Here is a 61,747-nt window from a genome sequence, read left to right as displayed (position 1 = left end):
CAAGGGGAGTAACCAGATTCCAGCACAAATGCAGTGTGGCAGCAGCATAAACCCCATGGCCTGAGACCTGTACACTGTGGGCTGAAACGTGTTTAACGCCTGAAGTAACAAAGGCACAAGTTAAAAAATAATTTATAATAGGGATCCCCCCCATAAAGAGTAATCTTTGGGATTACTCCTGCACGATTACTATTCCATCCCTTGAAATATTCAGCAAGAAGGGGTTAAAGAAATGTACACACATAGATCCACTGTAAATCCCTGGATCCTGTGTTACCCGGGCTGGACACGCAGGACACCACATATGATAGGAAGGACTGAGCTATGGCCCCGCTCAGTGGGCACTGAGCAGCCAGCACCTAAGCTTCGGAAAATAGGGCCTGACCAGGGTGATTGATGATGGTGTTCACCAGTGCCCCACAGCCAGCTAACCCCACTCCAGGTGCGACTCGGCACATCAACTCCTGCCTCGCTTCACCTTCCATGCCACCGGCACCCCTGCCTCACAGACCTCCCCACCAGCTGTTCACCAGGCTTCCTGCGCCCCGTCCTCCCCCGACGCTGCCGGGTCTGCAGCAGCGGGCACCGCGGGGCCCGGGCTGCCCTCAGCCCCCGGGGCCGCTCCCTGTGCCCGCGGCGGAGGCAAGGCCGCTCTGTACGGCCCGGCAGCGGCGGGACAGCGCTCCCAGAGCCGCCCCCTCAGCCCCTCAGCCGGCGGCGCGGGGAGAGCCGCGGCCCGCAGGGTTCGGCCGCACAGGGGCAGCGACCGCGCTCAGTGCGAGCCCTCAGGGAAGGCAATTCCCAGCCCATCCCACACCCACAGCTGCCCCAGCCCCGCGGCCACCGCCGGGACTGGCGTCTCGGCCCCACACAGCTCCTGCCTTCACCCTCGGGCAGGGCACTGGGCATGGGACATGGCTCTGTCAGCGTGCAAAGCACTGCGGCAACCTACTTACAGAACCATCGTCTCTCATCAATACACATTGCATTTTTACACATTGCCTTTAGCACGGCAGGCACTCCCAAACTTAGCTCTCCGGGAGAGACCTCTGAGCTCTTTTGTGTCGTATTTGAGTTCATATTTTTACAACCATCGTGCTTTTCAGTCAGTCCATCTTTCCTACGGTCTCTCCTTCCCCTCCTCAGGCCGAGAGATCGGAGACCACAGCAGCAGCACGGAGAAAGGCTTGCTCCTCATGGAGGGCTCCGGCTCCATCTCTGCAAGGGGAGCAACAATCAATCCCCTTCTGCTCCAGACAGGCAGAACAAAAGCCCAAAAGCCCAAATTTTGCCTCCCTCTATTACCAAAACAGGAAAGGAGTAGCACAGGTGGTTCCTGTGCAGGTCCACTCTCCTCTCTAGGCTTTACCACCTCTTTCAGGTATCACTTGCCAGAGCTCGGCCTTGGGTGAGGCAGCTACAACACTCCAAACACACAAATTACTTGGAAACCATCCTCATGGGATGCACAGAGATGTGGAACAAGAGCACTGGGTACAGAAATACCGTGAGGCTTTATTGCCTGATGTTAAACAGTCTGTTAACCTTTAGTTCAAAGAACTTAAGTACTTCATTCACACTTTGCCAAAAAGGCAGACTCTGCGAAGGAAAAAGCTTAATAAGCAATTTTAAGGTGCTCTTCCAAAAATAACTTCAACCGCCACACTGTTTTTTAAGAACTGCTGAATTCTGACAAAAAAAAAAATCAAAACCCAAAAAAACAACAATAACAAAACTCTTCATCCAGCCAGACAGCTAGGTATGAACATCTTAGAATTCAAGGCAAAAATTAAAAAGGGTGCTAGTTCCAACAATAATTTCTGAAGTATTTACTCTCCTTCCCATCCACTGTAGCTCCTTGCCATAAAGAGAAGGTAGTTACAGTAGCACATAATTACACAATAATTTCAGGAGCATACAGACTAAAAATTCAGTACAAAAATGGATACTTCCTTTCATACCACCAATTTGTTTCCCAGTTCATTAGCAAGCCATGTTAAAAAAAAACAAAACCAAAACACAAAAACCAAACAAAAAATCAACCAACCAACCAACCAACACAAAAACTCAAAAACCAAAACAACTGACAACCGCCTCCCCCCACCCCCAACCAAAAACCCCAGGGCTTGTACTTCTAAATTATATTAATGCCAAAGAAACTAATCACATACTTGTTGGTTGTCCTGAACAGCTTTTTTCAACCCATGCAGAAGAGAACTATGGAAAATAAGCCAAACCACCATTCTGCTCCCACAAATGATACAGTTCCTTCCTTCCACCCCTGCCAGTGTAAATTCTTACTTTTTACCCAATCACTCCTTCCAAAACCTCATGTAGCAACTGCTAAGCGTCACTTAACCACTGTGCAGGAGACTGTGCTCTAGGAAATAAGCAATGAATCCTGTTTTACTTTCCACTTTTCTAATGTATTGACAAAACATTTATTTCAAAAGACTTATGATTTGATACTCTCTCCCCCTAGGTTCACAATTCTTATCAGATCTGGACACTGTATATTTATTTTAGCTGTTTTGCCAAAACCAAGGTGACTTAGATACTGAAATTTATGTAATATTCATTCAATTTATGTGTCATTATGATGCATCAGTATCTAACCAGACTTCTCTCAAATCAAGGCATTTAACTGAATCTAATTGTGAACAAAAAACGCTGAACATTTTTGGAGTAACAGACAAAAATAAGTTGTTATTTACAAGTAATATATATAATAAAACTACTACCATTATATGCCTTTTATACACTGTAACTGCAGTCAATTTTTGCATTGTTTAAAAAAATTTCCTTAAACAGAAATTGTTCAGAATTATGTTTGTCCATACACGCGTATGTTATGAGAAATACGATAGCTTTTCACATTTTTTAAATTATCAGTGTAATTTACATTTTCCCCCCAATATCAAGTGAAGATTTTAAAATGGTGCAAACTGAAACACAAAGACAAGTAGCTATGAGCGCTGAAATACAATTAATTTGGAACATAAGAGTGTTTTAAACTACCAATCTGTGAGAAAAATCCCTAATATTTGGCATGATCATCTTACCACCCACCCCCAAAATGTCAAAGCTAATTGACTTACTTTTAAAGTAACCATGATTATTGCATATTAGATCTTTGGAGAAGCAGAGCTTTAACCAAAAATATTTTTAATGTAGTTGAAATATAGACATACTTAGCTTAGGGAAGAAAGAAAAGCAGAAGACGTAATAAGTATGTTATCAAATCAATCCAGTTAATTTTTTCTGTCCTTGCTTTGAGTAATCCCCCATACCTCAGATAATCCAGTTGAGTAAATGGATACTCCAGCAAGTACAAGAGCAACAATCCAGTTTTATGTGACCAAGTTTTCATTCTGAGGAAGTTCTTTAAGAATCTTGGTCCTTAACATGTATCATTTAAGTGCTGACAGGTAAACACATATTCCAAATTGCTAACAGGGAAAACATTTACCTTTTTTTAAACCAGGATATACAAAAGACAATTTGCATAGTTACAATTCAAGCACAAAGTCACTGTAAATAAGTACAAAAGCATTTATAAATTTACTAAATTTGCTGCTGTTTGTGCCGGTCAAATTAGATAGGTATGAATGTAAACTCGAAGGGATTGAGGAGAACAGTCAGTGTTTTTGCTTAAAAAATACATAGAGAATGCTTTTTAAAGGTTTTAAAAAATATTTTCTGCAGCAGGAACAAACAGTTCAAACCCCAAAGAAAGCCATCCAAAATGCCCAAATTCTTCCTATACAGCAGAGAAAGTTTGTTCATAGGTTTCAAACCTACATACAAGACGAGGCACTATTTACGCTATTTTGGAATGTGTCCATACCCTAACATTTCAGTCCAAGCCAAGACTTCCAAACCACTCTTTGCTTTTAAGTCCCTAGGAAAACCCATCTTCAGAAGGTGGTGCGTAAGAAAATCCAACAAATGCATCATCTGCCTCTAGGACACTGGCATTAACAATGTTGTAGTCAGAAGAAACACAAACTGAGTATGGGACCATTTCTTCTGTGAACACTGCATCAAAATTCCCAATATCATCTGGTCCAACCTAGAGAACAGAAGGATCTGTCAGTTATCAAATTAATACAGTGTTTTGAAGTTGTCCTTATCCTTGAGATTCCAAATTTAACTCTCAAAGCTATCTATTTTGTTGTTATATTCTATTGAAGTAAATAAATTTAAGGAAGCACATCACTCTGTCTCTGAAAATAGGTATTAAAAAGCTGGGGTTTTTTCATTGAGATTGGAGTTTTGACCAAACCCTATATTCTTAATGATCCAATAAACCTAAAAAAATATGAAAAAAGTGTCTCTTAGGGAGATTAGCTCAGTTGGTTAGAGCATGGTGCTAGGAGCACCAAGTTTATGGGTTCAGTCCCCATATGGGGCATTCATTTCAAAGCTGGACTTGATGATCCTTGTGGGTCCCTTTCAACTCAGAATATTCTGTGATGTGTGATCTGAGACGCAAACACTACCACCACCACCACCACTCCCCAGGCACCTACCACATTAGGATTAAATGGTGGTGGAATCTTCTTCTGAAGAAGATCAGTCCAGCTGAGAGATTCAAAGAATGGGTGCTTCTGAATTTCAAGCTGTAGCAAACAAAGATTTTAGATATTTCATAACTCCATCCTGTGCATTGTAGTAAACATTACTTCATACTACATGTACATAGGGAAGTTCTTATGTGCACGTCCTTATCAGTTTGTTTATTCACAATTTACTTTGCAATAGAAGTTGTAGTCGGCAAAAAACAGCAATTAAAATCTGTGAGACTGCCTCTATAAACAGTTTTCCTTATAAAATCATACTTTCTTCTTTTAAGCCCTAAAATCAACAACCCTGAAGTCTACTCCAGAACAAGAATGTCTTCTGTTGATATCTGTTCCTGCCTTAAAGTTTTGTTAGTTTTTGTAAAGCACATCACAGTCCGAGAAGCAGCTGCTTCAACAGCTCTGCAATATACTTACTATTCAAGAAGCAGCAAACAGCTATGCTAAATCCTTGCATCTCGCTCAGTTACAAGGTTCACAGACTAACATAAGGACTGCAAACCAAAGACTACAAAGATCCCACCCCTAATGGATGGAGGACATCCTCTAGATCATTCCTCATATCGCAGTTCTGAAGACGTGTAACTTTCTCACATCAACTTTTTGCGAACAAAGGTTTTGTTGCTACAGTGGGGAAATGTCTGCTGTGATTTTAAGGCTAAAAAAAAAGCTGCTGTTTGCATGGAACTAGTGTTCCTCTTCACCTGAAGACTGGTTTCCAAATTGTTAGTATTACCACAGGACAGCCTTTTCTTTTGATTATATCCCAATTTCACTATGAACAGTGAAACCTACTTCTGTGCACCTTAGCGACTGCTACACCAGCAAGTGTTTTTTCTTTGCTGGCAGGTACAGCAGCAACCAAGCTCAAAATACCCCACAACAATCATTGCTCTCTTATCCCAGCAACTTGCAGGGATAGACCCCACTGGTGTCTTTACTGAAGAAATAAAAAAGAGGAAAACAGAGACAGATGCAGCAATGCAGTTTCTATCTCCAACTATCAATCCTGCGCTGTGCACATTGATTTGGTGAGTCCCTTTAAGTGAAATAGGGCTTGATAAATTAGGACATTACTTACAAAGTCTTCCTTAGCTCCAAGTCTGCTTTGCCGATCTTTCTCCAAAAGTTCCTCCAGGATAGACCAGGCTGTAAGACTGATTCCTGGGCGCAAAACCAGGGGCTTATGAAGAATATTATCATACATCTCAGCAACATCACGGCAGTAAAAAGGAGGCTAAAAAAAAATACAAGTTCTACATTAACTTGAAGCCACATGCAACATTGTCTCATATATTAGGTATGATCAGTAAATGATTCTCTTAGACATGCAAGACTGCTAGCAGTGAAGCAGAAATCTCCTTTTTATGCACTGCTAACTTCTAATTCAGTCATCACCACTGCCAGAACTTTACACTTGATAACTTCCCACCACCCGCCTCCTCTACTCCTATTAGTGTTCTCACTAATAAGTAGCCATAGATGCCATCCAGCTTCAAAGCTCCCACTGAACTTTCCTGAAAAGAATCTGAGAATGGCAAAACAAATCCATCTCCCTATTTAAGGTCCTATGGGAAGAGACAGAACTCAAGAGAAGTAGAAGAACAGATTCTTACTGGAGTAATTACATATGACTAGAAGAAGTGTAGTAATATTTTTTTATTCTAATGCTGTCAAAAGCTAGGAGAAAACCTGGGATACCTAAGTAAAAGAAAAGTATTTTAATTTTATTTATTGCAATATTTGACAAAATTTTACTTATAAGTTGTTTTGGGGTTTTTTGTGTATTATCACTGTTGATTCAGTTTACTCTCACAGTCCCTCAAAGTGATCACTACTGATTTTGCTGATGTCTCCGATTTTGCTTTTCCATGAACTATCAGATACCAGGGGGCAATGTAAAATCCAAAAGAGAAAAATAAGTGCTATGTAAGTACAAGACAATCTGTTAATCTCCTTAAATGGAGTATTTCAATATTATGAAAAAGTTAACATCTTTAACAACACTCAAACGTTACTTCAAATAAAAGGGGAGAGGGGAGGAAAACAACCTTTACATATCAGGTACATACCAGCCCATAAAGCATTTCATAAAGAACTGCACCAAGGCACCACCAGTCTACTGTGTTGTCATAGGGCTGCTTTTTAATGACTTCTGGTGCAAGATACTGAAATGAATAAAAAAAAAGTTCTTTAGAGAATTAGACTAGCATGGATAAAACCTACAGTTTAGTCACTTCACAGTAAACACTTTCAAGAAAAGTTGCTTCCTAACAATCAAATGTTTCAGCTAAATACTACACCTCACAGTAAACACTTTCAAGAAAAGTTGCTTCCTAACAATCAAATGTTTCAGCTAAATACTACACCTCACAGTAAACACTTTCAAGAAAAGTTGCTTCCTAACAATCAAATGTTTCAGCTAAATACTACACCTCACTCATCTTTCACTGTATTCAAAGGTCTTTCCTGTAATTTAAAATATGTTTATCAAGTTACCAAAGTTTCTGTTACCAATCTTCTGTTTGGTGAATCCCTCATACGTGTTCAAGCCTTCTACATTCTGAGTTTTCCAGTGCAGTTTTCCCAGTAAAAAAACAGAGTCCAATAACTCAGTCAGGAAGTTCAAAGTTTTTTGCATATGCAACAATTTGATTGAGGCACAGATTAATTCCCTATAAACTTACTAAGAATCAATGGCAGGATATGGTAAGTAGATTCATACTGACAAATCTGTAGCAGCTGTTAGACAAGCTAATGGTTTTGTGTCTACCCAGCAGTTAGGAGACATGGAAGAAAACAGTATTTCAAAAAGGGTGGAAAAACAGAGAAAGGAAGAGATGAGTTAAGGCCATGTGGGTAGCAAGCAGCAGACACTGCATATTAGTAAGAAGAACAATTAATAGATGCATAGAGAGCTTGTCTTTGGGCTGGTTTCATCTTGTTCAAAGAATGCAAACCTCCCAGCAGTACAAAACACAGTATCTGACCTTCCAGCTACATGAATATTAACAGTGATCAACAGTCATTAATTGCTGATAAAAAACCCATGAAAGCTGTCAACATACTTCTGGGGTCCCACAGAACGTTGCAGTGGTATCAGAAGTTGCAATCCCTTCTTTACAAAGTCCAAAGTCTGTCAAGACAACATGACCCTGTTTAAGAAAGAGTGATAAGTTAAAAAGAGAACATGCTCAACATGTGAGTACACAGAAGTGTCAATTTTGTGAGAGAACACAGAAAACAGAAATAATCTTGCATACTTACTAGTGAATCTAGGAGAATGTTTTCTGGTTTTAAATCCCTATTAAAAAAGAAAAGGTAGTAAACCAAAACAGCAGTCACAAGTGCTTCAGAGGCAAGGGGTTTTATTACTCTTTAGCTGAAAGCTTGAAGTTTTTATGAAAGTGTTATGTTCAGGTTTCCTGTAAGATGATTTTAATTTGGTAATTTGTCCTATTTCGAATTTCAGCAGGACAAGGGTACTTTTCAGAAACTTACCTGTAGACTATATTTATGGAGTGTAAGTAGCCCAGTGCACTGGCTATTTCAGCAGCATAAAATCTGGCTCTGTGCTCAGGAAAGGAACGTTCTCTTTGTAAGTGAAAGAACAGCTGTAAATATGCAAATAGGAAATAAGAACATTACACAGACAAAACAAGTCAGGTTAATAACGTAATTTTACAGAGAAGAGTAATTTATTTTGCTGTCCACTTTTTTTTTTTTTTTAAGCACAATGAAATAGAATTGGTTTTTTTGCATGACATAGTCATTACTTTACTCTCTTCCCTGCTTCTCTTTTGTGGCTCAGATGGATAGGTAACTCAAACACATTCCCTTAAAACCAGGACTAGGCAAAAGGAGCTAGAGTAAATCACTAAGCTGTGAATAGAAGTTGGTAAGACTAAATCATGCAAGATTGCCTCCAAGGAGAATATATAACCTGGTGTCAAGTAAGTCATCTTTCATTTCTGAAAATGTGTGTATTCAAAGATCTGCATAATTATTTATAGAACTGTATTCTGAAATAACCTAGATGTAGATCATTGTGTGAGATGTATATTCCAAGCTCTCCACTACAGAGAATTGTCTAGCTGCAAATAATTTGAGAAGATACAGAAGTCTAGACAAATATGAAATCATAAACATACAGATTCAACTATAATACAAACTTCACTAGTAAAGACTTAAAGAAAAATGAAGTTTTCTGGTTTCTGCCTACAAAGTTCAGGAAAAATAAAAAGCCACCCCAGCCACCCTAGCTTTCCATTCAAATTTGAAAGATGCTTTGAACTCTATTTTAGTTTGCCTGAAACAATACAAAACTAAGTTCTGACCACAATTCAGGGCAAACCATAATACAGTCTAATTAAGGTATATTAGACAAGAGAAATGCCCATCTTGTTCCAACTCTGACACAATATAATAAATTCAGCTGTCAGTTTCCTTTCTTCCCTTTTTGAAATATCAGCATCTCAGTTAATGCACATGCAAGAGGAAGCCAGTGTTCCATGGTGAAAAATGTAAACATAAGATTAATTTATAATTAAAGTAATTTTATGTAACTGTAAAATACAGTATTTGTATCTGAGAAGCATGAATAAATTTGGATTGAAGTTGTCAATAAAACAGGAACAGGGTTCAAATAGCTACAGAAGTCTGTAGCAACAGCAGATTACAATAGAATTTTCAAAATTGGGAGAATGTGGATCACAGCCCATTGTAAAGAATCACTTCACTCCTCCCACCTAGAATTAGCAGAATAGACAGACTACAATGCAAACAAAACCACCATATACCTCTCCTCCATTAACAAAATCCAGGACAAAGTAAAGCTTTTCTGTTGTTTGGAATGAGTAATGTAGTCCAACCAAAAATGGATGTTTCACATTTTTCAAAAGCACATTACGTTCAGCCATAATATGTTTTTGCTGCAAGAAGTAAGAGATCAATAAGTAAACAGGAATGATTTTGTAATTAAGGGAAAAAACAAGGGAGGTGGGTGGAAAAAAGACTATTTCTCTTAACCTCTTTCCTATTGAGAACAATTTTTTTCTGTAACACTTTGACAGCGTAGTATTTCCCATCCAGTTTTCGTTTTGCAAGAAGAACCTGTGAAATTCAAAAGAAAAGGAAGAAATTTGATTGTTGCAGTTCACATACTATGGGTAATATTTTGTCATTTTGGCCTAACTGGAAGGGGTTCATGCTATTTTTTTCACAATACAGTTTCTTTGCTTTTAATACAGTCAGTCAGCAATGTAGTTGCCAATAGAGTAAGCTTAAGTTCAGTAAAAACTGATCACAACCGTGGTATCACGAAAGATTTAATTGTAACATTTGTTTTCCATGACCTGCTAAATCTCTATCAAAATTAATTTCAGCTTTTTGGGGATAAATTGCAAAGATAATGGAATGAAAAACCACAACACAAAAAATAATTTGGAAATGAAGATTTCAAAAGGGATTTTTCTTGGCATCTTTGTAAAATATCAATACTTAAGTCACTTTTCAATGTGCTGTTGCTCACACTGCTCCACAGAATCAGAGGTTTCACAAAATAGTCCCTGACAACAAGAGGAAAAGCACAATTTGTACTCCAGCTGCTGCATAAGCAGAGGAGTACCTCCCTTCCTCCCTGGGGGAAACAGAGGATCCCAACTACCCCTAATGAGAAAGGGAAAATCTCCCTTTTTTGAGTCCCAACAAGTGGCTGAGGCAGCAGGGAAAAAATGGCAGGGCCACAAATCATCAGCAATGAGGACCCTACAGAACAGTTTATGGGCCACCCTAGAGCAACACCACTTCTGGAACCTCTGGCCAAGTCACTGTGCATGAGAAACCAGAGAGCATCCTTGCACCACCATAAGACACAGGAATAAAAGCTCACCTTGCCAAAGCTGCCTTTCCCAATAACTTTCAGGAAATCAAAGTCTGTTGGTTTAGCACTGAAAGATATTTAGGAAGGAGACAGGTCATCTGGGTAGAAATGACAATCCTTATAGCTGTACAGCAGTGTAGTGCAGCACCCTCCTTTTCTTTGTTCCACCCAGCACTGCTTCTGCAGACCTGTCCTCAGACACAACTCTTCATTTTGCAATTCTATTTTCCTCTAGGGAAAGTGTTCAAGTTGCATCCTCTGAGTTTATTTTATTTACTAAGTTTAACCTTTTGATGTAAATGAAAGGTAAGACCATTCTTTCATTCTCCATGGTCTAGTTTTTCATAATTTTTAAGTCTCAATTTCCCCATGATGTCTCCTGGAGCTTATTTCCAGTGGTCCAAATGGATTCTAAAGCTTACATGAGGAAAGGAAGGACCAAGTTTGTTATCTGTTCCCTCTTATTTGTTCCTTTCTTCTCTCCACCAAATCCTCCCTTGTTTTAAATTTCAGTAAGAGGAGGGAGGTCCTAACACCTGCCTCTTGGTGTTTGCATGAATTCGCTCTCAGTTTTTCCATTTCCCACATCACCACTCCTTTCAGTTTTTCCCAGGATTCCCTTACTCTTTCCTGAATACAATTCTGTCAGCAAAACAATTATCTGTGTTTTCAAATTGCAAAACAAGTTACATCACCATACACCTCGCTTATTTATTGCCCCCGAAGGGAAGGACTCTTGTATTTCATTTCTTACTGCAATCTATTAACCACTTCCTCCTGCTAGCCCAGAACAAATCTGTGAGGAAAGCAAAACCAAAATAACAGTCATCTCCCAGAGGAGAAAAGCAGATTCACACAGAACTGAGAACAGAAACTCTGCAGAAAACACCAAACAGAGACACAAGTTACCAGTGCAGTAACTGGGTCATAGCACCAACGAGGCAAGCTGCTCCTTTGGCATGCAATAAACCAAACTTGTTTTCAGAAGCTGTGGGGCCACTCCCCAGGTCAGTCTAACTTTACAGGTTTTCAAATTAATTTTAATCCCATTTAATTAAGTTTTAAATTTACATTAAATTGAATTACATTAAATTCAATTTAATTGAAACCTACTGAGGATTTCCAGATGGTCCCAGGTTGATATTCTGTGAGGTAGAATTTAACTGTTGGGAGAAACAAAGAGGTATACTTGTAATACTTTTTCTTTTCTCTTATCTTTCAACCAATCCTAGTTTCAAAATGCTCTACTGATCTGCTCAATCCATACTTTACACTTGTTACATTAAAATTTTAAAGAGATCTAACATCTAGATTGGGAACTGAAATACCTGGCCATCATCACCTTGTCACAAATTCTTTCTACACACATCCTGTTCCAAGATGAAGGTAATAAAATATCTGTGTTCATTCAGAGAGGAAAAGATCAGAAATAAATATTGAAGGGTATTTCAATAAACAGCTTGTTCCTCATTCAGAACTTAACCCTTTCTGTACTTGCTTCATTAACATATTTCCTACCTTTTAATCCAAATTCTTCAAGATCTTACTAATACAATAATTTTAAACCCACACTGTTTACTTAAGAGTAATTAATGAAAGACACAGTGCTTTTAAAAACATGGAAGTGAACATTCTTTCAACCCCAACAAAAACATTACCAACCTTTTCTATCCTGACATTAAAGGTTAAATAACTCAATTCCTGGAATTCCATGAATCCTACTGGTACACACCCAGGCAGAATTTGTAAATTACAGGGAGCAGAGGAAGCCACTGTCATTTAGGTGGTTTTCTCCATTTTGTTTTTGATTTAGAAAAGTGGTATTTTTACTCTCATTGTGATTCTGGAATTCATCAGAGAAGAATAAACTGCACACAAATACAAGTTACCTGGGGACAGGCTGCCAGGCAGCACAAAGCAGTACTTCAGAAGTGGAAAATGGTCTGACAGCAGCACTGGATGCCACTACTGACTGAAATGAGCCAGTGGTGCTGGAGGGTTTTGAAAGAGCTACTGTAAAAAAGACTTTTTATTTTTAAGGCTTTTTTTTTGTTTCTTGTTGTTTGGCTTCATCATTTACAGTAACCATAAGGTGAATTTTCCACCAAAAATATGGGGTCCAGGCCATTATGCAGTGGCTCTCTTTTTGGAATTTGTTGTAGGCCAACACATCATTAATTTTCCAGAGATGGTTTATATCATTCCACATTACTTAAAATACCTTTCACAGGAGGAGGAAACTGGTATCTTAAACTAGTGACTTTAAAATGAAACTTTCAGAACACACTAAATCTCCCATGGATCACAAACAAACTGAAACAAATCTTAAATCTTTAACAGGGGCTGAATAAGAAAAGAAGTGCTAATATCACATCTTTATGCCAAGTAGTAAGTAATAGAGAGGACAAGCTTAATATGGCACTTCTGCCTTCCTAGAAATACTCCTTTTTTCAAACAGCACTGTTTCTGGAGGCTGCAAACTAATTTTCAGAGAATATATCCAGCTATATAGTGGCTTTCTTGACAAAAGAAACAAAAAAGACCTCACACAGTGTTATATATGAAATGAAATGAAATTAAATCCATCCTTCCTCCTAAGTGAATTTTAGAAAGATTGCATTTTTTCCCCCTAAGAGAATTCTATTTCTCCCCATCTTTAAAAAAGAAGAACACACAAGCAAACAAAAAGACAATTAAACATTCAATCTCCCCTTCTCCTTGCCAGATGTTCTTAGCAAGAGCTTTTGAACAGACTGCAAAAACTCTGGCAGCTAAGCTATGACTAAAGCAGTGTTTCTTTAACCCATATAGTAAGGGGGGAAAGCAAGACAAAGCCAGCAATCACTTTTACTCCTCTCTGCAGTTCACACCTGACAGAAAAATAGCTTACAGCCCACAGTGGAACTGAGTTGTTTAAAAGAACAGGGAGGGGATTTATTGCAAAGTGTACCAGCAGTTTTCAGTAAATAATATAGCTAAGAAGATTGCCCTCAAGTAGCTAAAATTTAGAAGACTGTTCTACTTCTGTTTTATTACCTTCCGACTGCTCCTTTCATCTTCATCCTCAGATGGATCTGACTGGTGTTTTGGGTTATCCATCTGAAGAAATGCTCTGACATCTGGGCTAGAAACACAGTTAACTTCATTAGCACATCAATAATCTGCATGATTTTCAGCCATAAACACAGAGCATAGGACTGAACAGCAGCATACAGAGGAGTTACTCATCATTAAGTTTTATATTTAAGTTCTGGTAATTAAGAACTGTGTACAAGCAATACTTTGTTTTACAGCAACATAATTCAACTGCCAAGTGTGTTATACAGCACAAACCTTTTCACTTGCAAAAACCTGACATGTTAAAGTATATGTATATAAAGACTTCAGAAGGAAACCCTGCAGAACTGCATTTAAAGATAATTATCAGAAGAAAGCATGAGTTCTAACTGGCTAGCAGACACCAAGAAACCAACTTTCTTCCCAAAAACCAAAGAGTTTAAATTTTTGCTTTGTAAAATGAACTGAATTGTCCAATACAACAGGGAATGAAATACTTCATCTGTATCCCAAGGGAAGACATGTGTTCCAAGAGATACATAGCAGTAACGTTCCTCTCCCCATTCACTTTAAAGCAGAAGATGGTGATCCTGTATTCAGAATTCCTTCTGGCTGGACACTGTCAAAACAGTGTTCAGAAATCCTTTCAATCAGCTGCAGGACACAACTGCTTCAGGAATTAGTGACAGACCTCCCACAGTACCTAAAGAGATGCATTTTATCTTCAGCAGCATTTTCAAGCTCTGTCTTGGTGGGGCTGGGGACAGGGACTAAGAGAAAGGTGGGGAGTAAGAGAATTCCAAAAATTTCTTCTTCCAGAAAGAAAGGCTTGTCCAACAGATCAAAAGAATGAACTTACTGAACCATAGCACAGTGCAAGAATAATGAAATACAACTGAGGAAAAATTAATTCCTAAAAAGATGGGTATTGTGTATATCCTGTATAAATCACTTCAAGAGATCATTTGAATCTTTCAAGTTCCTTCAGTTCACTAAAAGGCAACCTTCTTATCAAGGAATAAATCTTTCCTGCATTTCAGAGACAAAGTTGTTTGAGAAGGACTCAGGGCAGTCACTGATAGGAAACTCCAGATGGGCCATTCAGTACAATAAAGGCACTAGCTTACTATGGAGCTGCTCTTTTAATCTGTCCCTAGAATATATAAAATAGGGTAATTTTAAGTAAGAAACAAATGTGCTCCCTATTTTCAATCCATTCACCCTCCATCTGATCAGTGAGGATCAGAAGTAAGAGATGAGCAGTTTCTGACACTTCTCCAGCTCCTGTGATTTCCTGTCAGCACTACTGAACCTACCTCATATCCTAGGCTATCTGAGCCTCCCAGTTTTCATCACCTACATTCTGTGTTCCTAAGTCCTATTTGAAATATGTTTCAGTTACCTTCAGCCTTTCATGTTTAAAGCACAGCAACAAGACTGTTCACATAATTTCCCATCATTATTTCAGTTTAATACTTCCCATTTTATATGAGCTCCAAATTCTGATCTATTTCAGCATCTCTCTTGTATCCTGAGGCCAGGAAGACAAAAATCACAGTGACAAAAAAAGACAAAAAAACACTGTAGTAATATTGGTGCAACAATGACACAACAATTTAAATTTCAGAACATTTGGATATCATAAAATCAAGAATAAAAAGTTATGGTTAATGCTTTTCACAAGAGAGAAAAACAGAAACAGACCTTTATTACCTTTCGGTATTAATTATTCTGGACAACTGGCAGATTAAATAGACCATGTTGTCATACATCCAAATAGTTACTATAGTAACTTTGTTCATGACTGAATTCACAGCAGGAAAAACATAAAAATATCAATTCACAGGAAAAGGCTGCTGTACAGTTGCAGGGTATCCCACAACTCCACAACAGCCAGAATTGTAACTGATGTTACAGTGTTCACGTTTGCAGTTCAAAAAGCACTGCAAAGAACTACTGATTAAAAATTTTAAAAAATTATGTACCATTTTCTTAGGCAAGACTGCAGCATGTTATGCAAAATGCTATACAGATTGATATGACTTTTATGCTATTAACTCACACAGATTAACTCAATGTATTAAGAATACATGGAAACTATTCCTAAAATAACCTCACCTATGAAATCAAAAGGGTTGAGAAAACCACTTCAAAAGGGATACTCAGTATACATTGTACATATACTACCAGCAAAAGTTGGTTTTGTCTGGATTTTTATGATTGACTGAATAAATTTATTTTGTGGATTATCTCTGAAACACACAAAAGAATGTCAAGCTCTGCTTAATACTGTTGCTTATGTAATAGTCATTCTGCATTAGTTTTCCTGCAAAAACAATATAATACCACGCAAAAATTTTGGATGCACGCAGAAATATGAACAAACCCAAAAGGTCACACAAATTTTGAAGCAAATCGGTAAAATTAATAGCCACTGACCAGAAACTTAACATTTAAGACACACTGTATTTAAGTAACAGTGTCCAACTCCTCCCTCTTCTTACCAAATTTTCTTAAAAAGTTAACCACTTTTACCTTTCTTTCAGAAAGCGAGGTTCAAAAAGCCCTAATACAATAAAGCACAGTAACACTTTAAAAGAGGACAGTAACATAGTGCAAAGTTTGCTTTCCCCAGCATGGACTGCAAGATTCTACAATTCAGGGGTTTCACATTTACTTTTATATTCATCAGATTTTGAAATCAGAGAAAAACTGTGACTGATTTTCTTCTAAGGAACACATTCAGACCCTGCTTCTCACTTAAAGAACTGATAACTCATTTCCCCACAGGTTGCAGAGTATTGTCATCCTTGAGTTCTCCAAGTGTTATGCAAATGTTCTCATTCTCATTAAAGAGCTACTTTGGACTATTTAAAAATAACTGCATTATATCTTTAATGCATCCTCTATTATACAGTTTTTCAAACAGGTTTTCTTTGGACATGTTCTGATAGACAGCAATTAAATGCATTAATACTTCAGTGAAGGCCTACATTTGAGGGGGTGAGCAGCCCACTTGCAGGAGCTGTGCAGTGTTTTAGGGAGGCTCCCAGTGCTCACTAGGAACAAACTCCCAGCTCCTATTAAGGACAGCAGTCAGCGAGGGGGACACATTGTCAGGCCTCTATCCTTTCTGCCCTTTCTATCCCCACCTTTTCTTGGAACATCTGCATTCCACCTGTGAGAGCAAGCTGTCTATCACAGTAAATTTGAGGCAATGCAGCTTGAAGCCCATCTTAATTCCCAATCTGGACTAAGCCAGTGATCTCACCCTGTATTCCACCTGGCAGTGACTGCAGGAAAAACTGTCACAGGGTCTGTCTCTAAGCACTCCAATTCACCTTAGGCTTTTCTTGCATTTTTTATTGAGCAAAAAGGTCTGGCTTTGATACAATATTCAAGAAATGTGTCAGACCCAAGGAAAAAAAAATCCACTGATGCAAAATAAGAACACAGCGCTGCATGTTTCAAAGAATAATGTAAATATGACCATCTTGGACACACTGAATCTGACATTTTTGCTTTTCACTTCAGATGTTCAGGTGCGTTCCCATCCTTAGAAATGAGAACATACTGAATCATCCTTAAGCTTTTAGTGAAACAATTCTCCTAAGCAGGACTTAAAATATATGACATGCTGACATTAGTTTTAATGCTTAAAAGATGCCATGGAAGGTGAATTTCCTAATGGTTCTGTGAGGATACACAACCCACTAAGTCTTCTTTGCACATCACTAACTTTACATAAGTTTTTTGACCTAGTTTCAAATTTAATTAGCACATTAAAGCAAAACTAAGAAAGCAAGGATGGACTAACTGTGAAGACTCAGTCACCACAAATCGCTTGAGTAGCTTCCATCAGATTTTATAAAAAATTCCAAGAACCAAGATCAAAGATTTGGTATTTCTTCTATAACAACATTCACTGGCACAACAGAAAAGGTGACAGATTAGATAATTATAAATATGATTTGTTGCAATGCAACACTGCAAAAAGTAAAAAGTCACTTCAGAAAAACAATCACCTTGCAGTGATTAAAAGAGAAACAACACAGAAATTACTACAAAATTAAATGCTTTTGCACTGAACTGTGGATTAAAAGCGGTGTACAGCTTTTTCTCCTGCTTAATGCAGTATTTCTTTAAGGGTGGGGTAGAGGAGAATAGTAAAAGACAAACTTTGGTCTCTATTTACTGTTTTTATTGTAGAACTCTGTTTAATAAGCTTATTATTGAACACATTCATCAGCACCAAACACTATCAGGCCTATTTCTTAACCCTAGTTAAAGTTAGTTTAATGGATCAGGCAAGTTAAGTGCCATATTAAAGAATATTGGTTCTTCTACAGTCACATTCAAGCATCAAACAATTTTAAAAGCTCACAAAAATTTAGGAAGGCAGGTGGATTTGAGGTTTGATGACTTTTTCTTTTTTTAAGCACACCATTTTATTCTGTCCATGACAAAAACAAAAGTACCATTTTACCTCTGGAGAAAAAATACTGTATGTTTTGAAACAAAAATATTTGGTAGTTGGATATATTGAGAGCCAGAGGAGGAGACTGGCCTAAATAAACCAGTATCCTTTCCCAATGAAACAAAACAGATTGATTTTCAGTAATTTGTTATATTAAAGTGCTTTTTATTATTTCCCAAAGAATAGTACCATGAACAAAAACCTCATAGTGTTTGCTCTGGTGGAAAGGTATCCTTCCATAAAGACTTTGTTACTAATTATTTTTTCACTAATCAAAGGAAGTATATTTAAAGTGCTCCTATTTTTATTTTTCTAGAAAGGAAAGAAAGTGCATATTTCAGGCTGACAGGACATTAAATAGTTCATTTGTTGTGAAAAAAGAAAATCTGACTGCATGCTGCAAACTGCAGTGATATTCTGTTAGAGTTACTTTTTTCCTGTGGGAAATAGGCAATTTCACAGGCTGTACAAATAGGCTAATTAAACAAAGCATATTTATTAAAGACATTTCCTCAACACTAAAGCTAAGCATAGAGCTTTACCATTTTACCAGTTCAGGAAATCTAGAAAGCTGCATGGACTTAGCTGAAACTGATTACAGCTTTGGACTGAAAGAACGTGCCTGTTTGCCCTGCAGTGAGTTCATGCACAAAGTGCTGCTCTCCAGATTTAACTGGAGCTGACTCTGTCCTAGCACCACCTTCCATTCACCACTGGTAGTGGTGAACACACCTGCAGTTCCTCTGCTGGGAAGAGTTTAGGCACAAGTTTATCCATCATTTCCTTTAGGCAGCTCAGCTTGGCTGTCCCAAACCACCTCAGGAAGCCAATTAAGGCACTTGGTTACCGTGCTTTAAACATGAACTGCCCTTAACAAGAAAAGGACGCAGGCAGTGACTGACTGCCAGCAACACAGCAGCAGGTGACAGCAGGGCTCTCAAACAGTACAGCCACTAGCAAAACAAACACCTGCCCAGCACAGCAGCAGTGTACAGTGGAATCTCCACCCCTGGAATTAAGATCAGTTAATCGCCTGCAAATTGATCTGTAGGTTGCTTTTCAGAAAACAAAAACACTTTCCTACTCCTCAGTCTGTAGATTTTTCCTGAATGGATGGCCATATATAGTGTTTTTTTTATACTGAAGAGCTCTGAACAGGTAAAATACATTTTCTGGTTAAATACTAATTTGCAATTTTGTATTTAACATATCTTTTCATCTCATGTCTTTTCAACAGCCCTTATAAAACAGAAATGAAACTACTTACTGGTTGCATAGCTCTGGCTGTCTAACTAAATTTTGAATGAATTCATTCAGTCCTGCTCTTCTCTGCTTAATAAAATCTGAAAAAAACAGATTTATTAGAATCATCAGTCAGCTTATTAGAATCATCAGTCAGCTTATTTTCTTATTCAGGTTTTTTAGGATTTAAAACAGCAGTTAAAAGGAGACTGGCCCATGACTAATTTAGAACAGGATTGGTTCTACATATGAAAACTGCAAGCTTTAAACATTCAACTGAGCTGAGAGAATAAATTTCAGCGTCTCTGTAACGCAACTTAAAAATGTTGAAAGCCAGGTGGATTAGAAGTGCCACCCTAGAACAATGTGTAACTGCAGTGAAGGCTGCACGGTGAGCCCTACAGCACCTGATTCCACAGAAACAAAAACCCCAAGAAGCCACAGGCAAAACCTGCCATCAGTTACACAAGTCAAGTTTTTACATGAACAGTCCCACCAAGCAGCATATTTCCATAATATATGTATGGCAGGGGGAAAATTGCACAATTCATCCTGCCAGCAGGCACTCAGATAAAGCCATCGAAGATAACAAAATAAAATACTTTCCTTTAGATTTTGGACATCATCTCCAACATTAAAAAAAGATAATCCTCAGAATCCCTTCCCTTGTCTAAAGCTTAAGACATGTAACTATTCTGTAGTAACATGGAAAGACACATAAAGGATTTGGAATAGAAATTGAGTTCTAACATAAAATAAAGCGTAAAATGGAATAATCCTATCCTTCATTCACTCATATCAACAAAAATTTGTATGGAAAAAAGAATATTTCACTCCAGCACTAACTTTTAAGGCATTTCAATGACTGTTATATCCAGATTACTGACAATTATTAAAATTTTAAGTTTTAATTAACAGCTGTACTTAAAATTTTAAGAAAAATGTCCATATTTTTCAGGGATATAATCCCTGAACCCTTCCTAGGGTATTTAATTACTGACAAATTACTGACATCTAACAGAAAAATAAATTTGCATACAGATATTATGGGAGTGAAAAACATCAGCAGTTTCAGTGTGGCAGATGTACAGTGTCATCAGTCACTCTAAGCCTACAGGGCTATCCATGCTGGTGAAGATAAAACACCTGTAACATCTGAAATTTTCAGGTTCTATATTCTGATTAGTTTCTGTTCCATTTTTTTCAAGTTAAAACAAGATTAATTTTAAAATAACCTAAGTGCCAATAAAATTGAAGCATTTAAATGACAATTTAAATGACAGTATTTTTGGTAGTTTTGGGTAAAAGGATGTAAAGGTCTCACTCTGCTGTATTTCAATGCAATAGTACAATGCTGCATACCCATGGATGGATTACAGAAGTAAAATACCTTTTCAATATTTGTAAAATATGTAGCTTGTTTCAGGAGCCAGCAGAAACATTACATCAAAGCTTCAATAAATCAGTGTTAAGAAAAAGAATTATTTACATAAGCATCATGGCTCCATCTCCACCCTGCCTCCCAGCAAGAAACATCTTGAGAACTATTTGGTTTCTCATGCTTCAAGGATTTCAGCGTAGTTCACGGAAATTTGAAACAAGTTTGAGGACTTTGTTTTACATATATAATTTTAATAAAGTTTTAGTTGAGGTTTTTTCCCCCTTTAAAACTTCAGTTTCCTAAATTTGGCTCCAAGAAATCCACCTGCATATTTGCCTGTACAGCAAACCAGACTGCATGGCATTCTCTGGTCTTCAGCCACCTCTGAGAATCCCAAGGTCAGAGAAAAGGAACCAGAACTAAACAAAAAGTCCCTGTAGACAAAATACATGTAGAACTTTTGGCAATCGTTTACATCTTTATCAGAAGAGAACATCAGAGCTTGGATACTTGTATTTGATTATTCTAATAAAAAATAAAACAGTACTTCACATGAGGATCCAGATGATTAACTGCAACTGCCAAAAAACTAGGTTTGTTTGTCAGAACTTTAAAAAACCCAAACATACACATCCTAAGAGTTCAACAGCTTTGGATCAATTTGTTCCTCAGCAAAGGAGAAAATGAACAGTTGAAACAGGTGCAGGAGGAGATGAAACTACAGTCCGACCACATCAGCAAGCCAGGGGAGGGCAGGAGGGGTCCAAAGGGAAAAACCTGAAGTGAAAATGGCTTGAATGAATTGTACAAACACACAGAGCAATGGCCTGGCCTTCCTATTTGCCTTCTTATTAATTCATCCATGGTGCCACCCAGGTTACTTCAAGGGAATTTTCAAGTGACTTTCATTTGTATTTCACTGTGTACAGAGCAAGCTAAATGGCCACCTATCACTGGTATGTCACACACATCACGTTCATATCAGACAAGCTTCCTGTTGTTGTTCCACTTATAGAAGAAGTTCGTTTTCACCTGAACTGTATATGGAAGCACATTTAGATACAGAGAGGTCAAAAGTCCTCAAAGATAAATCCTTGAGTTATTTCATTTTCCAGGGAAAATGAACATGTGAGGCATGTAACACAAAGAAAGTTCAAAATGGACTACGCATAATGCTAAGGAAGAGTTTGAGGTTTGGCTTTTGCTTTTATAGGAGAGAGGTCCCATGTGACAGTTCAGAATGAGAATCCTGAATATGGGAGGGCTGGGAGGAGCTATAGCCTTCACTGCAAGAGAGGCACTGGGCGACCAAGCAATGCCTCGTTCACAATCACAAGGTAAAACACCTACCCACGCTAGTTCCTGCTCTTGACTGAAGCATGACTAAACTTTGCTTTAGTCACTGTTTTGAGGGCCGCTGCAAAACTCATCTAAGACAGCTTCTTGTAGGCTGGAATAGATCAATTTTCATATAAAGAAACTGACAAAATGAATAACAAGATGATGACATACCAGGATCAAAATTATCTCCAAATATTCTTTTAGCTGGAATCTTCAGGTTCATGGTGGGAAATTGCTTCTTTAGCTGAAAACAAAACACATAAAATTGGATTGTGCTTAGACATTAAAGTACCTAGAAATAATTGCACTTTGTTTGTTTTCTGATGAACAGGTTGAACACCTGATTATTAGTAATTCTGCTCCGCTGTGCCATTTCCTCTGCTCATACACAAGGGGAAAAAAACATACCCAGAACAATCTGTACTCAGTTTGTTTGCAATAGGCATATCCTTTTAAATTCAAAGGCCATCTCATCTTCATTTTACAGACTACTAGAGCAATAGTGCAAAATTATTTGCCCCAGGTTATAAAACCAAATTTCAATGTTCTTTTTGTTTTTCTTCCTTCCTCCATCAATTCTTTACCTCTTTTGGGTTTGTTTTTCTTTTATTTGCTTGCCTGCACAGAGCTCTATGCATGAGGTTTATGATGGGATACAGGGGATACAGGCATCTGGGTTTTGTCCAAATTACATTCTTTAAGCTTTAGAAATCACAGGTGGTCTACCCCTACATCAAAATTACAAGTAGATGAACAGTCTATTTTAGGATCCTGCACTTGATAATTCAATTATTATTTCACTTGACAAACTGACCAGAAGATCGTACACAACAACAGTGAATTGCATATTAAGAAAACCCCAAACCTGGCACTAATCAAGCCTCAACTACATTTACTTCATCTTCAAGTGCTCCAGAAGAACAATTTTACTCTCATCCTTTTTAAGAGAGTAGTTTTCTAATACAGTAGCTGGCAATTCTTCCCTTAGCAACACCAGTATTTCTTTCAGTTAGCAGCACGAGATCTTTTTGGTGTATATATTGTACAAATTTCTGAACAAAAACTGGAGTAAATGTCCTCCTAGTTATGCTTCCCCAGGACCTCACCTCTGCCCATTTTAGAGAGACCAGGGCTGAACAAACTTCAGCAGAGCAAGGCCAATTCTAATGGCAAGAGAACACGGCAACAGGATCACCAACATTCCCTAGGAAAGGAGGATTTTCTGTTTTCACATCCCTTACAGGTTTATCGCTGCAAGATGCAGGCAAAGCATAGCATGGGGAATCCGGGGGCATTTCAGCTCAAACATTTCCAAGCTCACAGCCTGTGTTTGAAGACCACTGCCACATGCAAATCCATGCACAGGGAGGCAGGAGAGAGAAGGCCTGACTATCTCCCAGAGAGACAGTGGAAAGGAAGGCACAAATAAGCAGCTGGTAATACTTTAGTATGGGAATCAGAGGGGAATTATTTCCTCTTTTGTTAAAGCAAAAATTGTGGTCTCTAAACACAAAAAACTGCAGGAAAGTATGGGCACAGTACACATAACTCATACTCACATCTGAACAAGTATTTATCCCACTTGCCCACTACACAAAAACCCTCTTCTAGCAACAAACACAAGAAATCCATACTTAGTTGCTGAAGGGGGCTATTTTTTTTTGGAACACAGACCACATTTTTTTGTGCAAAGAATCATACCTGCTCTGAAACTGCAGGTGTGAACTGCCATCAATGACTGACTACAAAATTTCTATTAAGAAACAAGGATTTGGTCATTGCTTTCAGTACTTCAAAGAAAAACACTTCCTTAGGAGGAATGCATCTATCTAGCTGTTTTGTGGGTTTTGTATCATGAACAAAAGCACATTTTATATGTTTTGACAACAACTAAGCTGCAAGTTTCATTGAGCTATGATGCCAAGGAACTATAAAAAACCGTGACAAATAAGTGGATTTTGAGTCTGAAATTCAAACAAACCCAAGTTTAAAAAACCCACTCCATCATCTTCTTTAATTAGACTCCTATGGTTATTAAATGTTGACTCAAACTCCTCAAGAGGGGATTAACTCAAACCATAACACTGCAAGTGTTACTCTGCTATTCTGGCATGATTTCATAACTTGCTTTTTGCTTACCGTGTTGTAGAGTTTATCAAACTCCGCATACCGTCGAAAGACAAACCACTCATTTCTGCCAACAGAGACCAACACTTTGTAAACCTGGAGGAACAAGGACAGTGTTATGGCCCACAAAGCTTAGTAAAACTTCTCAGGTTTAATCTCATGGTGAAAGTAAGGGCAGGTTGTTAAATTTATTGTGTAAATGCACTTATCAAACCATGTATTTCTTATAGCTAAGTCACACAGACATCAACAGAAATTATTAAAAGAACAACTAAAAGAATCTGATACTTTGCAGAAAATTTTTTAAACACCAGGTAAGTGAAAACTAACACCAAAATTGATTTAGTGGAGTTTCATAAATCAGTTGCTATCCAAAAAGAGCACCTGACCATCAGATAGTCTGTTAAAATTTAATATGAAATTTGTTAACAACTCAATAATTCATAATAAAGATGAATACTAGAGAAGCAAAGCATTTAAAATTACCGAAGACTGCCTTCACCAAAACCTAAAGAGAAAGTACATATGGAAGGTATGAAGATAACTGTTCATTTGAACACCTTGAATACAGAAGAACCCTGGCTGATGGCACAATTGTTCAGGGAGGAAGAAGTGGTGCTGTGGCTGAAATACAGCCTATTAAACATAATACACAGCACTGTGATGAAGGGAGGTATAGCTGGAACCCACTGCACACTTCAGGCCTTTCAAAGGCCATGCCACAGAGGACTTCAGTAACTAGACAGATTGTCAGTCCCTGGATTCACGAACCTGGCTGGCAGCTGTGTGTCCAGCAGGCTTCTCCTGTCTCTCAGGCAATAGCTGTCTTCACTTCTCTACTTTCTTGTACTTCCAGAAGGAGCTCAGCTATTCCTTCAGGGAGGAGGATGGGCACAGCAAGGAAATGAGTGCAGAGTGCTGCTAATTCCCAGTGCAGACTACTGGACCAATGCCCCAGCCTCCATTCTGCCCTGCAGCAGCACCTTGGCTCCCTCTCTAACTCCCACAGTGCAAGTGGCAGCCACCACCATCGGCTCCTCAGCCTGAGGGCTGCAGTCAGGCTCTGCTAACTGCTCACATAAGCTGTTCTCAGTTCCTGGCCCTGGGGAGCACAGGAAGCTGAATGGAAGCATCCAGCAGAATGCTGATGAGACTTTCTAAGAAAACCCACTTTGCCTCATGCTGCTAAACAAGTGTTAGCATAAAACCAACCCACTCCCCCTCTAGAGCCTCCCTACGCTGTAGGCAGCAAAAGCTTCAGCTGCAAAACTTGAGCACTGTCCTTGTGAACTGGGTCACTTATACAGCAATCAAATCCTGCAAGCAGTGTTCCATCACAAAACACCTCTGCTCCCCATGACTGCAGGGCACATCAATGCCAACACACTTGAGCAGAGGGCCAAGGCAGCTGGGCAGAAGCACAGAGAGCAGAGTGCACAGGCAAGCAGAACTCAGGATACGAGATGATATCCACCTCCTTGGCAACCGCTAAATTTAAACAGTTTTGTTCTCAGAGTAGCTGCAGAACAATGACACAATCAACATTTTTTACACAAGAGAGCATAGAAAAACCTGTATGAGGTCATCCAGTTCACACAACAAAGCTCTTGCACGCCCCAACTGAGGAACAGCTTCAAGTCCAACAGTTATGGGCACACTGAGTGGTAAGAAAACACACAATATCCACTAAGAATCTGATAAAAATTAAAACCATGACATGTCAGGGCTGTCTTACTACTCTCAGCTATGGTGTAATGATTAGAGGGATGTGCAATGCTTATTTGTAGAAAGGTGGGGAGGAAGAATGTAGACTTACTTAGATAATAACCTTTTCAAGTCTAATTATTCCTAATCCAAATTTGGTCTTAGAAAACTCCTTAAACATGCATATGATGCATCACAACTCATAGTATGTGGGTAAAAACCACAAAGCTTTGAGAAAAATAAAAAGGAAGAAAAATGAACAGAATTCCTAAAAACATCACCATAAAATGTCTTCCTAGATACAGACAGGACAGGATCCAGCTATTTCTGGATGCAGTAGAATTTCTTCACAAAAGAAGTCACTGAAATTAAAAGCCTTCAACTCTGTCTGTGGTAGCTCTTGCTCCTGGATTAAATGCTTGATTTTTATTAAATAAAAAAAAAATTAAAAGGTAGACTGTTTTCCAATTTTGACAGAGCAATCATTGAGAAAGTAAGGAAAATATTTATTGTCAACAAATAAATAAAAAAAAAACAACTCCTAATTTCCACAGGGCTGGGGATAAATATTATACATCACAGGTCTGAGACAAAGTTTTCAGATTTAATCAGACAAACAGCATCCTTGAAAGAGATTTTTTAATAAGCCTGTATATGATCTGGGTGTAAAGGGAGATGAGAACAGGTCAGAAGAGAAAATTAAGCCTCAGACATCAAACAGCATAGGGACAAAAGTGAGAAACCCAAAACAAAGCTATTTGTCAAAACAGGCAAAAGAATGACCTAATATGCAGCAAGGACAGAAAGCAATTAATATAGGCTAGATATGGTCCCAAACAAGGAAATACTTTACTCCTTTTATGGAGAAAGTGAATGCTGAATCTTTTGAAAAATGAGGATCAGCCTCTATGGATTTACACAGAGGCTGTTGCCATGCATTAAATGGGAGCAAAAAAGTTTCCCTGCCAGAACCCAAAAACTGCAAACATGTAAACATTTGAAAAAAAGAAAAAAAAAGTAGTAGTAAATATATCACAAGTATGCAGTATTTAACAAAACCAAATAAAATATTCAATAAAAGATCATGAAAATGATCAGAAAGTATGAGGATTTCACTTCCAGAGACAAAACTGAAAAGCTCCTTTAATTATCAGAATGATGCCTGCTCAGAGACATGATTGTTTTTAAAAATGCTTTATCAGAGTGTGAGGGGAAAAAGCAGAGCTAGCAAAAGCTAAGTTGCACACACTTGTCTTGTTTCCATGCCAGCATTCAGTGAGCCATTGAAAGGTTTGAGCTGAAAATCAGTTTCTCTTCAGACCGGGAAGATTCTAGAAGAGTCTCAGAAGCAGCAGTGAAACACTCTATGAGCAATGGTAAGGTGAAGACTATACAGCCACCTGAAATCCTTCCTAGCCTTTATCACTCTGACCTTTCTTCTCACCCCAAGTGAAAACCCTTCTTACTGCTCTTTACAGAAATGGCACTACTATAGCTATCAGAAAGTCATACCTACCACAAATTTGCTATGAGCTGCTTCCCCCTGTATCCCTTTCTCACTCCCTGCCAAAGTACTGATGGGATCCTGTCATTACACACAGCTACAGCACAGGGGACACAGAAACAGCACTGACACATGATGGAATTCACAGTTTCTACCATGAAGTTTAGCATGACCCTCACTTCTGTTACCAAATCCTAAAATATATGTGATAATATTCGAAAGCCTGGTTGTGAAAGCACTTCTTGTCAAGCTGCTAATTACTCCCTGGCACAGAAAGCAGAAGACAGCAGGACAAAGTGTACCTCTGCACAGTGTAATCTAGGCTGGATTCCTTCCCCTCTTCTCTCTCTGCCCCCCATTTCTGATGTTTCATACTCCTTTCTCAAGAGCATGCCCCAAGAAAGTGCCTGTACACCACCCAGGCTGTCTCACAGACCTTCAGGTAAAATGACCTGGACACCAGAGCATTAGTACATGCTCAATGTACCACACTGGCAAATTTTAACTGCAGACCTGCCAGCACTGAGGCAACAAAACAGAACTGCTCTGCTCAAGATTAGACTTTCAAAAAGGTTTTTCTGCTCACCTGAGTTTCACATGAATGCAGAGGTTTAATGAATTAGTAAAGTTCTCTTTTGTTTAAAGTTCCCTTTACTGGCACACTCCTTCCCCAAGCTACATCCTGACACACTTGCAGAATCAGAGAGCACTGTTCTTCTCCAAAAAAAAGGAGGTGAAGAGGAGAAGGAGACAGCATAACTCCTAGTAAAACACTGTATTGTTGTATTCTTCAGCAACTCCATATTGTTTCCACAGTGTTTGCATTCCTCATCTGAAGAGTGACTAACTCGCTCAATGAAAAAAAAAAATCTTAGAGGAAGTTGCACAAGAGCAATGAAACAGTTTGAGCCTTCTAAGGGAAGTATTTTGATCTTGTCATTTAGGGTTATTTAAAAGCCAAACAAAAATCCATACCACACTACTTTATTTTTCACTATGCAATGCAACGAATTTCCCACACAATAGGAAGACTTCACAACCAGAAAGTCAAACTAGAAGGTAAAGAAAGGAAGAGGGAGAGAAATGACAAGGAAATGGGAACAGGATAGGAAAAAACTCATAAGCATTAGAATCAGAAACAGGAAGGAAGACAGAAAAAAAGGTTTCGAAAAAATTTGATGGTTTATATCTTTTTTCATTTTACACAAAAAATTACAACAGTATAATAGGATATCTGTGAAAGAATGGATGTTAAAACAAAAACCAAACCCCCACAAAGAACCAAATTCACACTTTATCCCTTTACAAAATAAATGTCTTCATGAAAAATCATGTAGAATGCCAAAAATGGTACCAGAATATTTTTCCTGTACTTGGATACTTAAATATTTTATACAAGCAAATGCAGCTATTTTGGGATAAAATCAGCAGAAAATTGTAAAGGCAAGTTCTTTATGTAGAAAGCAATACAGGTAAACACTAAAATATTCACAACTTTTCACACCGGACTATGGCCACTGCTCACAAGAGCAAGGAAACTGATTTCCATAAACCTATGGAAAATAATACGAAGCTTAGCAGCAGAAGAGAAGAAAGCTGCTAGGCACCAATAGTCTATGCCTTGGCCCACAGTGCTTACTCTCCTACATACTTACAGTAAATCTCTTTTTCTTCTCTCTGTGTTCATCAGAGCTGGGAATGCTAACGCTTGGGCAGCTCTCTTTGAGATCCATTGTGTGCTTCTTGTGACAAACTCCTCACAGGACCCTGCTCTGGGTGTTGCAGTCAGGAGGTCTCGTCAACGGTACTGGTCCAACATCTGCAGCTTTTGTTGAGAAAATCTGAATTCCATCATGTTATCCTAAAGTGAACACAGAAGGAAAATTTAAGTACAGGAGCTCTTAACTCACATTGTTGAAAACCTGTGTGACAAGAACTTTTGCTGGCAGGAAATGCACATTAATATGTACATATAAAGCCACAATCATGGCTATTTTGTAAACTTTCATGCTTGTAGTTCTTTGTTGTTTCACTGAAATCACTCACATTCTCCAAAGACACAAGCACATCCAAAAGCTCATTGAGCTGTGTAGACATACTTGAAACAAGATTTGGGCCCACTGCAGAGAATACTTTGTAGGAACAAAGGGCATGAAGAAATAATTGAAGATGACAACCTGGTATCAGACATCTGAGAAATGCCACCAACTTTTACATTCAGAACAATTTATTTCAATACCAAAGGTTTTCAACTGCATGAATCTCTACCAGAGGGCACTTCAGATTTGTCAGAACATGCTGAGCGCATTTAAATGTCACATCAGAGATGAAAGACGACATGAGGAAAACAAATTCTTCATGTGAGTTTTAGAGAGAGACACAGACAGCATCATGTGTCTGTCTGAATATTTACCTTCTCTGCCCCTCCTTCCCCTTACCAGGCATACTTTGTGTTTGGCAGAACACAGGGTGTAAGGTCATCCTTTCCCTTCAGTGGAACAGTTAAATTTCCTTGCAGAATGTGAGAAGGGCACAACACAAGAGACTGAGAATAAAGCCATCAAAAAGGCAGAAAGCTGAGTGTCAACTAGATGCCTCTTTACTCACAGAAGGACAGCATTTTCCTCACCTGCCCTCCCTGAGAACTAGCACATTATTTACTGGACCCCACTGATAACAACAGGAGCTTCAGTAGTGCTTATAGCAGCCAAAATTAACATTGCATAGCTACACGCCTCTGTTTGGGCCAGCACAGCACAGCCATCTGAGCTGCTTCACTGAATGCAGCACAGCTTTAGAGCAAGATGTGTCTGATCAACTCACAAACATGAGAGAAGTGGCTTAGAAAGAGTGAGACCTCATCTCTTAAAAACAGCCAGAGGAAAAAGGAGTGCCCAGTTCAACACTGACTCCCTATTTTCTTAAAACAGGGAAGTATAAAAGTAAACTCTATATTTCATATCATAAATTTCCAAAAAGCACAAACTAATCCCATGCAATTTTGCTATTAGAGAGACACCCATATTTATGTTGGCACAAAGGCCGAAGCTCCTGGAATCCAGTGAAAAGATTTGTTCTTGATACTCAACTAGTCTCAGTCAGTCAACTCACTATTTTTCTTGCTCTCAAAAGCCAGATCATCAAACTTCATGTTGTTATTTCTCTTTCTGCCATTTAAAATTAAGTTAATTTTCAAAGACCTATCTGATGACTTGAACAAAAAGGAATGTTTACAACCACTATAATCACAGCTAAGTGATAGATCATCCCATACTGCAAGATACTCAAACTTTTTTTTAGCTACAATTGCATTTACTTTAATTTGATTGTTGCCTACTTCACCAATTAGGTAATTACAGTGTTGAGCAGGGTTAAGCTTCTCCCCACCTTTATTTGACTAGAACACAGTTTATTCAACACAGTTACACAGACCATGGGTTTCAAATCGGTTTCTCTTTTCCTTTGGAAAGCTACTGTTAAAAGCTTTGTTGCAAGGCACACCTTCCATAATTTTATACCAGCATGAGATTAAGAGTGTTTTCCCATTGCCGCACACTATAACTGAGCTGTAAAGGTTAACTGAGCTCTTCCCCATCATAACAGGTCCACTAAAACAAGTCAACAGGCACCACTTCCAGTAAGTGTTTCACTAAGCTTAGACTTTACTAAGCACTTGTGTCAACCTTTATCTACTTGAGGTCCAGTATCAGGAACTGAGCATAAGCCCCCGTCTTACTGCTCATCACAGAAAAACAAGTAAAGCTTTAAAATGGATTAGGTGTTCCCTGATTGATATCACTCACTGTCCTTCTCCTCTTGTAAACCAAAGTTTGTTACAAAGGTTTCCAAGATGCCTGTACTCATTTTCACAATACAGGCTGTATTTCTCTCATCCCTTCAGTTTCTTATTTTTAGTGTCAGAGTTTTAAATGCCAGCACAGGAGCCGTATGGATTAAAAGCTGTAGTCTTGGAAGACTGAGCTTTATTTCATATCTGAAAAACCTCTGAAAAACAAAAGGAGGAAGTGTCAACCAGATTAATTCAGGAAGAATTTATTCATCTTACTGGGGAGATGAAGAATAAATCATCTGAGAAACCAAAACTGCAATGTTCACATTTTGTTCTTTAAGCTGCCTGGAAGATCACTGGCTGTGATTATTTTCATTCCTTGAGGCATCTCCTCTGAGCCGTGCCTGGGTCACCAACACTAAGCTGAACTGACAAACTTGGAAGAACTGCATTTTCACTCTGCCACTAAGCTCCAGTGGATCAGAGATTTCTTTCAATTTCTATTTGCCTTGAGCATATCAGCTCTTGAGAGCTTCTTACATCTGAACTGTAGGTCTGACTACAGAAATAGGGACAGACTTGCCTTAATCTTTACCACGCTGCAGTTAGGAACACAGCTGTGCTTTAAACAGCAGGTAAAATCACTAATGCTGTGATAACTACATGAAGTAATAATGGAGAGAAAACAGTAGAGACATTTTAATCCACAGCTTCAAAAGTGGAAATTGCAGAATTTTAAAGGATGCCAGGTACAAGTGAGTTGAACAGACACAGTCAGCAGACAATCTCTACCTCTGGTTACAGCATTTCCTGGAACTAAAAACAAGCAGTCCCTCGGCTCAACTTTGATAACAGACCAAAGGGGAAGGGAACTTCAGAAAAACCACATATCAAAGTAAGTCCCCTCAAATCAAACTTGGCCACCAGTGAAAGATGTAGATAATGTAGATAACCTGCAAGACAGATTAATGCTGAGACCAGAAATAGCTAAAACTTAAACAGTCTTATGGAGACCTGGAACAGGAGAAAACACAGAAAAAGTTATAGAGTAGATCAGAAATCACCAGTCCTCCTGGCACAGTTTCAAGCCTATCAACAGCTACACTGTCCATTTTCTCCATGGATTTATACAAGCCAGCAGGATTTTCACTGTTTCCTGCAGGAAGCCACAACATCAATTTTCAGGCTGACCCTTGCCTGCAGTAAAGAAAGAGCATGGCAAGAGCAGAACCCTGACACCATGAGAGCATACACAAATCTACTACACCCACAAATGAATGCCTGACTATAAAATATTCAGTACAGCTTCCTCATAGCTGCATGCAAGAGGCAAACACAACATAGTTTAGCAGTGTGTGGCATCCTCCTTTTACTCTCTTCTACATAAGCAAACTGGATTAGAAAAAGTTTCTGAAGTTTAATCAGACTGTTTTATCTTGGACTGAAACATTTTCTCTTCTTTTTAAAATGGTAATGGCCTAAAGATGGTAGCACGATAATCAAAAGATCCTTTTCTGGGTGCTTATGCTTCAACCTCTGCCTACAATGTCCAAGGCTAGATCAGGTAATTGTGTACTCATCTGGTGCTTCTCCAGCTGCTGCCACAATGCCTTAAATACCTCCAAGGCCAGGGCAAATCACACTCACTCTGAGTAAGACAAGGGAAGCAGGGACAAGAACAGACAAAACCCCCAGGAGACTCTCCCTGCAAGCATGTTTGGAGGCATCACCAGGATCCATATCCATTGGATCAGCATATAGGCACTTCCCCAGACACTAATCATCTGCCCTGAAGGACTTAGTTTGGGACTGAACCATCATTAAACCAGCTGCTGAAAATCTCACCTGTGATTCTAATTACAGAAGGAGCCTGCATTTAAAGAAACTGAAAGCAAGGCACAGGAGGCACTCCTATTATTCACTATTAACACTACCCTATTTCTTCTAACTTTAGAAAAAGTATCACCTTTGGCATGCTTTTCATCACTTCCTCAGTTTTCTCCACAAATGCACTGATAATGGCTCAACATACCACTGGGCCTTACGCAATCTTGTAGAAAGCCCAGAAAGTCAACTTTTTCTCAACTTCTCTATGGAGAAATAGTGTCCCATTCTCGTAACCAGACAGCAGCTGACACATAGGAAATGGGAGACAAGATATTCAGAATCCAGTGCAACACAAGTACAGGATGAGGCACTGCATGTGAAGTCAAGGGGTTCATAAAAAGCCAAAGGCAAAACACAGATTGCTAATCTCTACAGAGAAAGGGATGGCCAGAAGCTGTTCAATAACAAGGTTCTGGAGAAAATAGGTTTCATTCACAAAAATACATCCTTTTAAATATCACATTACATCCAATTTTTAATACAGTAACACTAGACACCATGGTAGACCTCTAGCAAGACTTCACCTGAATTAAAAAACAGAGCACTAGCCAAAATACTCTAGTCAGTCCCTGGCTTAACTCCACAATAATTTCTAGAGTATAATTTGAGAGAGCTGAGAACTGAGCCACTACTATAAAGGAAAAAGTTCTCTGTTTACACATCCACCCACTACCTAGCAGTTTTAAAAATTTCTAGTAGCACCACTCCTCTGCAGCAACATGGGCAAAGTCCAATTCAGCTGAATCTTTCTAGTTACAGGAAAGGACTGCAAATAAAGTGAAAATGCAACCAAAGGAATGAAATAAGTAATTACCCTCTTTTTGTCTCTATCAAATTTACTTTGGAGAAGTCAGGCAAACATTACCTTCCCATGACTGTTACTGCACCCAAGAACATCCCTTCTGCCCCACCTCCCAAAAGAAGCTCCAGTAAATTACTCTTAACTGGCCTATAACAAGATCTGTGGCTTGGATTAGACCTATTTGCATTCATATTTATTACATGACAGAACACAGGTTCTCTGCTGTGGTAAGCAAACTCTGAATAATAAAACAGGTCTTAAGAACAAATACAGCCAGCAAGAGGCAGTTGTCTTTTAATCCTGAACACATCTCCATAGTAATTCCATTCTCCAGTAATTCCATTTAGCCTGTGTCCATAGTACCCACAAGGATCACTGTGTGTCAGACGGTACAACTTACACAAACAACAGAGTATATTAAAAAAATCCAGTTTGTATTACACTTGCTACCTGCACATTTCCTGGTGTGCTTTCTCAGTCTGCCTATACACCAGGTCCAATTAAATCTTAAATGTAGATGCCTAAGGATAGCACAGCTCAGGAGTTGCAGCAACAGCACCATAAACAACTTTGAAGAGCTCTTAGAGACAGCTGACAACAGCCACCTGCAACATAGTCAGCTCTACATAAGAGGGCAGTCAGACTTCAGTAAACACCAGGCAAACAATCCAGCCTCATTTTACCCCTCTGGATGAAAATGAAATGAGAGAACATCACACTTCAATTCCAGATTTATTGGACACATTCTTACATGACCTTCAACAGAAGTCACCAACGGCTCTCCCTCAATTTCACTACATAAATACAGAATTCCAATCTGTTTAAGAGGGATGTTACTGCTAACACATGGAACATCGAGAGAGTACCAGGGTTTTATGTACTGTAATCAGCAAAAGGTAAAATCCATATAACAGAATATAGCTGGATAATAATATAATGGAATATGCAAATCCAAGTTACAGGCCACAATCCAGAAATCACTTTTGAAGTCTGGGCTTTACAGAATTGATGGCTGCCTAGAACCATAAAGGTGTTGGATAATGAAAAGACAACAAATTAAACACTGGAAATATAAAAAGCAAGCAGGAGAAAGACCCTTTAGCACTATACAAACTGCCCATCTAGTTCATCACCAGGTGATTCATCGTGTTACATCAGTGCAGCCACAGCAATATTCTACATCCATTCTTCAGGAGAGTTTAGAGACTCCCACAGGTGAGAGCATACACTGAACTCTCACATATTTCTGGGCTGTACAGAGAATGAGAAGGTTCAGTTCATAAGGATTCACAGATTAGTGGCTTATGTACAGAAAACAGAATTTAGTGCAACAGCATCAGATGTGGTGAGGCTGTAATTTACATCACAGGTGGGAATTCGAGGCTGGAAAGCAATTTTAACACATTATGTTGTTATTATTATTATGTTACATTATCATGTAATCACTAGTGCCTACTTCTTCAGCTTTGCCAAGGTTTTTAAAACAACCAGTACCTCTCACTGACATGGGCAAGTCAATTGTACTGCATTTCTGATCTAAACGAGAATCTCAAAGTATCTTTTAAAAAACAGGTCAGTTTTCTGGCTTTATGTTACAAGAAATACCATGTATGGAGACTACCTTAACAACACTGAACTTTCCAACATGCTTTCCAAAAGCTAGTAACAATTTTTCCTGAAATCTAAAGTATCATAAAGCCTTCAGGAAAAGACTCCTCCATATGCAGCTTCTGTTTTTACCATTAGTTCATATTACAGTCATTGAAGAGACTGATGTGCAGGTGAAGGAAAAAAAAAAGGTCAGAACTATATTTAGACACTGAGAAGACTCTAACATCAAGCCTTAAAAATACAGTCTCATTCTATGTGTGTCTATAAAGCCACTTGGAATGTCTGAAATAAGTTATAAACAAACCTTAGCTACAAGGACACTGCAGCAAGTGATATTCACAGAATACTGCTGAGCTGTGATGAAATGCACTACCCGCATAACAACGCATCCTAAGTTCAATGGGGAGTAAGAAAGGCGCATTCCATCCTGCAAAACAGCAGCACTGACACCTTTATGAGCTCCTAGAGGAGGAAAACACACATAAACACACACAAACACAAGGAAAAAAAAAAAAAAAAAAAAAGAAAGGACGAGCTGTCAAAAGAGCTTTAGCCATATTACTTTACAACAACCTTTTAATTAACCTCCACAAAATTGAATTCCTCAAGGGTACCTGAATTTCGACAAAGCAGCGTTGCCTAAGACGCTTCAGCGCTGCTCTTCCGAAACAGCAGCACATCCTGGCTGCGAACCATTCGGAGAAGGAGGAGAACGACGGCGCCGAGGCCGCCCCGGTTCCCCTCCCTGGGTACCACGGACCCGCACCTACCTCCCCTACCTCCTCCTCCTGCTGCTCTTCCTCCCCCTCCTCCTCCTCACGGGCGCAGCCACCGGCTACACCGCACCGCGGGGACCCTGGGAAGCAAACCCAGCTTCTCTCGCCTTCACCCCAGCAACTATTTCTGGGCTCCTCTTCCAGGACTTGTAGGAAGTTCAGGCGCTGTTCCTCCGGCTGCCGGCCCGGCTCCCGCCGCCGCTGCCCGGCGCGGCCATGGCCCGCCCCCGCAGGGCAACGCGCTCGGGGCTCGGCGGCGGCGAAAGGGAAAGGGAAAGGCGCGTTGCTCCGCCTGGGCGCCGAGGCTGCGGCCGCCCTCCCTCTCTCTTTCCCTCCCTCCCTCTCTCCGTGCCTGCCTCCCGCCCCTCCCCGCCCGCGGCGCCAGGCTGCCCGCCCGCCCGCGCAGCCCTCCGCGGAGCGCGGAGCGCGGCCTGCCCCGGGCTGGGGGACGGGGCCGGAGGGGAGATCCTCTCCCCCTCACGCCCTACATATATCTATATCTATAGAGCCACACTAAAATAAAACACTTTAAAACCCATATTTTGTTTTAGGGGCAAGTTTTCACTTCCCCTAATCCCAAGGCTTCAGGCCCCTCTTCTCTACCCAGCCCCTAGGGGGATGCTCCTGCTTCTGCTGGGCGGCTCCCCACAGAAACTCTGGAAAAAAAGCAACGCTCGGGTAAAAATAACTTTAAAACACCCCTGCGCACACGAGGGGTGTCACTTTAACTCTCCAGAGTGCCCAGGGGTGCCCACAATCCACCGGCAAGGCCGTCATTAGGCCAGCCAGCCGCTGTAATGACAGCTCTCCTGCTGTATGGGCAGGAGCAATAACACAGGGGAAATGAGATAGGTTTGTGTGATATCTAGCACTGTTTAGGGAACTATTTCTGCAACCTCTGAAATTTCAGGGGTAAGTTTCAACACCCCCACTAAAATTCAACCAGACGTCTTAAAATGATCTGTAACTTGCTAAGTTTTCCTGAGCAAACTGAGGCCATAAAACAGTTATAAAAATATAAATTATAGGGGGGAGGAAAAAAAGCTCTTTTAATGACAGTATCACTCCTCACTTTATTTTGTTAACGAGATCTAAAAGTGTGAGACAAACAGGAGTTAGCATGGATTCTGTTTAACAGAAAAGACCACCACACCCATTAAAGTAAAGCCTCATGTTTACTGAGGATCTGCTGTGCTTTCAAACATTCAGAGAAGGCTTAAGAGGCAGGGAATATCTAATGCAAATGGTAACATTCAGCATGAGTTAACAGCCTATGCCATTTTAGCTTCCTCCCCATAAATACCTGAAATGTTTCTTGGGATTTCAAAGGCTATGCAGAGAATGAACACAAGTGTGAAAATACTGCAGCCCACTCCAGTGTATTACCACTGTAACACAAGGGTGTCCCCAAAACCCCACAAGCTGTCATAAGGAACTGTTCCATTGATTATGGAGAAGCCCCATGTTCTACAGGCCTGCCTTCACAAGACTTGTATTGGGCCTGACAGGACATGACGGTGCTCATTTCAACAGTCACAGGTATTGGCACGTATCTGGCAAGCAGCAATTCAGGAGATCCTGTTTCTGAACAGTGCTGCTTGCTGCTGAAGTATTCCTGCATAATACTACACTCATGTGTCAGGCACTGACAGCCATCCAAGCATTCTCCAAAAACAAATCAGAGAAGCAGTCTGGCAGTTTTTAAAATACGTCAGTGTTCGGATTAGGGTGTTGTAACTGTGTCCATACAAGCTACAAGTCAACTGGATCACAAGCTTCCATTTCAGTAGAGTCCACACAGGAAGAAATGACGGATTTTACCATTCTAACCTGCCCTTTCCTGATTTTGGAGCTTTGTGGTTTTGGATAGGTACTGCCAGATATTGAGACTTGGCATTGTAGCAACAGCCTTCTCTGCTCCTTCAGATCTGCCAAGGTATTTGCCTCTGCATTCACAGAGAGGATTTTAAGAGGCTTTGTTAGGACTTCTCGAGGTGAGCCCCAGACCAGAATGCTTCCGAACTTCAGTCAGCTAGAATAACTCACTGGCAAATAATTTAGTCAGGTAATCTGTATTCAAGAGCTATTTTACTTTGCAGTTGTTGAGCAGTGTTCTGCTTCTGTCTGCTTGATAGTTTTCAGTTAATCATTCACTTGTCGGCAGATCAGTTAAATGGAGCTATTGGACTGATTTACAGTACAGCCTCAACCCAGGAAAGGTGAGAAGATGACCCTGGCTTGGAGATAATTTAACTCTGTCTCACAGTCTAAGCCCTAAACTTTTGGCTAAAGAGCAGCTTTTTGTCCTTCCTCACACTGAACATCCCTCTGCAGACTGGGCTGTCGAGCAGTTAATTTTATACAGTTCCTCTCCCTATTCTGGAGTAGATAATTAGAGATTAGCAACATGGTACATATCCTTAAATTGTAATTTGCTGAACAAATTCCACAGTACATTCATCTGTCTAGTACATCATGCTATGCAAAACACTGTTAAGGTCCTAAAATTTAAATAAATTGTAATTTACAGATTTGCTTGGTGAGCTTTTAAAGGCTAGTATTCTAATGTCAAGGTAGATACCTGGTGGTTAACTGCATAGCACACAGAGAAATGCATGGAACTCAGCTTGCCTTTTAGTGAAGTTAAAGGTCAGCATTCACTCTGACATTTTTGTCCCCAGGAACTCCCTTGCATTCCCCATTTATGTTTTCTGGGCAGTAATACACACAAAGAACCTCATTTCCACCGCTTTGCAGTACTTTGCTTCTAAGGAATGTTACAAATCCATGTAGTGTGCTGCCATCCCAACTATTTTAAGCCTTTTCTCAAGGCATATCAGTGATTGGGTGGTGGGGGTGGAAAATATGAGAAAACAGAAGAAAAATGAAGGACCCATCTCAACTCCATTGCAAATGTGAGAGGTCACAGAAATGCAGAGTACCTTTAACATGTTAGTCCAAGCCCAGGAAGAGCAGGAAGCAACAATATGAACTATTCAGTTCTGGTTTTACTGAAAATGTACTTGAATTAGTATGAAAACCTTGTCCCTGATCAAAGATCAAGTCTCATTTTATAACATCAAGAGAATTATACAGAAAGAAACAGAGCATAAAAAAAATTGTGAGACAAAGACAAGCAAGAATACAGATGACTTGTTTAAATGCAGCCAGGAGTTTTGCTAGTGAATACTGTTGCATATAAATATACCATGAAACTTTTGTATACATTCAAATAGTCACACAAAAAGCACAGCCCAAACCACTTGACAAGCGTAGTCCAAGAATTTTAGTTACTTCTAAAACACAGCAGGTCATTGAGCAACAAAATCATTACTTCACTATCAGCTTCAAGCATTAACATTACAGCTCTCCATTTCAGTTCTTGCATCTTCAAATGAATATCTTAGCCTATCTCGGTTAACATCAAGCTATGTATCCTCACACAAAGGAAAACACAACCTCCTTGCTCCAGAACAGACTGTTAATAGTCAAGAGATATGGACACTAAAATGAGATGGTGTCTGGAATTAAAGCTCCTTCTATGGCAGTATCTTGCCAACTGTTAACTCCAGTTAAACTCAGTGTGTCTGTTCAAAACCCTCCAAACATGATACGGAAATAGATATGAAGCAATCTTTTAAATAGTTATTGTTAGCCTTTAGCCCATCAAGCCCTGGACTTAGACTCCATTCAGGAAACAACTCATGGCCACTGCAGTTAACACCACATGTGCCAATTGTTTTAATCAAAGAGCCCAAGTCCCAGCAGGCTGTACCCACCTGCACAGCACTGAGCAGTCTGAGGACGTCGCCCTTCAGAAAGGCTTCGGGCTGCAATGGGAGGGCCTCACAAAGACACAGGCAAATGGTGTCTAACAGGGATTCTGGCTGCCACAAAGACCCAATAAATGCATGAAGACAGATATGTACCTGCCCTGTTCCATGGGTTGCTCTCACACTGCTTTCCAGCCTCCTGTTTGGCAGCTAATTGGGCCATGCTCATACCCCACTGCCTGATTAGGAACAGAGGAGGTTTGGGCAGGGGCCACTGTGGACCTGGCGTTCAGCCCTGCAGTGTGGCACCCGAGAGCAGTGCACTGGAGAAAACAGCGTCCTGAGAGACTCCCTGGGCTCATGAGATTACCAGAAAACACAGGCTACCATGGACAACATCAGGTAAGGGAAGCCACTGGGTGGGAAAGTGAACCAGCTGAAAGCCTCAGAGTTAAAACTGTTGAAGAAACACCAGCTGGGAAGATTTAAAGCTCACAATGCAGGTGCAAGCAATAGTATCACCAGGTAACTGTTCTCTACCAAAGCTGGTTTTGTAACACTTAATGAATGTATGCATATTAATAGATTTCATTTAACTCATTTTCATAGTTGCATGCATGTGCTTATTAGAGGAGTCTGAGTAATGGTTCAGTTTTACACAAGCTGCACAGAGGAAATGGTTTTTTCCCTACTTTCTTTTTGTACGCTAGATCAGCTACAGAATGTCTTCACATGACAGTCTTTCAATTTGAAGGAATGAAATGAATACTTAAAAGACTGATTCATTGCAAACATATACTTCAGCCCCTTCTCCCAAGCAAACTAACCAACCGACCAGAAACCACCCCAAGCCTCCTAAACACAGCTGAAAGATTTAGTATTATCTTTTGACAAAGCATAACAATTTGGCAAGTAAAAGGATGCTTCATTCATAGTGACATAGTGAACTGCAGTTTTCCAGCACTCCAGACACAAAGATGATGATCCATGAGTATTACAAGAAGAATGTCCTGGAGCACAGAGGTTAATGAACATCCAAACCACGATCTGCAACAACACTACATGGACTCTCCCTCAGCACAGCAAACACCACAAATCAAAATGATGGAAAACTATAGACAAACCGTAATAAACTGCATCATTTCGTGAACATCACAGAGTGTGTATAACATGAACCAGAAAAATGACAGCAGTACCACATCAAAGAAATTCTTCACAGAAGCTCAGAAGAAAACTGGTTTAAATCAACTGAAGCATACTAAAGGAACACTAGTACACAAGCAAGCATTCTGCCAACAGCATAAATGAATGATGAAATTTCAAAGTCAAAATGCAAAATTGGGCAGTGAAATGCCATATCTGCAATTTCAATACATGTATCTCTGTTTTCCTGATTTCATCCTCAAGTACTTTCCTCATGCACACACCAAAATGTATTATTGCTACTTTATATGGAGTACTTTTTCTCAGGTTAGCTGCCAGAAGAAGAACAGTGTGAATGCTGAGTTCCTGATAGCCCAGTTTACCTTAGTGATCAGTTATCTCAGAGACCCACAGCGTGGATGCTGCCTCAAGCCACCTCCACTTGCTCACATGCAAGCTTAAAAGATTTACATGGGTTCCAAGAATATGAGGAAAAAGAGAAGCACATTGGACCTGGCTTCCCACCAAGGGTGAATACACACATAACAAAAGGGAATATATAGAGAACAAAAGGACAAAGATACCCAGCTGCTTTATAGGCATATAGCAACATGTGCTTGACATGTCACATATACAGCTTATTGGTACATGCTGACATGTTCTGGGACTAGTTTCAGCAGACATGCACAAAACACAGTGATAAATTACTGCACTGGTAAACACTGTGAAGCTGAAGTTATCAAATACAGCCCATAAAGTATAAATTGTCAAAAAACCCTCCCAACTGACAGCACTGTATGACCTGCATTTTGCTCTCAACAAAGACTCTTTGGAATTCCATTTATAAATACAGTTCTGTAAAATAGGTCAAGTCTCTGAGTTTCCAGGAGATCTGAGCGATTTGTGCAGGAAGGTATACCAAAGCTAAGTAAAAAAGAAAAAAATCTCTCTAAGTGGTAATTCTGTATGGATGTTTCTTATTTCAGCCTCCTGAATCCCAGCTACAGCACGTTCTGCTAGAATTGCAAATACAGGCTGGGGTGAACAAACATGCTTTGGTAAACAAGTTCTCTGGCACACAATGTTATGTAGGTGGGGTCTACCCAGAATGTCAAGAGTTCTTCCTCAAATTGTAGAGATGAGCAAGAACACAAGGACCCTGTTTGCATTTTCAAGCTATTTACTGGTATTCTAGTCAAAAGAAACTGAACAAGGGCTTTGGTTTGGGGTGTGTATGTCCCCTTGCAAAAGGCTCACAGGCTTTTTCCAAAATAAAAACATTTTAAAGGCAGCCTAGGATCTACAGAATTGGCCAGATTTGTTTTTGCTATTCTATTAATATTTCCAACAAACTGTTTATGGCAAAAGACTCATCAATTCCACTAAAGCACTGTTATGCACCAACTCAGAGCAGAAAAAAGGTAGCAACAATGAAAAAAACCCAACCTACCAAAGCAAGAAGATGTATCTTAAAATCCAAAAAGGACAAAGATTTAAGACAAATGTTTCAAGAGTTTATTATTTGCTGACCTTACTTTGCTTACTTGTTTATCTAGCCATTTCCCAGGTTTGCCAGATTTCCAATGCTATTCCTGACCCACAGAGAAGATGTACATTCATCTACTAGTCAGAGAGTCTGATTTTTGTTCTCCAAGAACATTTTCATTCTCACATTTTCTGTCCTGGGAACTATGGGTAAGTGTTTGAAGGTACATGTGAGTCTGAACTTTTAAATGAGTTTCAGAAAGGATTTATATAAAGACACATCAGCAATATTTTACTTAAAGATGCATATGGTCATCTTATACCAGGTAAAACCAATACAACAAGCAGCAGGTACAGATCATCTTCTGGACTCCAGTAAACTAATTTTTTCTTTAACTTACCTTCCTTTTTATACTATGGCAATCTAGCAGAAGCCAGATAATGGAATATTATAAATCTAAGTATGGAGCATAAGCAACAAGTAAATAAGTCCATCTAATCTCAATACTAATTCAAGACCATTTTGCAGCTTTAAAAAGGAACATGGCAGTATTTAATATTTGAGGTCAATAGTTTTTTGATGTTAGGTGTTGTGGTCTTGCAGGGTAGGGACAACATGGAATGAGGCAAGATATTGTAGATTACAGCATGGAACTTGACTACCAGGTAGGAGAAATTACCACAAAATTGTATCTATTGACATTTAGATGTACATACAGCCATTTTAAAAGGGACAGTAAGAATCAGATTATTTAAAAAACATGGTATTTTCTTGAAGTCCATGTTCAAATTACTCAAATGTTTCATATAAAGATGTCCCTGCACACAATCCAAGCTACTCTTGGATATATCAAGAGCAAGTCTTATTCCAACTACAGTTTTCTCCAACAATGCTGTACAAATTAAAGTAGTTTTTGAAGATGACAGCACAATTCTAAGTTCGCACAAGAACACAAAAGAGCAGAATGTCAGAGTTTTCTAATTACATGGCAATCTTTGTGTCAACCTGGTTCATTAAATGTTTTTATAAATCTTTGAATTGAAGAAAAAATCTTTTTCTAGAAAGGAGATAAAAGATTTTGTAAAGCCATGAGAACTCAAGATATACATCTCCTGCACTATAGCTCTTGAGAAATACATTGGTTTTGCATTGGTATTACAATATGGGATATGTATGGAATCTGTGTAACATTCAAGAAGCTACCAACAATCAATCTCTGTTTGGATGCAACTGCAGTGGCAGTGAGGATCTCCTAACTGGAATGTGCACTGTGCTAGTGGATAATAACAGGAGCAGTGTTGGAGGAGGGTACTAATATCTCTCATTCTTGGATGGTCTGAAGCACACCCCATGCAAGCACTCAAAAATCTCTCCGTGTCACAGCAGCTCTGTTTCTCCTCAGGTCTGGGATGAGTCAGCAGCAGTTTGCTACACCAAATTGCTTCCGATTCAAATGTACCTTGCATTTATTTAAAAAGTGTTGCGGTAACAGCCCTTCAAAATACCCACTTGAGAAATAATGTTTCATTGTTCACCTTTATGTAACTGTGGTTCTCCCAGGCCTATGCTGCTCTTTTTTTTTGATTTGTTTGTCACCAACTTATGCCTTCCCGAAAGCGGCTGTTGCCACACCAGAACCTCAGGGAACCTCAGAACCTGCGGTCACCTCCCCTGGGGAGCTGGGAATGTCCAGCCAAGGGGTCCTCACCACACACCTCTGTTAAAATAAAGTTGGGATAATTGTGCACATTTTCATCCTTCACCCATCTACCTCCCCTGAGCGAGTCCAAAGTCAGAAAATACAACCACTGTTTATTTCTCACTCTTACAGGAATGATGACTAATTTTGAGAAGAGAAATGCAGAAGTAATCAGGATTTTTTTAAAGTCACAGTAAGGAGGTTGGCTGTTTCTACTGCTGACTCCTATTTCCAGCTTTCCTATACACATAATTGCTAAACAAAGATTTTCATATACACTTTATTGCATACATTTTGAACTGTCCTGGTTTCAGCTGGGATAGAGTTCATTTTCTTTCTATTAGTTGGTACAGTGCTGTGTTCTGGATGCAGTCTGAGAACAGTGTTGATAACACATTAATGTTTTAGTTGTTGCTAAGCAGTGTTTACCCTAAGTCAAGGGCTTTTCATGTTCCCATCCTCTGCCACGGAGCAGGTGCACAGAATCTGGGAGGAATCACAGCTGGGACAGCTGACCTGAACTGGCCAAAGGGATATTCCAGACCTTAGAGCGTCACACTCAGCATACAAACTGGGGGAGTTGGCCAGGAGCCACCAATCCCTGCTCAGGGATGGACTGGGCATCAGGACGTGATGAGCAATTGTATTGTCCATCACTTCTTTCTCTTGGGTTTTATTCCGCTCTTTCCATTTTCTCCATTATTTTTATTGTTATTACTTTTTTTCAATTATTAAACTTTTCTCACCTCAGCCCATGAGTTGTACTTTTCTCCAATTCTCCCCTGCGTCCCACCAGGACAGGGGGAGTGAGCAAGGGCCTGGTTGGCTCCTGGGGTTAAACCATAACATGAACCTGCACAGTTAAACTTGTGCCACATCTTCAAATCTGTTTTATTGGAAGGATGTCCCAAGTCACACAAGTCAGAGCAATTTATGGGATAAACAAGAGGCAGTAGAACTTCTATGAACTAACAAAAGAACCAGTGGTTGAGTGACACAAAAAGTGAACAAATAAAACATCAAACACCAAAGAAAAATACATTTTGGACATTTCACATAAAAGAAAATTTGAAAGCATTAATATGCGAATCATGGTGGACAGGTAGAGCCAAACTATACTTGTATGACCGTTAGAATTGTGGAAGTATGGAAACAAGATGTTGGAATTATTTATTTAATTTACATGGGATCATGTTCAGTTCTGTTTTACTGTGTGTCCAGGAAAGTTGAGAGGAGAGACCATGACTTCCTGTAGTGTCTGGAAGGAGAGAGGAAAATACGCAGAACTTGCACTCCTTTACTTTATAACTAAAATAATGATTGTTATTTTGAGATTTTCTTTTGTAAAGAAAGAAACCACCCACCAAAAAACCCCAAACATATATGGGGGGGAGGGCAGCAGGGACAAATTTACTACAAAAGTAAGTAAATCAGATACTAACAAAACTTTATTCCAGAGAATAATTGTTAGTATCTTCTGAACATGTAAATTGTGGAATTTATCTTACATTTCATAACCAGATCCTTTTCTTTTCCAAGTGTGGCAGCACATGTCACAGCTTTAATTCAGAGGAAGTTCCAAACTGATGGGCTTCCCACAGCAGGGTAGGTGCCTTTGCCACCCACCCTGGATGTGAAACAAGTCAATGGTAATCCTTTAGCATCACTGCTGTCACCAAGGGTGAACACCCAAAGGTTCAGCTGTCTCCTGGGAGTGGACTGCAGCACAGCATTCCCCATTCAAAACAGCAAGGGGAGGCATTTCAGTTCATTGCTGAGGTCACCCACGTCAAGCAGCTGCTCGTCCTGATGAAATGGTTCAGTTAAAATGTTCTACTGTCATTGCTGTGATGAGCCACGGAGAGAAATCCACAGCTGGAAGAGTCTGGATCCAGCATCTGACCTTTCTACAGTGTCAGCAACTTGTGAAACAAAATCTGGACCATCCCACGAATGGGCTGAGGTTACAGACCAGAAATGGAGACTAGGTGATCTTTAAGGTCCCTTCCAATCCAAACCATTCTGTAAATCTGAAAGGATACACTCTCCTTAGGTTTTAAATTGCTGTTTCCCACCATGGTAAATCCATTGTCACAGCACAATGGCAGACAACAAGATAATGACAGCCAGCAGAATCTGAAGCCTTGCAAAAACAAGCCATTTGCACTGACAGGGCTAATCAGTTTAAACAACAACAAAGCCATTAAAAACCACCTACAGCACCAGGGTTATTTGTTTGATATCTCAAATCTACACATCAAACAGCTAGCAACTTGGAAGTAAAACCAAAGAGCCTGAGCAGAGAATCTACTACCATGTGGTATCTCAGCAGTCACATGGCATAGGGAGCAAAGGCCTGTGAATTGACAGCACTTTAGTTTAGTTTAAAGTTCTTTTATTCAAAATTAGATTTTTTTTACATTTAAAAAAGGCAGTGGATCCTTTAGATTTGTTTCTAGACAAATGGAAAGCAACCAGTTCAGAAGAAAAGTTGACTAAATGTCATTAAATGGGAGGTGGGGGAGCTCAAGGATGTAGCAAAGAGAACGTGAACACAGGAGACACCAAGGGGGGAGACAAGAAAGAAGCAGCAATTCCTCTACAAAACAATACAACATGATAATCTATGCTTGTGCCCTGTAAAAACAAACAAAAGCAGCAGAAGATTTATTTGTCGAGACAGGTACAGAATGTGAAAATATAGTCAAATTGCTAGCAATAAATATAAAATCTGCAAAAGTACATAGTTATGAGAATCAATGCGGTTAAGGTAGAACTATAATGCAAAAAAACCCCAACAAACTAGCAACAGAAAGAAATCCTTATTATCAATATATTTATAGCCTAAGAGCCAGAAAAACCTTCTGACTCTACAGAGAGAAAAGCTGATGAGGGATGACACCCAGAAGACCATAATGTCTAGGACATCAGTCTACACCAAGGGGGTCAAATGCAAGCAGTGACTGGCATAAATAACAGTAATGACAGGTAAGATTTCAGGAGGAACAGGAGAGAGACACAGAATGTGAATGGAAGTGTGTGCACATCTGCACAATGGAAAAAACCCAAGTAAACAAATCAAAGCAACAAAAACCAGGTAAGAATATTAAAGACCCAGTGAGTCAGTTTAGCTTCAAATTCCTGGAGAAAACAATCCAAAACAGATCAATTAGCAGCACCTGGAAGATAATCCTAAGTAATAGACAAAAGAGATTTGTTAAATCAGATTGCTAACTTCCTCTGACAGCCTTCCAGAGAGGTAGGAGAGAAATCACAGATGTCACACCTTCCCTTTAGAAAAGCTTTGAAACTGCCTTGAGATATTTTAGCAACCAGGTTACAGAAGCAGGAAGAATAAATATTAATTCTAGATGTGAGAAACAGAGGTTAAATATATCATCATCAGGACAGGGTAGTGATCTGGAAGAGTGGAGTGAAATGTAGCAGGTTATATGCAAAATATTGCCCACAGGCAAGAAACATCTAATATGGAAATACAGGATGGGAAACAAGGCCTCAGACTACAGCAGGTCACAATGACAAATGTCATGCTGTTCTAAGACAAATATTGCTGTGAGATATAAAATAAGAGTGGAAAGCCTGAGCATAATCTGCTGAACTCAGAAAAGTCATTCTACTTCAGTCTGTTTTTGTCTGAATATCTAGGGCATGGTGATCCTACCTGCGCGGGTCTGGGGAACAGAAATAAGAATGAAAACTGTCTGGAAAATGTGACTTATGGGGAAGTGGCATGGACAAGCTAGTGTGGGGTAGGGCGGGGGGAGCCCACTTGAGGGGTGGCTGTTATCCTGGAAGACTACTTCAAAGAGAAGGGAATTGTCTCTTCATGACAAGTCCTAATGAGCTTAAAAAGAGCACAGAAAAGGTTCAGGTTAATAAGCACTGGATGAGGAGAGACAAGAACATGGAAAAACTATTGGAAGGGTAGTGAAGTAATGGAAGAGATTTCACCAGGAAAGAGCTTTAAAAACAGCTGAAGTGAACATTTCTTCATAAAACACAGATTGCATCTTTGGGGCAGAGACCACTTAGAGACAGACCTTACGGCTGGGAGCAATGGTTGAGGAATGCCATGGTGGCAAACCAGAAGTGAGGGGAGGAAAAAGTGGTTTAGAAACACAGAGAGAAGCTCTGAGGGAAGTCAGGTGACAGGAAGGAAGCTGGGAAAAACAAAGATTAAAAACGAGACTGCCATTTGCAGGGAGAATCATTTCAGAGGTGTGCTACACTTTAATGAGCAATGACTTAGAAGGATGCACCTGAAGTCAAGAGAAAAGACAGGCTCCAGGTGCTTGGATCTACTCTGGCTGCAGTTTTTGTTTCAATGTCTACCTTAGCAAATAATGCAGTGCAAGAAAAGCATATCCACAGAGAGGAAGAGAGTTGATGCTGAAGATGCAGCACCACATGACCCATGTTGGCATGGCAGGCTGTGTGTTTTGCTTCAACCCAGCTTTAGCCTGGTCCTGTGCCTGGATCGGTGCTAAGAGCACACTGGAAGAACATCTTCCAATCTTACTTCATCTGAAAAGAATCCAGCTCATGTTCCCCAGGATCCCCCAGCAGAGTGAACCACAATGGATGTAATCCAGAAGCTCGCTCCTGAACTGAACTAATAATGTAAGAGAGACTCATCTGAAGCCAAGCCAGAGGAATCCAGGGACCCGCTGTGACATCCATGTGGCAGAGACCAAAGCAGGACACAGCAGCCATAGCAGAGCAGAACAACAGTGCTTTCCTCCACTGTTACATTTTGCAGCAACAAGCATGACTGGAGTGACAGTGTTCACTCTCTAGACACCAGGCACTGACTGATTTGAGACAACATATTGACGATTTTAACTGACATCTGATGTGACATATGGACATCTCTGGTAGATCTGTAAATACACTGCAACAACTATCACAATATTTTAATTTAGCAACTGCATTTGCTTTAAAATAACATTGCTAATAATCTGTCCTATTTTTCTTTCTTTTCTTTAAATGAGGACCTATGTCTAGGGACTTTCTGACTCATAATTAAAACAGCAAAACCAAAACTAAGGGCCAAGCACCCAAGTCATCAATCTTTTCCAGCTGCCGAGTCATAGAGCAGTAACCAAGACAAAGAATGTTCTAGCTTCTCCTTGCCACTTCCTAATATCAACATATTTTCATTTCATAAACTTTCTTTTCCTAAAGAAGTGTCAAATTGTGCACATGTCTGTGTGTGTCCCCTGTCCCTGTTTAGATTCTGAGCTTCAAGGCCATCCTCTGTTCCTCATGCTCTGTAGCTTCTGAAATATTTAGCCCCTTCAGATTCCTTCTCAGGGACTGTTTTGTTTCTTACTCTGTGCACATCACAAATCCAACATGGTTCCCTGAATAATTACCCAGGATTTGTCTGAGTGGTTGATGATAAAATTTCTTTCAGGTCATTTCAAGTGACGCTCCTATGTAAAACAGTAAACTGATTTGTGCATGCATTGACAAGTCTGCAGTTTAATTTTTGAGTAAAACCCTGTAAGGGTTATGAGATTCCTCCTTCTGCCTCTACTTCCATTCTTTATAAATAAACCCACATTTTATGTGTAAAACCCCACAAACAATCTCAACTAATATCAACAAATACAATTAAAGCATTTGCAGAGAAATTCAAGATACCTTTTAATACATGAGAGAAACTACAGGAATCTGGTTTTATTCCCAGATAATTAAACAAGGGGATAAATGGCTGAGGGCATAAAACATAAGAATATCTTAACTGAGGATCTGAGCCAGCTTGTGTTGCAGACAGGCATTATTTACACATTCTGGTGAAGTACTCCACAGATTTAACATTTTAAGGCAGTTCGTGAATTTCTAATGTCAATTCACATAAAATGTGCTTAAACACCCAGATGCTATGACCAAAACTAAATGAATAATAAATCTGAAGTTCATCTGAACTGGCGAGGTTAAGTCAAGTTTCTAGTTTAAATTTATATTGCCTTGGATGTGTAAATTAACATCCAAGCAGCAAAATTTACTTTTAATTGGCTTGGATCGTAGATGAACTCTTTCATTTTTAGTCTGCCCTCTGATTTTAATTGGGTAGAAAGCTACTGTAAATATTTTCTTCTTTCTCACCCCTTCTTCCCAAGGTTTTTCATAAACAAGTTTATTGTTTAGCTGCTGTGCTCTAGACCCCACACACCCCAAAGCAAAATAGAGAAAAAGTATGTGTTCAGATTGCTACAGGGCAGGACTTTATACATTTTTTCATCACATACCAGCAAACAACTTGCCTTCCTCCAAACAAATTGATCAATGCAACTTATAGTGTCTTTTTAGCTTTGCTTCTCATCATCTGTAAGGAGAGAAGAGTAGGCTTGGAAACTTGGGCAAAGGAACCTAAACAGATTTGCTCAGCAGTCTCCAAGTCTCTGGTCAACAGCTCTGTGCTGTTCAAAGCCCAAGTACAAGTGCATCACTGTTCTCTCATTTAAATGTAGAATAATTCTAGGATTCATGGCAATGCCAGCTTAAACTTAGCTCTAAAGAAACCCTTTGTTTTCAAATAAATCAGTGCCTGGTTTTAGATAATTCTATAAAGAATCCTATTCATCTGCCACGTAACCTATTAGTTAACATGAAAAGAGTGCCAAAGAGGCAGCCAACCTCCAAAAAATTGTGAAGAAAAGTGAAGTTAAACCAATCTATCTGGCATATGCCTTTGGAGTTACATATAATGTGTGTGGACACACACACAAGATGTCAAACCTCATTGCAAACAGCGCTGTTCATTCTTGATACAAACACTTTACACCAAGACAGCTGAAAATTTTGTAGCACACATTCTCTCACCAGAGCACAGTAATTGTCTGGTTTTCTGTCACTGCTCAAAGTGTCACATCATTTTCAAGGGACACAACTAAAGGACAGTTTTGGGGTTCCCTCACAGAGAAACTCTGTTTATTATCAGGGCTCTGAAAACAGAAGGATGGCAGGAAAGAATTGTTAGTCCCAAGTACTCCAAAGACAACAGATATTCTCTTACCAAAGGCTGATTTGGGAAGATGAAATTTAGAAATTAAAATAATAAAATGCAGCTTTTTCACTAGTCTGAAAAATCTGTGACCCCTTTTAAAGAGCAATTGATGAAAACAAGTTAATTATTTACAAGATATTTACCATGAGTACTGGGAGATTAGATTACCAGCATTACATTTATTGCTTAAATGAAACAGGAGTGTCTAATATTTGAAAAAAAAAAAGAAAAAATCAGGAGGCTAATTGGATAATTGGATTCTAGGCTATCAGGATCCACTATGATCCCAAATAACCCCCTTCTGTTTCACTTCTTACCTGTCACAAAACATTGCTATATAGTCCTTAATGCTACATTCTCTTTTTACTTATCTTTTTATGAAAACATAACTTTTTTCTTTCCCCTCCACCCCCTCCACTTTAATAAATTCAAGTTGCACCACTGCTATGGCAGCAAGGAAGCAGAAGTCTCCTAGTTCTTTGATGCACTTGTCTTCAAGTCATTTGACAGTCTGGGTACTTTCACCAGGTAGTTTTTACTTCTGAATTGTCCTAAGTTTTCTCTGTTTTGTAGTTTTTGGCAGCATTCCAAACTTGTAGACCTAATGCATCTTTCTTTTGCAAAGTATGATTAAGTCCCATCCAAAGGGAGTACAGGAGTTATTTTCTTCTTTAATTACCTCCTGTCCCTCCTCTATGCTCTTTCCAGCATTAAAGGAAAACACATACCATAAACTGGAAATTCTACCGTGGTTGACTAAAAGCATTCATTTTCTGAATGCTCAGTCCTTACTTATTTACTAAATTTAGTATAAAACATATTTTAGGGTTTGATAGTGATCCCAGTTCATAAATACCTAACACTAGGAATCTACAAACAAACAAACAAAAATCTAAACCTAAACTATTATAATATAAACACACAGTAGTTCAGAGTCATGCCAGGTACACTTACATCCCAATGCATCCAACATTCCTTCACCTAAGCAGGAACTACACGGGGTATGGAAGAGGCCAAAACACAGCCAGTCATGGGCTGCAGCACATTCTCTAGGTGAGTTGGAGGTAAGTGGATTTGTTTTGTGAACCTTGAGAAGAGGCTTGAGGGGCACCTAACAGCAGCCTCCCAATGTCTTGGAGAAGAAGCCAGACTTGCTGGTGCATTGCATGAGAGGAAAATCCCAAGGATAACTGACCACTAGGACAGGGTGTCCAGGGGGGCTGTGGAGCCTCTGTCTTTGGAGGCTTTCAAAACCCAGGCAAACACAGCCCTGAGCAGCCCTGTCTGAACACTCAGGGTGAGGAGTTAACTCAACACCTGCCAAGGCTCCTTCTAACCAGAACAGCAGCATGATTTAAGATGTTTAGCCATGAGCAGCACTTACCCCTCCAGCTTATCTTCCTAGCTGAATCCAGAACTATCACTGTAATGCAATATTATGTACAATACCATGGGACAATATCTTCACAGGTGCCCATTTTCTCACTAAAATACCAATTTGAGGACAGATTAATTATGCAAAGCTCTAAAATAGCTATCAAGATAGTTACTGAAAAATAGATCTGTGTTTCCAACTCATGCCTTGTTTTAACAGCAAAGTTACAAGGTTTCAATAATTGGCACACAGTTTGCATATATTCAAATATCAGATTGTGTATCCTCTATTATACTGATAAATAGTTGGGATTTACTTCAGTTGCATGGCTCTTCAAAAAACACCCACATGGGGGTATAACTCCGTGGGGCACCTGCTGCATTTGCAACACTGAGTCCAGGATGTGAGGCAGAGCTTTCCTTGGTCCAACGTCTGTCCCAAAATACTTTGCAACTAACAATATAGTGAAGATGTTTTCAATAGTTCTGTTTCCTTGGTTATTTCACAACAGTGAGCAGGAGATGGAGAAGTACCATTGAAAGAAAACGAATCCTGGGCTGGAAGAGACAGCAGCAACAAAGCAGCATGATGGTGCCTCACGAGGCAATGGAAACATGTTGGTCCTGCTTCTCTTCAGAGGCAAAGGATCAGAAGCTGGTACGCCTTTGGTTTACTCCCAGAGGAACATAACAGTCTGTAAAGCTGTGCAACTTCTGCAGTGGCAGTATTTTGCAATAGTCTTTGGCAAGACACAGCACTAGCAGCTTGCCAGTTGCCCTCACTGTTTCAAACAAGACTGCCAAGAAGTAAGATGTGACATCTCTTTGAATGAAGGAGCTGGGAAATAAATTTAGACATCAATCTTGCTTACCCACACTCCCTCAACCCCCATGTGCTTTCCTGCCCTAATCCACAGAAAAACTGTAATTGCAAAGCAAAGCATTTCAAATATGAGGGAATAAGGCAGTTCCCTCTCCTGCTCAGGTGATGCTCACAGGGTGTCTGAGAAACTGGAGTGAAAAGATCACATGAAGATACAACCCTACTTCTTCCTTTGCTAAAGAGCAGGGAGAAAGAATCCTAACACAGAACTGGGCAAGGGAATGGAGTTACAGGTCAGGACACCAATACACAAATCTGTGGCAGAGAACATGAAAAACACCATCTAAAAACCTGCATAATATAAAACTGGCAGGGAGACATTTCTGACAGTGGTGCGCCAGGATGGGGACTCCTGCACTGGAAATGGGGCTTTCTGGAAGGAACACTGGACACTTTCCCTACTTCAGCTTGCAGGTTTGAACTTCTAAACTGGGATTACAATCAGCTGTCACCACCCACTCCAGATCTCTGAGCTCTCTGAGATCTCTGTTCTCCTGGGCCCAGTTCTCTCCTAGAGAAATTAGTCAAGTGGTAATCCTCTCTTCAAACACAGCGGATGTCATGGAAATGCTCACCTCTGATAATCATCACCAGAGAGCAACCACCAGATCCCAGCCCTCCTCCCAGCAGGACACACACTGCTGTGACAGAGTCACAGTTCTGCTGCTCCCTTGTGCCAGCCTTGGGCAACCTGCTGCCTCTTCCAGCAGCTGGCAACACAAGGAGCCAAGTGTGCCCTTCTGCTCGCCTCCTGCAGCCTCTCCAACAGCTGCAGAGGTGACAGAAGACGTGGGTTTGAAGCCCTCAGGCACAGGAGGCCAGGTTTCACCTACCAGAACACAGCCTGCTGCTCAGACAAATCCCAGCAGCAGCAGCAGCTCCCAGGGAAGGCTGAGCTCTGGCTCCTCCTTGGGCAGTGCTCCCAAGAGGAAACACACAGCTGCATTTGGAGACACGGCCGATCCGTCAGCGCGTGTTTACAATTGCCTGCCAGTGCCCTACTTTCTTCATCTCCTCAGGGCTTTGATGCTCAACTACAGCAGCTCTAGATAAGGTGCTTAAGAACTTTCTGCTCAAAGAGGGAGATCCAATATGTTTGAGATACTTTCAGAGTCAGGCAGACACAGTGCTAGGTGGTTTGGAAGACTTTGGGGGAATAGATTCTGTTTGAGAATTAGGAATGCAAGCAGGAACCTGATTAACATATTTTACAATGTTCTTACAGCACGTGGAAGCCCTGCACTTCTACTTTGGAAAGTGTGTTTACTTTGTAGGACATTTTACCATATGGATACTACTTAAACTAGAACAAAATGAATCCTTCAATACAAACACTCAAAGAGCTAACTTTAAATAAAAACAACATATTGCTTTACTATGGCTCAGTCTATATAAGTACATACATTATTTACAGTAGTTTCTAGTTCCTTGGTCTACAGAAAAAAAAATATTATAGCAGAATAACTCTTCAATGACTTAGGGATGTCCAAAACTGAAGTCACAAAACCAACCACCACTGACTTTCCTTTTGGGAAGTGCACATTCCTTCAAAATAACATTCTTCTTAATGACAACTTAGACAACCAAAACAAAAACATAATTTGGAACTGCAAATATGTGTAATCTGAGCTCTACTTCCATGCAGAAATGCAGGGTATTTGTGTATGAAATGGCTTGTAGCCACGGGACAAAAAAGCCCTAGTTACTTGCATGCAAATTATAAAACTGAAACCATCTGGAGAATGATCTGGGATATAGGGAGGACAACCCAGGAGAGAACTGATGTGTGGATGTGGCTGAAGGATCACAGCTTATTAGCAGCTTATCCTGTATGGATAGGAAAGAAAATAGGATTTGACATACCCTCTTATACAGTGATGATTAACATGAACCTGCAATTAGCATGCATGGCATTTGAGACTGACAGATGATTTCCATCATAAACCCTAGATCCCAAGAGATACAAGAGATGCTTTGCATCTAGTTTCATTTGCTAATACCTGGGTCATTTTATTTAATATACTTTATTTTTGGCCCTCAGCATACCCTACTGAAATATTTTGTTGCTGGGTCAAGTCAGCTTTGGAGGCTTGCAGCTACTCCAGCTAGCTAGGCTGAAGCAACTCTGCATATTAAAAACCACCCATCACTATTTTAAACACATGCCATTACAGTCAAATTATCCACCTACTTGTGGATTGACTTTAAACAAGTCAAAAAATTAACAGAGTAGTGGTTTTAAAGTGCTCATATCTTAAAACTTGAACTATTAGCTCCCTGCAATACATTATTTTATAAGCAGAGTGGACATGGAACCATCCAACTACTGTACCCCCATAAGTCTTCTGAAGTTTTCTGTTCAATGAGACTTGAACATCATTTGTCAGGCTTCTTAGAAAGATACCTGTCCCTGGAGAATGAGAATGCACACACTGATCATAAAAAGCAACAACTCCTATGGGTTGTTGATTATCAGGATGAAGATGCCCTCAGAATAACACAACCAATGAATTACACATCTTGCAGCACTCTGGATGCAGCCCATGTATTCACCAGTCCACATAACTTTCCCTCAGGAAATGTTTAATCCTCTTTGAAGATTACAATAGATACTGAATTTATTAGATTAACATGAAAGAAATTAAATGCGAGGGCTGTCAAGATCTATTTTGAGTGTCCAGTATAAATGTCAATGCTATTTCAAAGCTTAGAGCTCATAATAAAGAGGCTGCAGCACTTACTGGAGAGAAATACAGAGATCACTAACTGGTTTTTGCTGCCAACTAGTGCATCGTTGAAAGCTCTTCTGCTCTTCATACAATCTCAAAAATTAAGGGAAAGAGCCTGACGGAATTCAGATTTAAAAAGAAAAGCTCTGCAGCAGCATGTAAATCTCAGCAAGGGGATGCCAAGGAGCTCTGACCAATGCTCACAAAAGCACTGAGGCAGACATCCAGCAGGTTACAAAGTCATGCAAGGGAATATTACTGGATACTCCTTCAAGCTCGACCACTTCTCTCCTTAATTCAAATCCCTCAAGTCTGAGTCAGAATTTTACCTTCCCATAAAACATCTGTGCAGGGAGCACTAATACTTTGCAACTACTGCACAGGAGGAGGAAGCATTATTTTAATTCTCTCCCTGCCTCCAACCTTCTCTCATGCTGAAGGTGTTTAAATGAGTAAAGAGACAATTCCAGCCCTTGCCTCTCTGGCACAGAGACCACCACACAGAGGGACTGCAGACCCAAACCGCGTTCACAGCTCTGCCTCTGCAAGGCACAAAGCAAAGCTAACCAGGGTCTCCCCATCCTGCTGGGACAGAGGCAAACGACTCTGGAAAAGGACTCTTTCACGCCCAGCCATTCTTCACCTCTTAAATGTCTGATTCCAGCACACCTTTACTGTCCTTATGGAGTTAAGAAGCGGAACTGAAATGGAGTTTGGTGGTGTCCGTAGTTGCAGCTCAGAAAGCAAACCCTCCCACACCGAGCCAGCCATGCAAAATAAAGCGTAGTGCCTAAAACTACATATACACGCAGTAAAAACATTAGGGCAAGAGTACTAGCAGGAGCCAGTAATACTGCTGGAGAAGGGTGGGAATTAAAAAAAAAAAAAAAAAAAAAAAAAGAGAGAGAGAATATGAAACACTAAATGACTTTAAAACTTTTTTGCAAATACAATATCTAAAATTACAGCGGCGGGGACGAGGGGAGCAGAAGTTTCTGCATGTTTGTTTGTTTACTCGCCTGCGAGCACTTTGCCCCCTGTCCGTGAGCGGATCCCGGAGCCGCCCGCCCACGCCGAGCGCCGCTTTCCTGCGGGGGCGCCTGCAGCCCCGGCCCCTCCGCCGGACCCGGCCAGGGCCGCGCCGAGCGCTGCCCGGGACCGCCGCGCCGTGTGGGCGGTTCGGGTGCGACAAAAGGGAACCGAAACGTCCCCGAGTCCCGTGCCCCGGGCGAGTCCCGTGTCCCCGGCTGAGTCCCGTGCCCCCGGCTGAGTCCCGTGTCCCGGAGTGAGTCCCGTGCCCCCGGCTGAGTCCCATGTCCCCGGCTGAGTCGAGTCCCGTGTCCCCGCGGCCGCGGAACCTCCGCGGCTCCGGACGGGCTCCCTCTACCCCGGCCGTGGCGGGGGCACGGAGCCCCGGACGGCTGCACCCCGCGTACCTGCCTCCCTCCGACCCTCCGTCCCTCCGCCGGTCGGGGCGGGCCGGGGATGTCCGTCCGTCCGCTTGTCCGCCCGCTGGAGTTGCCGCTTCCTCCTCCCTGCCGCGTCAGCTGCGCTCCTCCCGCCGCGGCCGCGGGATGACGGGCTCCCCTCACGGGGCTGCGCCCACCCCGGGGCGGCCACGGGCCACCGCCGCTCCCCGCCGGCTCAGGCGGGGCCGCTGCCGCTGTCGGTGTCGCTGTCGGTGCCGCCCCCGCCGCCGGCCCGCCCCGAGCAGCGCCCCCCGGGCGGCGGCGGCGGCTGCGGGGTCAGGCGGGGACGCGCAGCCGGCCCCGCTCCCGGCCGGGGCCCCGCGGCTGCCGCTGCCCGGGGGACCGCAGGGCCTGCGGCTGCCGGCTAGCGCGGGATGTGCGATCCAGGCACGGATTACCGCGATCCTCCCCCTAAACCGGGTGCTAATCCCGGGCGATGCTATCCTCCCCACAGGCGGCACCCAGCGGGCTCCGGGAGCCGACGGTGCTGCCAGGCCGGCGGCAGGGACTGTGCCCATCGGGACGTACACGGAGCCTGCCCAGCGCCGGGCCGCTCCCTCCGCTGCAGAGCTCTCACACCCTGGCACAGAAAGCAACGACGGTTTTCGATGCCGATATTTTATCCACCTGGGCGGCAAAAGTAGATCAGTCGAGCTGGATGGAGGAGACATCAGGGACACAGCAGACATCAGCTAGGGCACAGAAGCATCCTCCCACTCTGTCCTGTAGGCATTATTTTGCCTTTTTTCTCAATAATCACCTTGTGCTCATTTCTTACAGCAGGATGTGGTAAAAATAGTTATCAGTTTGTCTCAAGCAGCATTTGTTATCTCTCTTTTGGCTGCTTTTCTATGCTTCCTGGCACACTTTCTTCTCCACAAGTTACCACAGGATGCAGCACAGCAAAACCCACCTCACCCTCAATTTGTGCAATCCAGCCTCAAAACACTTCTGTCAGATTCATGGTCCTGGGTATGGCCAACTGAGGTCCCTACATGGCACACCTTAGGAGATGGCACCAGCTTGGACACTTCACAAAATTATGAGAATTTCCAGGAAGGCCACAGTGAGAGGATGTGAGATGAGAGAGATTTTTCCAAGCACAACCTGGCCACCAGTGAATTTTTTTGAGTGGTAGTAAGAGGAAGGAAAGAGACTACTGAGGACAGCAACAGCTCTTGCATCCTGAGATGCTGGAAAGAGGGTAGAGATTATAGTACTGGCAAAAGTGAATCCTAGAGAATGAGCTCAATGTGATGGGCTGGTATAATTAATCTGTTGTCATAGTACATCTTGAAAGAATGATCCCTAAATTACAATGTCCCTTCAGTACAGTTTGGATAGTTCCTTCCTTCCCAGCTTTCAGTGAAGCAAAGGAGTGACGTGAAAAAGTACAGCTAAAAGCCACATCTTTAGGAAAGGTAGGTATCAGCAGTTCTTGCCAAGATGGTCATGTTTTCATGCAAACTTCCTCTCTTCATCCAGGGATTTTGCTACCATGTTTTAGTGGGAATACTGTTTTAACCCATTATTATGCCCAGTCACCTGACTGCACCTAAAATTCATTGCATCCCAAGGGTAGTGGTCAATGGTTCAACCTCCAGGTGAAGATTGGTGGCAAATGATGTCCCTCAGGGATCCATACTGGGACCATGCTCTTTAGTGTCCTCACCAATGGCATGGACAAAGGGATTGAGTGCACTCTCAGCAAATTTGCAGATGACACCAGCCAAGTGGTGCTGTGGACAGGCCTGAAGGACAGGGTGCCATCCAGATGGACCTAGACATGCTCCAGAAGTGGGCCCATGGGAATCTCATGAGGTTCAGCAAGTGCAACACACTATAGCTGGGGCAGTCCCTGCTATCAGTACAAGTGGGGGATGAATGGATGGAGAGCAGACCTGTGGAGAAGGACTTGGTGTGGATGAAAAGCTGGATATGACCCAGCAATATGTGCTTATGGTTCAGAAAGCTGATTGTATCCTGGGCTGCATCAAAAGCATCAGGACCAGCAGATTGAGGGAGGGGATTCTGCCCACTTCTTTGCTGTGATGAGATCCCACCTGCAGTGCTGCACCCAGCTCTGGGGTCCCCAATACAGGAAAGGCATGGACCTGTTGCAACAAATCTTTGTCCAGACAAAGGAAGTCCTTAAAGATGCTCAGAGGGCTGGAGCACCTCTCCTGTGAAGACAGGCTGAGTTGGGGTTGTTATAGGAAGGTTGTTTACCCTATAGCACCTTCCGGTCCCCAAAGGAGAGCTACAAGGGAGCTGTAGACAGTACTTTTTACAAGGGCAGGAAGTGATAGGACAGGGGATAATGGCTTTAAACTGACAGAGGCTGGGTTTAGATTAGATATAAGGAAGAGAAATTTTACAATGCAGTGGTGAAACACTGGAACAGGCTGCCTGTGTGTGAGTGGTAGATTCCCCATCAGTAGAAACATTCAAGTTCAAGTTGGATGGGGCTTTAAGCAATCTATTTGAGCTGAATATGTCCCTGCTCATTGCAGGCAGTTTGGACTAGATGGCCCCTAGAGGTCTCTTCCAACCTGAATTATTCCATGATTCTGTGTTTCTGTGATCATCCAACCTTATGTTTCTCACAAGGCTTGCACACATTTAATATTAAGCACACGTGGGTGTCCTTGATCCATCTTGCATGTGTAATTATTTAGAATACAGTCACACAGAAAACTATTTTCAGGACAACTTCCAAAAGGCAAATCTCCAGACAAAAAGATTATGCAGTTTGATCCATTCAAGAGACCCACCCCTGTTATGCAGAAGTAATGCTAAAAAGTGATGAGTGATTCTAGCTGTATTATTACTCTGGAGAAGGGGTTTGATTAACAAAACTAAACATTTCCTGTAAGGCCTAGATTTTCAGGAATTAATCTGTCAGTATCAAAACCCTATTTCTGCATTGGATTAAATTAGCAGTGACAGGACTGAATAATAGATGTAACCATTCTCTCCTTCCCCTTGACTCCTAAAGAATCTGAATGAGGAAAAAGTCCTGAAAGATCTTCTCCCATATCAGGACAAAACTAAGAACAAAAAATGTTCTTTCCCCTCCCTAGGAAGGAAAAATCTGTTCCACCCCAAAGTAGCTTACAACCTGATGTATCATCTCAACATATTTGAGCTTCTTAAACCCTTAATAAAATGCCTACAGAATTCCTATTTCCAAAGCTCTAACCGGGCACACTTGTATTGTTTATTCCTTACCAGAAATTAAAAATTTTTAAAACCATCCATCTTGAGTGAAATCCACTTCAGTTAACTAACAATAACAAGAAACTATTTCTAGGGTTTTCCTGGCACTTAAAAGAACACAGAAATGGCACAGAGGAACACAAAAAGTCAGCTGTAAATAGAATATTATATCAGTTGAGGAGTCTGAAGTGCTGGAAGTCTCTTCTAGTCCTTTTTGTGTGCATGTGTGTGTAAAAACACTACAAATAATTCTTTGGCCTGATATAATTCATTTTTTCCTGCTTCACATACTTTGACACAAACTAGGCACCTGGGGAAAGACATGGTCCTCTTGCAGGTGATGGGTTGCCATGCTGACAGCCTGGGGAAAAGTTTCCAGTCTAGACCGCAATGAGCAGATGCAGCCATGGTGATGGAGTTCCTGAGCAACTGCAAGTTCATGCTCTTTCCAAGTTTATTTCTCTCCACCAGACACTTTTCTGTCACTAGTCAGGCTATTACACTCCTGTAGAGACACAGCAGAAAACTCAAATATCAAAGAGAAAATTAACCATCTCTATTTCAATGTAAGCAGAGTTCACATATAGTAAAAGCCTCCTTAAAAAAAAGGAAACAAAGGAAAAAGTGACTTGCTACTACAACCAGCCTTTACTTCCATCTTAGTTTTCCTATAAAAGTGGCTTTTTCCTCCTGCTCTGGTATTCCACTGTGAGGACACAAGTACACCCTCAAGGTCCCTAATGCCATGTCCTCTCTACTAGGAAGCACTAAACTTA

General features: G+C 40.6%; 1 protein-coding gene across 5 annotated transcripts; it reads right to left on the bottom strand.

The window, feature by feature from the left end:
* Positions 1-2,677: 2,677 nt before the first annotated feature.
* SGK3 (serum/glucocorticoid regulated kinase family member 3) lies at positions 2,678-57,934 on the bottom strand. 5 transcript variants are annotated; one of them, XM_059478590.1, is made up of 17 exons: positions 57,720-57,934; positions 28,953-29,158; positions 24,102-24,185; positions 22,134-22,206; positions 19,266-19,341; positions 13,501-13,588; positions 11,578-11,627; positions 10,474-10,531; positions 9,612-9,695; positions 9,383-9,514; positions 8,085-8,197; positions 7,851-7,887; positions 7,652-7,738; positions 6,656-6,751; positions 5,665-5,820; positions 4,533-4,622; positions 2,678-4,072 (listed from the first exon to the last, which is right to left on the bottom strand). In XM_059478590.1, the coding sequence occupies exons 2-17, from the start codon at positions 29,028-29,030 to the stop codon at positions 3,902-3,904; spliced, it is 1,473 nt and encodes a 490-aa protein (XP_059334573.1). In that variant the 5' UTR covers positions 29,031-29,158; positions 57,720-57,934; the 3' UTR covers positions 2,678-3,901. The 5 variants fall into 5 exon arrangements, with proteins under 5 accessions (XP_059334573.1, XP_059334566.1, XP_059334580.1 ...); XM_059478583.1 differs by lacking the exon at positions 57,720-57,934 and adding an exon at positions 36,158-36,421; XM_059478597.1 differs by lacking the exon at positions 57,720-57,934 and adding an exon at positions 36,167-36,421.
* Positions 57,935-61,747: the final 3,813 nt, after the last annotated feature.

Source organism: Ammospiza nelsoni, chromosome 1 (assembly GCF_027579445.1).
Source record: "Ammospiza nelsoni isolate bAmmNel1 chromosome 1, bAmmNel1.pri, whole genome shotgun sequence".
In the NCBI taxonomy this organism is placed as follows: Eukaryota; Metazoa; Chordata; class Aves; order Passeriformes; family Passerellidae; genus Ammospiza; species Ammospiza nelsoni.
The sequence above is the reverse complement of the archived record's forward strand: the minus strand, read 5'-3'. Positions and strand labels throughout refer to the sequence as shown.

What these genes read in the sequence shown, in the direction of transcription:
- SGK3 (XM_059478590.1), bottom strand. Translation starts at nt 29,030, where the DNA reads ATGGATCTCAAAGAGAGCTGCCCAAGCGTTAGCATTCCCAGCTCTGAT. An exon ending in TTGTTCTCAATAGGAAAGAG is followed by an intron (nt 9,515 to 9,611) that starts GTTAAGAGAAAT and finishes TACTTCTTGCAG; the next exon opens with CAAAAACATATTATGGCTGA. An exon ending in CGTTCTGTGGGACCCCAGAA is followed by an intron (nt 6,752 to 7,651) that starts GTATGTTGACAG and finishes TATTCATTTCAG; the next exon opens with TATCTTGCACCAGAAGTCAT.